The 72,089-nt window shown below is 45.3% G+C and overlaps 2 protein-coding genes and 1 long non-coding RNA gene across 3 annotated transcripts in view; 2 read left to right on the top strand and 1 right to left on the bottom strand.

The window, feature by feature from the left end:
- LOC311118264 (1-phosphatidylinositol 4,5-bisphosphate phosphodiesterase delta-1-like) overlaps nucleotides 1-21,145 on the top strand; it is a 102,829-nt gene extending 81,684 nt beyond the window's left edge. The window contains exons 9-15 of the mRNA XM_084193097.1: nucleotides 13,999-14,166; nucleotides 15,943-16,099; nucleotides 16,690-16,806; nucleotides 16,952-17,130; nucleotides 17,644-17,779; nucleotides 19,786-19,935; nucleotides 20,012-21,145. Coding sequence (XP_084049223.1) covers nucleotides 13,999-14,166; nucleotides 15,943-16,099; nucleotides 16,690-16,806; nucleotides 16,952-17,130; nucleotides 17,644-17,779; nucleotides 19,786-19,935; nucleotides 20,012-20,103 — 999 coding nt within the window. The 3' untranslated portion in view covers nucleotides 20,104-21,145. The remainder of the gene's footprint in view (nucleotides 1-13,998; nucleotides 14,167-15,942; nucleotides 16,100-16,689; nucleotides 16,807-16,951; nucleotides 17,131-17,643; nucleotides 17,780-19,785; nucleotides 19,936-20,011) is intronic.
- Nucleotides 21,146-30,801: 9,656 nt separating this feature from the next.
- gars1 (glycyl-tRNA synthetase 1) lies at nucleotides 30,802-58,815 on the bottom strand. The gene is made up of 16 exons (XM_084193098.1): nucleotides 58,532-58,815; nucleotides 53,733-53,834; nucleotides 52,591-52,693; nucleotides 50,492-50,633; nucleotides 45,011-45,099; nucleotides 38,916-38,992; nucleotides 38,612-38,757; nucleotides 38,290-38,439; nucleotides 36,542-36,704; nucleotides 36,301-36,465; nucleotides 33,238-33,491; nucleotides 33,036-33,121; nucleotides 32,754-32,863; nucleotides 32,545-32,638; nucleotides 31,493-31,683; nucleotides 30,802-31,386 (listed from the first exon to the last, which is right to left on the bottom strand). Exons 1-16 carry the CDS (start codon nucleotides 58,778-58,780, stop codon nucleotides 31,261-31,263), a joined length of 2,247 nt encoding a protein of 748 aa, XP_084049224.1. The 5' UTR covers nucleotides 58,781-58,815; the 3' UTR covers nucleotides 30,802-31,260.
- LOC311118263 lies at nucleotides 39,471-40,252 on the top strand. Its single transcript, XR_014611777.1, has 3 exons — nucleotides 39,471-39,750; nucleotides 39,799-39,963; nucleotides 40,012-40,252. It is a non-coding gene; the product is annotated as an uncharacterized lncRNA (long non-coding RNA).
- Nucleotides 58,816-72,089: the final 13,274 nt, after the last annotated feature.

Here is a 72,089-nt window from a genome sequence, read left to right as displayed (position 1 = left end):
AAAGTTCTTCCAAACGTCAAATTTCAAAGTTCTTCCAAACGTAAATTTCAAAGTTCTTCCAAATGTCAAATTTCGAAGTTCTTCCAAACGTCAAATTTCATTGTTTGGTTACTTCTCTGTATTGTTCCAATATAAAGTTTACGCATTAACTCCAAATTCTTAAGTTTACGCATTAACTCCAAATTCTTAAGGTAAGGCATTATCTCAGAATGGTTAAGGTAAGGCATTAATTCTGAATGGTTAAGGTAAGGATTAAGGTTTAGGATAGGCATAAAAAAATTATGGTGACTACCTCATGAAGCTGGTTGAGAGAATACCAAGAGTGTGCAAAGCTGTCATCAAGGCAAAAGGTGGCTACTTTGAAGAATCTCAAATATAAAATATATTTTGATTTTGTTGAACACTTTTTTGGTTACAACATGATTCCATATGTGTTATTTTATAGTTTTGATGTCTTCACTATTATTCTACAATGTAGAAAATAGTAAAAAATAAAGAAAAACCCTTGAATGAGTAGGTGTGTCCAAACCTTTGACTAGTTCTGTATATATATGTATGTGATGGGATGTATAGACATTATGGACAGTATGTGGATAGAATATGTAGTATATCTGTAGAATACGTAGGATAGAATAGCATATATACAGCAGTAGTTAAATAGGATGAACCATGACTAGAATACAGTATATACATATGGAGTGGACAGCAGTAGTTATATAGGATGAACCATGACTAGAATACAGTATATACATATGAAGAAGACAGCAGTAGTTATATAGGATGAACCATGACTAGAATACAGTATATACATATGGAGCGGACAGCAGTAGTTATATAGGATGAACCATGACTAGAATACAGTATATACATATGAAGAGGACAGCAGTAGTTATATAGGATGAACCATGACTAGAATACAGTATATACATATGAAGTGGACAGCAGTAGTTATATAGGATGAACCATGACTAGAATACAGTATATACATATGAAGAGGACAGCAGTAGTTATATAGGATGAACCATGACTAGAATACAGTATATACATATGAAGAGGACAGCAGTAGTTATATAGGATGAACCATGACTAGAATACAGTATATACATATGAAATGGGTAAAACAGTCTGTAAACATTATTAAAGTGACTAGGTTTCCATTATGAAAGTGACCAGTGATTCCATGTCTATGTACATAGTGCAGCTTCCTCTAAGGTGCAGAGTTGAGTATCCGGGTGGTAGCCGGCTAGTGCCAGTGACTAAATTCAGGGCAGCTTTGATGCACCTGTACTGACCTCGCCTTTGGATGATTGCGGGGTGAACAGGCCATGGCTCGGGTGGCTGAGGTTCTTGATGATCTTCTTGGGTCTTTCTGTGACACCGGGTGGGTGCTGTAAATGTCCTGGAGGGCAGGCAGTGTGCCCCCAGTGATGCGTTGGTTAGACCGCACCACCCTCTGGAGAGCCCTGCAGTTGCGAACGGTGCCATGGATAGACGCTTCTCCCTCTCTGTCACGGATGCCATGGTTGCCCTTATTTGAAGATGTAATCCGGAGACAGGTGTTTTATACAACAGCCTTCTGTGTGTTCTCTTTTCGACTCCGTCTGCATATTTGCAATCAAACGCCAGAATTTTCTCCAACTCCTTAGCTATCATACTTTAATTCCACCGGGCATTCCACTGATTTCAAAACTAGGTCCTCCAGAAAGTGGAGAGCATCACTTATGCAGTTCTACTATGTGATATCTTTAAAAAAAAGCAGCGTTAGAAAGGATTACCTACACATACTGACCAGCTCATGTTATAGACAGAAGCGTTCTACATGGCAGACCAATCTGAACTCATCCTCGGTATGTCCAGCCCATCCATTATCTCAGCCAATCATGGCTAGCGGGATGGTTCCTGTCTTTTTCCGTGGCTAAACCAACTAGGCTCATAATTTAACAACTGTATTCGTATTCACAGATGGCATACAAGTTTGTTATTAAGGCACATGAAAGTTCACATGTTCCAGAAGGCATTTCTGCCAAAAAGCATTTTGATTTTAAAAAAAGGTTTATGTTCAAATATGCTCTCCTGTGAAGTAGTGACGCACGACATAAGCCTTGTTTCCTGAAACGAGTCACATTTGTATTTGTATTTATTATGGATCCCCATAAGCTCCTGCCAAGGCAGCAGCTACTCTTCCTGGGGTTTATTATGGATCCCCGTTAGTTCCTGCCAAGGCAGCAGCTACTCTTCCTGGGGTTTATTATGGATCCCCATTAGTTCCTGCCAAGGCAGCAGCTACTCTTCCTGGGGTTTATTATGGATCCCCATTAGTTCCTGCCAAGGCAGCAGCTACTCTTCCTGGGGTTTATTATGGATCCTCATTAGTTCCTGCCAAGGCAGCAGCTACTCTTCCTGGGGTTTATTATGGATCCCCATTAGTTCCTGCCAAGGCAGCAGCTACTCTTCCTGGGGTTTATTATGGATCCCCATTAGTTCCTACCAAGGCAGCAGCTACTCTTCCTGGGGTTTATTATGGATCCCCATTAGTTCCTGCCAAGGCAGCAGCTACTCTTCCTGGGGTTTATTATGGATCCCCATTAGTTCCTGCCAAGGCAGCAGCTACTCTTCCTGGGGTTTATTATGGATCCCCATTAGTTCCTGCCAAGGCAGCAGCTACTCTTCCTGGGGTTTATTATGGATCCCCATTAGTTCCTGCCAAGGCAGCAGCTACTCTTCCTGGGGTTTATTATGGATCCCCATTAGTTCCTGCCAAGGCAGCAGCTACTCTTCCTGGGGTTTATTATGGATTCCCATTAGTTCCTGCCAAGGCAGCAGCTACTCTTCCTGGGGTTTATTATGGATCCCCATTAGCTCCTGCCAAGGCAGCAGCTACTCTTCCTGGGGTTTATTATGGATCCCCATTAGCTCTTGCCAAGGCAGCAGCTACTCTTCCTGGGGTTTATTATGGATCCCCATTAGTTCCTGCCAAGGCAGCAGCTACTCTTTCTGGGGTTTATTATGGATCCCCATTAGTTCCTGCCAAGGCAGCAGCTACTCTTCCTGGGGTTTATTATGGATCCCCATTAGTTCCTGCCAAGGCAGCAGCTACTCTTCCTGGGGTTTATTATGGATCCCCATTAGCTCCTGCCAAGGCAGCAGCTACTCTTCCTGGGGTTTATTATGGATCCCCATTAGCTCTTGCCAAGGCAGCAGCTACTCTTCCTGGGGTTTATTATGGATCCCCATTAGTTCCTGCCAAGGCAGCAGCTACTCTTCCTGGGGTTTATTATGGATCCCCATTAGTTCTTGCCAAGGCAGCAGCTACTCTTCCTGGGGTTTATTATGGATCCCCATTAGTTCCTGCTGAGGCAGCAGCTACTCTTCCTGGGGTTTATTATGGATCCCCATTAGTTCCTGCCAAGGCAGCAGCTACTATTGGGGTTTATTATGGGTCCCCATTAGTTCCTGCCAAGGCAGCAGCTACTCTTCCTGGGGTTTATTATGGATCCCCATGAGTTCCTGCCAAGGCAGCAGCTATTCTTCCTGGGGTTTGTTATGGATCCCCATTAGTTCCTGCCAAGGCAGCAGCTACTCTTCCTGGGGTTTATTATGGATCCCCATTAGTTCCTGCCAAGGCAGCAGCTACTCTTCCTGGGGTTTATTATGGATCCCCATTAGTTCCTGCCAAGGCAGCAGCTACTATTGGGGTTTATTATGGATCCCCATTAGTTCCTGCAAAGGCAGCAGCTACTCTTCCTGGGGTTTATTATGGATCCCCATTAGTTCCTGCCAAGGCAGCAGCTACTCTTCCTGGGGTTTATTATGGATCCTCATTAGTTCCTGCCAAGGCAGCAGCTACTCTTCCTGGGGTTTATTATGGATCCCCATTAGTTCCTGCCAAGGCAGCAGCTACTCTTCCTGGGGTTTATTATGGATCCCCATTAGTTCCTGCCCAGGCAGCAGCTACTCTTCCTGGGGTTTATTATGGATCCCCATTAGTTCCTGCCAAGGCAGCAGCTACTCTTCCTGGGGTTTATTATGGATCCCCATTAGTTCCTGCCAAGGCAGCAGCTACTCTTCCTGGGGTTTATTATGGATCCCCATTAGTTCCTGCCAAGGCAGCAGCTACTCTTCCTGGGGTTTATTATGGATCCCCATTAGCTCCTGCCAAGGCAGAAGCTACTCTTCCTGGGGTTTATTATGGATCCCCATTAGTTCCTGCCAAGGCAGCAGCTACTCTTCCTGGGGTTTATTATGGATCCCCATTAGTTCCTGCCAAGGCAGCAGCTACTCTTCCTGGGGTTTATTATGGATCCCCATTAGCTCCTGCCAAGGCAGAAGCTACTCTTCCTGGGGTTTATTATGGATCCCCATTAGTTCCTGCCAAGGCAGCAGCTACTCTGATTTAAAATATTACATGACATTACTTTTCACAACACATTCAGTGTCTTCCCTTAGGCCACTACTCTACTACCACATATCTACAATATAAAATCCATGTGTACGTGTGTGTAGAGGGCGTGTCTTATCATGTGTGTGTGTGTCTCTTCACAGTCCCCGCTGTTCCATAAGGTGTATTTTTATCTGTTTTTTTACATCTGATTCTACTGCTTGCATCAGTTAACTGATGTGGAATAGAGTTCCATGTAGTCATGGCTCTATGTAGTACTGTGCGGCTCCCATAGTCTGTTCTGGACTTGAGTATTGTGAAGAGACCTCTGGTGGCATGTCTTGTGGGGTATGCATGGGTTTCTGAGCTGTGTGCTAGTAGTTTAAACAGACACCTCGATGCATTCAGCATGTCAACACTTCTTACAAAGACAAGTAGTGATGAAGTCAATCTCTCCTCCACTTTGAGCCATGTGAGATGTATTAATGTTAGCTCTCTGTCTATATTTAAGGGTCAGGCAAGCTGCCCTGTTCTGAGCCAATTGTAATTTTCAGAGGTCTCTCTTTGTGGCACCTGACCACACGACTGAAGAGTAGTCCAGGTGTGACAAAACTAGGGCCTGTAGGACCTGCCTTGTTGATAGTGTTGTTAAGAAGGTAGTGCAGCACTTTATTATGGACAGACTTCTCCCCATCTTAGCTACTGTTGTATCAATATGTTTTGACCATGACAGTTTACAATCCAGGGTTACTCCAAGCAGTTTAGTCACTTCAACTTGCTCAATTTCCACATTAAGATTTAGTTGAGGTTAGGGTTTAGTGAATGATTTGTCCCAAATACAATGCTTTTAGTTTTTGAAATATTTAGCACTAACTTATTCCTTGCCACCCATTCTGAAACTAACTGCAGCTTTTTGTTAAGTGTTGATGTCATTTCAGTCGCTGTATTAGCTGACATATGTATAGTGTTGAGTCATCCGCATACATAGACACACTGGCTTTACTCAAAGCCAGTGGCATGTCATTAGCAAAGATTGAAAAAAGTAATGGGCCTAGACAGCTGCCCTGGGGAATTCCTGATTCTACCTGGATTTTGTTGGAGAGGCTTTCATTAAAGAACACCCGCTGTGTTCTGTTAGACAGGTAACTCTTTATCCACATTATAGCAGGGGGTGTAAAGCCATAACACATACGTTTTTTCCAGCAGCAGACTATGATCGATAATGTCAAAAGCCGCACTGAAGTCTAACAAAACAGCTCCCACAATCTTTTAATCATGAATTTCTCTCCGCCAATCATCAGTCATTTGTGTAAGTGCTGTGCTTGTTGAATGTCCTTCCCTATAAGCATGCTGAAAGTCTGTTGTCAATTTGTTTACTGTAAAATAGCATTGTATCTGGTCAAACACAATTTTTCCCCAAAGTTTACTAAGTGTTGGTAACAGGCTGATTGGTCGGATATTTTAACCAGTAAAGGGGGCTTTAATATTCTTAGGTAGCGGAATAACTTTTGCTTCCCTCCAGGCCTGAGGGCACACACTTTCTAGTAGGCTTAGATTGAAGATATGGTAAATGGGAGTGGAAATATCGTCCGCTATTATCCTCAGTAATTCTCCATCCAAGTTGTCAGACCCCGGTTGTCACGATCGTTTAAAGACTGGTCGAACCAAGGCGCAGCGTGATATGCATTCATATTTATTAACGACTAAACACATGACAAAACAACAAACGAAACGTGAAGTCCAAGGTAGCACACAAACAACATACCTTACACGGAACAAGATCCTACAACTAACTGGTGCCAACAGGCTGCCTAAGTATGGTCCCAATCAGAGACAACGAGCTACAGCTGCCTCTGATTGGGAACCACACAGGCCAACATAGATCTACCCATTCTAGATCTTAAACATAGAACATCGACATAGCAAACACAACCCAGAAAATACACACCCTGACTCAACAAATACAAGTCCTCAGAGTCAGGGCGTGACACCGGTGGCTTGTCATTGTTGATAGACAACAACAAAAAATTCACCTCTTCCACACTCACAATTCAAAATTACAACGCTTATCTTTCATAACTTGGTCAGTTAAACTTGGATGTGTAGTGTCAGCTTTTGTTGCTGGCATGTCATGTCTAAATTTGCTAATCTTGCCAATGAAAAAATCATTAAAGTAATTGGCAATATCAGTGGGTTTTGTGATGAATGAGCCATCTGATTCAATAAATGTATTTTTGCCCAAAATGTAATTGAAGGTGCTCCAAAGCTTTTTACTATCATTCTTTATGTCATTTATCTTTGTTTCATAGTTTAGTTTCTTCTTCTTTTTATTCAGTTTAGTCACATGATTTTTCAGTTTGCAGTATGTTTGCCAATCGGTTGTGCAGCCAGACCTATTTGCCATCTCTTTTGCCTCATCCCTCTCAACCATACCATTTTTCAATTCCTCATCAATCCACGGGGATTTAACAGTTTTACAGTCATTGTCTTAATGGGTTTATGCTTTTTAGTAACTGGAATAAGCAATTTCATAAATGTGTAAAGCGCAGCATCTGGTTGCTCCTCATTAACAACCACATATTAACAAATATTCTTCACATCAACAACATAGGAATCACTACAAACGTATTGTATGACCTCTTATACACTATATTAGGCCCAGCCTTTGGAACTTTGGTTTTCCTAGATATGGCTACTATATTGTGATCACTACAGGCAATGGATTAGGATACATTAAAGCACATTTCTGCAGCATTAGTAAAGATGTGATCAATACATGTTGATGATTTCATTCCTGTGCTGTTTATAACTACCCTGGTAGGTTGATTGATAACCTGAACCAGATTGCAGGCACTGGTTACAGTTTGAGGCTCTTTCTTGAGTGGGTAGCTTGATGAAAGCCAGTCAATATTTAAATCACCCAGAAAATATACCTCTCTGTTAATGCGTTAGCCACCTAGCAAGCTTTGCCAAAATGTTGTGAAAATATGCAAATTCCGTGAGATGGTAAGGACTGAGGGTGGAAGCTGGTAGGATGGTAAAACTGATCATAGATGCATTCTCTCTACTGAAGCTGGTAGGATGGTAAAACTGATCATAGATGCATTCTCTCTACTGAAGCTGGTAGGATGGTAAAACTGATCATAGATGCATTCTCTCTACTGAAGCTGGTAGGATGGTAAAACTGATCATAGATGCATTCTCTCTACTGAAGCTGGTAGGATGGTAAAACTGATCATAGATGCATTCTCTCTACTGAAGCTGGTAGGATGGTAAAACTGATCATAGATGCATTCTCTCTACTGAAGCTGGTAGGATGGTAAAACTGATCATAGATGCATTCTCTCTACTGAAGCTGGTAGGATGGTAAAACTGATCATAGATGCATTCTCTCTACTGAAGCTGGTAGGATGGTAAAACTGATCATAGATGCATTCTCTCTACTGAAGCTGGTAGGATGGTAAAACTGATCATAGATGCATTCTCTCTACTGAAGCTGGTAGGATGGTAAAACTGATCATAGATGCATTCTCTCTACTGAAGCTGGTAGGATGGTAAAACTGATCATAGATGCATTCTCTCTACTGAAGCTGGTAGGATGGTAAAACTGATCATAGATGCATTCTCTCTACTGAAGCTGGTAGGATGGTAAAACTGATCATAGATGCATTCTCTCTACTGAAGCTGGTAGGATGGTAAAACTGATCATAGATGCATTCTCTCTACTGAAGCTGGTAGGATGGTAAAACTGATCATAGATGCATTCTCTCTACTGAAGCTGGTAGGATGGTAAAACTGATCATAGATGCATTCTCTCTACTGAAGCTGGTAGGATGGTAAAACTGATCATAGATGCATTCTCTCTACTGAAGCTGGTAGGATGGTAAAACTGATCATAGATGCATTCTCTCTACTGAAGCTGGTAGGATGGTAAAACTGATCATAGATGCATTCTCTCTACTGAAGCTGGTAGGATGGTAAAACTGATCATAGATGCATTCTCTCTACTGAAGCTGGTAGGATGGTAAAACTGATCATAGATGCATTCTCTCTACTGAAGCTGGTAGGATGGTAAAACTGATCATAGATGCATTCTCTCTACTGAAGCTGGTAGGATGGTAAAACTGATCATAGATGCATTCTCTCTACTGAAGCTGGTAGGATGGTAAAACTGATCATAGATGCATTCTCTCTACTGAAGCTGGTAGGATGGTAAAACTGATCATAGATGCATTCTCTCTACTGAAGCTGGTAGGATGGTAAAACTGATCATAGATGCATTCTCTCTACTGAAGCTGGTAGGATGGTAAAACTGATCATAGATGCATTCTCTCTACTGAAGCTGGTAGGATGGTAAAACTGATCATAGATGCATTCTCTCTACTGAAGCTGGTAGGATGGTAAAACTGATCATAGATGCATTCTCTCTACTGAAGCTGGTAGGATGGTAAAACTGATCATAGATGCATTCTCTCTACTGAAGCTGGTAGGATGGTAAAACTGATCATAGATGCATTCTCTCTACTGAAGCTGGTAGGATGGTAAAACTGATCATAGATGCATTCTCTCTACTGAAGCTGGTAGGATGGTAAAACTGATCATAGATGCATTCTCTCTACTGAAGCTGGTAGGATGGTAAAACTGATCATAGATGCATTCTCTCTACTGAAGCTGGTAGGATGGTAAAACTGATCATAGATGCATTCTCTCTACTGAAGCTGGTAGGATGGTAAAACTGATCATAGATGCATTCTCTCTACTGAAGCTGGTAGGATGGTAAAACTGATCATAGATGCATTCTCTCTACTGAAGCTGGTAGGATGGTAAAACTGATCATAGATGCATTCTCTCTACTGAAGCTGGTAGGATGGTAAAACTGATCATAGATGCATTCTCTCTACTGAAGCTGGTAGGATGGTAAAACTGATCATAGATGCATTCTCTCCACTGAAGCTGGTAGGATGGTAAAACTGATCATAGATGCATTCTCTCCACTGAAGCTGGTAGGATGGTAAAACTGATCATAGATGCATTCTCTCCACTGAAGCTGGTAGGATGGTAAAACTGATCATAGATGCATTCTCTCCACTGAAGCTGGTAGGATGGTAAAACTGATCATAGATGCATTCTCTCCACTGAAGCTGGTAGGATGGTAAAACTGATCATAGATGCATTCTCTCCACTGAAGCTGGTAGGATGGTAAAACTGATCATAGATGCATTCTCTCCACTGAAGCTGGTAGGATGGTAAAACTGATCATAGATGCATTCTCTCTACTGAAGCTGGTAGGATGGTAAAACTGATCATAGATGCATTCTCTCTACTGAAGCTGGTAGGATGGTAAAACTGATCATAGATGCATTCTCTCTACTGAAGCTGGTAGGATGGTAAAACTGATCATAGATGCATTCTCTCTACTGAAGCTGGTAGGATGGTAAAACTGATCATAGATGCATTCTCTCTACTGAAGCTGGTAGGATGGTAAAACTGATCATAGATGCATTCTCTCTACTGAAGCTGGTAGGATGGTAAAACTGATCATAGATGCATTCTCTCTACTGAAGCTGGTAGGATGGTAAAACTGATCATAGATGCATTCTCTCTACTGAAGCTGGTAGGATGGTAAAACTGATCATAGATGCATTCTCTCTACTGAAGCTGGTAGGATGGTAAAACTGATCATAGATGCATTCTCTCTACTGAAGCTGGTAGGATGGTAAAACTGATCATAGATGCATTCTCTCTACTGAAGCTGGTAGGATGGTAAAACTGATCATAGATGCATTCTCTCTACTGAAGCTGGTAGGATGGTAAAACTGATCATAGATGCATTCTCTCTACTGAAGCTGGTAGGATGGTAAAACTGATCATAGATGCATTCTCTCTACTGAAGCTGGTAGGATGGTAAAACTGATCATAGATGCATTCTCTCTACTGAAGCTGGTAGGATGGTAAAACTGATCATAGATGCATTCTCTCTACTGAAGTCCCCAGGTGGTTTCGCTGACCTCTCTTCAGTCAGCCAGTGACAGCGTCATAAAATGTAAAATGTAAATGTAAATGATGAACTTTTAGGGCTCTCCATAAATGTTTACACGTAAGCTAACTTTGCCAACAATAACAGTGGTGGAAATGTGTTTTGCAAAAGTTAGGTTACTTTGCTCTAATCCTATCAGTGAATGTCTGATTGATGATTTCCCCATCTGGTGGAATAGGTCCTATTTCAAATATTTAGATAGAAAGACATGTTGCTGCTACAGTATTGTCTGTCTAATTTGATCAATAAATTCCAGGCATGAAAGTTAACAATGGTTTAAAAAAGAGCCACTATATTGCTGCCAGCATGTTATAACCACAACCATCTATCTAGTACTGATGGGGTAAGGATGAATTCCTCAGCAACGAGTGGACCTATTGAACAATGGGCAGTAAAGAATGGAGGAGGGAAGAACACAGAAGGAAAGATCACAGAAGGAAAGAACACAGAAGGAAAGATCACAGAAGGAAAGATCACAGAAGGGAAAATCACAGAAGGAAAGGTCACAGAAGGGAAAATCACAGAAGGAAAGATCACAGAAGGGAAGATCACAGAAGGAAAGATCACAGAAGGAAAGATCACAGAAGGGAAGGACACAGAAGGGAAGATCACAGAAGGGAAGATCACAGAAGGAAAGATCACAGAAGGGAAGGACACAGAAGGGAAGATCACAGAAGGGAAGATCACAGAAGGAAAGATCACAGAAGGGAAGGACACAGAAGGGAAGATCACAGAAGGAAAGATCACAGAAGGGAAGATCACAGAAGGAAAGATCACAGAAGGGAAGATCACAGAAGGAAAGTACACTAGTGACATCCCCAGTAATTAGCCTATTCCTTCCACACAGAGGTTGACATCAACATGTTTAGCTGCTTGTCCAAATCACCCAAACTGAAACTCAATGTAACAATCTAGTTATCAGTTCAGTATTGGATAATATACTGTGGACATTGGCTAACGTAATTGTCTCTCTTTTGTCTTTTTCATGTGTTCATCTGATTGGATTGGGATTGTGGATTAGCTAAACCGCTCAGACCACACAGGGCTTGATTTTTTACTTGTCCGAAAGTTTAAGTCACTTGTCCAAAAATAAAAAATAGTCTGTAATACCATTGGTCAAAAAAATTACAAAAGATTGTGTTGTATGATGTAAGTAACCACTGCTAGTCTCTGATCATATGTACAATGGCCTGCTGTTGTACCCTTCAGCAAGGCATTTAACCTCCCACAAAGTCAAATAAGTGTTAGGCTACTGTGTGCTCAACCTCCATCTGGATAGTTACTGGGCGTGCAGGCTTTTCTTCCAGCCCTGCTGAAACATCAGTCCGCTGGATAGTTACTGGGCGTGCAGGCTTTTCTTCCAGCCCTGCTGAAACATCAGTCATCTGGATAGTTACTGGGCGTGCAGGCTTTTCTTCCAGCCCTGCTGAAACATCAGTCAGCCGATGAAGGTCATGTTGGGCAGCTGATTTGTGGTGTGTTAGAGCAGGAACAACAGCCTGCCCACCCACTAGCTCTCCTGGAGGATGGAAGATGTTGCAAATTATGGAGATCTTGTTTTAGAAAGAGGCACTATGTTGCCTAACTTGCCAGCATATTAAAACCATAACCATCTACTACCCAGTAAAGATGAATACACACACGTAACTATGTCAGCTAGACTCAATAACATTTGAACCATACTTTACAGATTAGCTAGACTCATTTCCCTTACATTGTGTGCCAAATTTCATCACTCTGAGTCAAACAGATCATAAGATATAAGCATGTGCACAGTATATGGCCACCGTGTGGTCGATCTGAATACGCTTGAATATGTTGAGTCTTGACTGTTTGAAACGTGTACCATGTCTGATTTTTTAAAATATTTTATTTTATTTTATATGCATTAATGTGCCAGACCACGGCTACATTAACGTTTATTGGTCAGTATCGGCCATATTGTTTGATATACTAGTCTGGAAAATATTGCGGTGAGAGACCTTGGTCCATAGATGCCATATGTCAAGGTTAATCCAGATCGGCCCAGTGGTTCCGGAGGAGATGTCATTTAAGTGTTTTTCACAAAATTCAAAATGGCGGAAAATCCATCATCAAATCTAATCTAATCTAATCTTATTTTTCAAATACACGTGTTTAGCAGACGTTATTGCGGGTGTAGAGAAATGCTTGTGCTTCTAGCTCCGACAGTGCAGTAATATCTAACAAGTAATATCTAACAATTTCACAACATATACCCAATACACACAAATCTAAGTAAGGAATGGAATTTAAGAATATATACATATATGGACAAGCAATGACAGAGCGGCATGGACTAAGATACAGTAGAATATTATAGAATAGAATGCAGTATATACATATGAGATGAGTAGTGCAAGATATGGAAACATTATTAAAGTGACTAGTGTTCCATTTCTTAAAGTGGCCAGTGATTTCAATAGGCAGCAGCAGCCTCTAATGTGCTAGTGATGGCTATTTAACAGTCTGATGGCCTTGAGATAGAAGCTGTTTTTCATTCTCTCGGTCCCAGCTTTGATGCACCTGTACTGACCTTGCCTTCAGGATGATAGTGGGGTGAACAGGCAGTGGCTCGGGTGGTTGATGTCCTTGATGATTTTTTTGGCCTTCCTGTGACATCGGGTGCTGTAGGTGTCTTGGAGGGCGGGTAGTTTGCCCCCGGTAATGAGTTCGGCAGACCGCACCACCCTCTGGAGAGCCCTGCGGTTGTGGGCGGTGCAGTTGCCGTACCAGGGGGTCATGCAGCCCGACAGGATGCTCTCAATTGTGCATCTGTAAAAGTTTGTGAGGGTTTTAGATGCCAAGTCAAATTTCTTCAGCCTCCTGAGGTTGAAGAGGCTCTGTTGCGACTTCTTCACCACACTGTCTGTGTGGGTGGACCATTTCAGTTTGTCAGTGATGTGTACGCCAAGGAACTTGAATCTTTCCACCTTCTCCCCTGCGGTCCCGTCGATGTGGATAGGGGGGTGCACCCTCTTCTGTTTCCTGAAGTCCACGATCATCTCCTTTGTTTTGTTGACGTTGAAGGAGAGGTCATTTTCCTGGCACCACACTCCCAGAGCCCTCACCTCCTCCCTGTAGGCGGTCTCGTCATTATTGGTAATCAAGCCTACTACTGTTGTGTCGTCTGCAAACTTGATGATTGAGTTGGAGGCGTGCTTGGCCATGCAGTCATGGGTGAACAGGGAGTACAGGAGGGGGCTGCGCACACACCCTTGTAGGGCCCCTGTGTTGAGGATCAGCGAAGTGGAGGTGTTGTTTCCTACCTTCACCACCTGGGGGCGCCCGTCAGGTGGACCTTATGGGTTCATTAGGCTAATGTGTTCCTTGTGAGAAGAGGGACCTATGCACTGAATTTCAGGACTCTAGGTCATATGGGGTGAGGAGTGGGACCGAAGAACTGGTATAATAATAATAACACCAATGAACTGGAACAAATACAACAGGGCCAGCTTCACTGCACCAGCTTCACTGCTGAACCCTTAACAAGGTGTCCTGGTATTTTGTATTTTTTTTGCGTTGATAATTACATTACAATGTGTATCTGTCTGTCTCTGTGTAGGAGCTGAAGGGTCGGTTCATCATCAAGGGGAAACGACTGAACAAGCTGGATGCCGTCTTCAGCAGCATCAGTCCTGGAGAAGAGGACGACTGTGTCTCAGAGGAGGACGAGGCTGCAGAGACCAACAACTCCAAGACAGACTCCAACGGACAGAAGGCCAAAGCCAAGGTAATGGTATAAACACAACTAACCTGTACCCCCACATTGACCCAGTACCGGTACCCCCTGTATATAGCCTGTATATTGACTCGGTACCGGTACCCCCTGTATATAGCCTGTATATTGACTCTGTACCGGTACCCCCTGTATATAGCCTGTATATTGACTCTGTACCGGTACCCCCTGTATATAGCCTGTATATTGACTCTGTACCGGTACCCCCTGTATATAGCCTGTATATTGACTATTGATTGCTGTGGTGCCAAGGTAGTTAAAGACCTGGTGTCCCTAATGGCACCCTAGTCCCTAGTAGGGCACTACCAAGGCCCACAGGACTGTGGTCACCCTAGTCCCTAGTAGGGCACTACCAAGGCCCACAGGACTGTGGTCACCCTAGTCCCTAGTAGGGCACTACCAAGGCCCACAGGACTGTGGTCACCCTAGTCCCTAGAAGGGCACTACCAAGGCCCACAGGACTGTGGTCACCCTAGTCCCTAGTAGGGCACTACCAAGGCCCACAGGACTGTGGTCACCCTAGACCCTAGTAGGGCACTACCAAGGCCCACAGGACTGTGGTCACCCTAGTCCCTAGTAGGGCACTACCAAGGCCCACAGGACTGTGGTCACCCTAGTCCCTAGTAGGGCACTACCAAGGCCCACAGGACTGTGGTCACCCTAGTCCCTAGTAGGGCACTACCAAGGCCCACAGGACTGTGGTCACCCTAGTCCCTAGTAGGGCACTACCAAGGCCCACAGGACTGTGGTCACCCTAGTCCCTAGTAGGGCACTACCAAGGCCCACAGGACTCTGGTCACCCTAGTCCCTAGTAGGGCACTACCAAGGCCCACAGGACTGTGGTCACCCTAGTCCCTAGTAGGGCACTACCAAGGCCCACAGGACTGTGGTCACCCTAGTCCCTAGTAGGGCACTACCAAGGCCCACAGGACTGTGGTCACCCTAGTCCCTAATAGGGCACTACCAAGGCCCACAGGACTGTGGTCACCCTAGTCCCTAGTAGGGCACTACCAAGGCCCACAGGACTGTGGTCACCCTAGTCCCTAGTAGCGCACTACCAAGGCCCACAGGACTGTGGTCACCCTAGTCCCTAGTAGGGCACTACCAAGGCCCACAGGACTGTGGTCACCCTAGTCCCTAGTAGGGCACTACCAAGGCCCACAGGACTGTGGTCACCCTAGTCCCTAATAGGGCACTACCAAGGCCCACAGGACTGTGGTCACCCTAGTCCCTAGTAGCGCACTACCAAGGCCCACAGGACTGTGGTCACCCTAGTCCCTAGTAGGGCACTACCAAGGCCCACAGGACTGTGGTTACCCTAGTCCCTAGTAGGGCACTACCAAGGCCCACAGGACTGTGGTCACCCTAGTCCCTAGTGGGGCACTACCAAGGCCCACAGGACTGTGGTCACCCTAGTCCCTAGTAGGGCACTACCAAGGCCCACAGGACTGTGGTCACCCTAGTCCCTAGTGGGGCACTACCAAGGCCCAATAGACATAGTCATGCTACTGTGGTGCCAAACACATAAACCCCCAACAGGGCCAAGGCACACTGGATTAGCTGGATTAGCTGCAAAACTGTCCTCAGCAGAACTAGTTCCATTTCAAATGCCAAGCCATATGCTGTCCTCAGCAGAACTAGTTCCATTTCAAATGTCAAGCCATATGCCAAGGAAAACACATATGGGAATACTTTGACAGAAATTCATTCATAACATCTCTATTTCTGTAGATGTTAATATTATAAAGATGATGTCTTATTGCTTTTCAGAAGTCAAAGATCAAGCTAGCCAAGCAACTGTCTGACTTGGTGATCTACTGTAAGAGTGTCCACTTCTCCGATTTTGAACACGCCAAACACAACCAGGCCTTCTATGAGATGTCCTCCTTCAAAGAGAGCAAGGCCGTTAACCTGGCTGAGACAGCAGGTAAATCCCTCTCTTCTGTCAAGGCCGTTAACCTGGCTGAGACAGCAGGTAAATCCCTCTCTTCTGTCAAGGCTGTTCACCTGGCTGAGACAGCAGGTAAATCCCTCTCTTCTGTCAAGCCTGGATAAAAGGACCTTTCAGCCTTGATTCAGAGTACTATAGACATTTCATTCTAGAACATAGATTTCATTATGCATGTTCTAGAACACAACTTTCATTATGCATGTTCTAGAACACAACTTTCATTATGCATGTTCTAGAACACAACTTCCATTATGCATGTTCTAGAACACAACTTTCATTATGCATGTTCTAGAACACAACTTTCATTATGCATGTTCTAGAACACAACTTTCATTATGCATGTTCTAGAACACACTTCCATTATGCATGTTCTAGAACACAACTTTCATTATGCATGTTCTAGAACACAACTTTCATTATGCATGTTCTAGAACACACTTCCATTATGCATGTTCTAGAACACACTTCCATTATGCATGTTCTAGAACACACTTTCATTATGCATGTTCTAGAACAGTTCTTACAAGGATTGCATCATTGTCCTGTCTGGTTTACCTCTCTCCCAGCAAATGCCTTTATCCACCACAACATGACCAAGCTGAGCCGTATCTACCCAGCCGGCTCCAGAACAGCCTCCTCCAACTACAACCCTGTTCCCCTGTGGAACGCAGGCTGTCAGATTGGTACTCTCTCTTCAATTATACTTTTATTTAAGAATCCTCTGATAACATTGACATGAACAATCTCTGTACCAGCTCATACCACAGTCTTCCCCTTTCTCTATAAATGCATGAAGATGCTTTATTGATTATAATTTCTTCTCTCCAGTGGCGCTAAACTTCCAGACTCCGTCTAAGGAGATGGACCTGAACCAGGGCAGGTTCCGATCCAACGGGCTGAGTGGATACGTCCTGAAGCCTGACTTCCAGAGATACGCTGGGTCAGAGTTCAACCCTGTGACCCCCACCAAGGGACCCTGGATCAAACACAAGACCTTCCACGTCATGGTGAGAGGAACACCGCTATAGTGTGTTATATATTATAGTGTATACTGTATGTATTATATTGAATTATATATTATATGATAGTGTATTATATTAGTGGAATATCACTAAAGTGTATTATAATAGCTACTAGTAGAACACAGTGAAGGCTACTACAGAGAATGGTACATTGATTAATACAATAGCAATATATTGAGGAAGGAGAATGGCCTTCTGATAACGGCAAGGAGTTTCTGTGCACTGCCTCTATATTGTGTATCTTATAGTTATAGTTACTACTAAGAGGAATGGAGCTAGGAACTGACTGGCATCGCTTCAAATGACAACATTTCATTTAATTGAGATGAGATATGGTTCAAGAGAGATTCATTATGTTGTGTACTAAACTGCACTACAGGACATAAAATCAATGCAGCTTTGAAATATCCTTAGTCACAAGGCTTTCTGCTATAGACCTCAAGTGTGTGTGTGTGTGTGTGTGTGTGTGTATGTATGCCTCTGTGTGTGTATCTCCAGGTGATCTCAGCCCAGCAGCTTCCCAAGTTAAACAAGGACAAGCCTAAATCCATCGTGGACCCGCTGGTTAAAGTGGAGATCTATGGTGTTGCAGCCGACACCTCCAGCCAGGAGACATACTCCATCGAGAACAACGGTGAGACACACACACACACACAACCACACACAACCACACACACCAAACAGACCCAGATACACACACTCACACACACACACACACACACACACACACACACACACACACACACCTCCAGCAAGGAGACATACTCCATCGAGAACAACGGTGAGACACACAAACACACACACACAAACACACACACACACACCAAACAGACCCACACACACACACACACAACCACACACACACACACAACCACACACACACGCAGTGTCAGAATCTGATCCAGGCCTTCTGTTCCTCTCTGCAGGTTTTAACCCCATGTGGAACAATGTTCCTCTCTGCAGGTTTTAACCCCATGTGGAACAATGTTCCTCTCTGCAGGTTTTAACCCCATGTGGAACAATGTTCCTCTCTGCAGGTTTTAACCCCATGTGGAACAATGTTCCTCTCTGCAGGTTTTAACCCAATGTGGAACAATGTTCCTCTCTGCAGGTTTTAACCCCATGTGGAACAATGTTCCTCTCTGCAGGTTTTAACCCCATGTGGAACAATGTTTCTCTCTGCAGGTTTTAACCCCATGTGGAACAATGTTCCTCTCTGCAGGTTTTAACCCCATGTGGAACAATGTTCCTCTCTGCAGGTTTTAACCCCATGTGGAACAATGTTCCTCTCTGCAGGTTTTAACCCCATGTGGAACAATGTTCCTCTCTGCAGGTTTTAACCCCATGTGGAACAATGTTCCTCTCTGCAGGTTTTAACCCCATGTGGAACAATGTTCCTCTCTGCAGGTTTTAACCCCATGTGGAACAATGTTCCTCTCTGCTGCAGGTTTTAACCCCATGTGGAACAATGTTCCTCTCTGCAGGTTTTAACCCCATGTGGAACAATGTTCCTCTCTGCTGCAGGTTTTAACCCCATGTGGAACAATGTTCCTCTGCTGCAGGTTTTAACCCCATGTGGAACAATGTTCCTCTCTGCAGGTTTTAACCCCATGTGGAACGATGTTCCTCTGCTGCAGGTTTTAACCCCATGTGGAACAATGTTCCTCTCTGCAGGTTTTAAACCCATGTGGAACAATGTTCCTCTCTGCAGGTTTTAACCCCATGTGGAACGATGTTCCTCTCTGCTGCAGGTTTTAACCCCATGTGGAACGATGTTCCTCTCTGCAGGTTTTAACCCCATGTGGAACAATGTTCCTCTCTGCAGGTTTTAACCCCATGTGGAACAATGTTCCTCTCTGCAGGTTTTAACCCCATGTGGAACAATGTTCCTCTCTGCAGGTTTTAACCCCATGTGGAACGATGTTCCTCTCTGCAGGTTTTAACCCCATGTGGAACGATGTTCCTCTCTGCAGGTTTTAACCCCATGTGGAACAATGTTCCTCTCTGCAGGTTTTAACCCCATGTGGAACGATGTTCCTCTCTGCAGGTTTTAACCCCATGTGGAACGATGTTCCTCTCTGCAGGTTTTAACCCCATGTGGAATGATGTTCCTCTCTGCAGGTTTTAACCCCATGTGGAACGATGTTCCTCTGCTGCAGGTTTTAACCCCATGTGGAACGATGTTCCTCTCTGCAGGTTTTAACCCCATGTGGAACAATGTTCCTCTCTGCAGGTTTTAACCCCATGTGGAACGATGTTCCTCTCTGCAGGTTTTAACCCCATGTGGAACGATGTTCCTCTCTGCAGGTTTTAACCCCATGTGGAACGATGTTCCTCTCTGCAGGTTTTAACCCCATGTGGAACAATGTTCCTCTCTGCAGGTTTTAACCCCATGTGGAACGATATTCCTCTCTGCAGGTTTTAACCCCATGTGGAACGATGTTCCTCTCTGCAGGTTTTAACCCCATGTGGAACGATGTTCCTCTCTGCAGGTTTTAACCCCATGTGGAACGATGTTCCTCTCTGCAGGTTTTAACCCCATGTGGAACGATGTTCCTCTCTGCAGGTTTTAACCCCATGTGGAACGATGTTCCTCTCTGCAGGTTTTAACCCCATGTGGAACAATGTTCCTCTCTGCAGGTTTTAACCCCATGTGGAACGAGACGTTCCAGTTTGACATCCAGGCACCAGAGCTGGCCCTGGTGCGCTTCCTGGTCGAAGACTATGACTCCACCTCACAGAACGACCTGATTGGACAGTACTGCCTGCCACTCACCAGTCTACAGAACGGTAACACTCCTCGCTCTCTTGCCTTCTTTCCTCTCCTCATTGCTGACTTGTTCAAACCTCACGTCCTGTTTCCCAGGTTACCGCCAAGTCCCTCTGCTCAACAAGCGTGGTGATGTCATCCCCTCTGCTGGCCTGTTTGTTCACCTCATGCTGCTGGACGCCAAATAGACCCTGCCCACTTCACACGGACCCCTCCCACATCATACTAACCCCTCCCATACCACACTAGCCACTCCCACATGACACTAACCTCTCCCATACCGCACTGGTCACTCCCATATCAGACTGACCCCTCAAACACCACACTGACCCCTCCCACATCATACTGACCCCTCCCACACCACACTGACCCCTCCCACATCATACTGACCCCTCCCACATCACACCGACCCCTCCCACATCATACTGACCCCTCCCACACCACACTGACCCCTCCCACATCATACTAACACCTCCCACACCATACTAAAAAGTCCAATCCATACTGACCCCTCCCCCATTATTGAGTTGTAACTGACAAAGTTTTTAATATGTTGATTTTTAACGTTTTACAATCTCTTTTATCTTTACACTTCTTTTAAGAGAAGCTGACTAAGGGCTCTATTCAATTCGGATCTCTGAAGTTCGAAGTATGACTGTTGTTATGACTGTTGTTACCGACTGTTGTTACCGACTGTTGTTATGACTGCTGTTATGACTGTTGTTACCGACTGTTGTTATGACTGCTGTTATGACTGTTGTTGTTACTGTCTGTTATGACTGTTGTTATGACTGTTGTTACTGACTGTTGTGACTGTTGTTACTGACTGTTGTTACCGACTGTTGTTATGACTGCTGTTATGACTGTTGTTACCGACTGTTGTTACCGACTGTTGTTACTGACTGTTGTTACCAATTGTTGTAATGACTGTTATGACTGTTGTTACTGACTGTTGTTACCCATTGTTGTAATGACTGTTGTTACTGACTGTTATGACTGTTGTTACTGACTGTTGTTACTGACTGTTCATATGAAATACACATCAAGCCATCTATTATCTACTTTGGTTCCTCTAACACTCCTCTCTTAATATCAGCTGTGTAACAATATAACAGGAAAAATGTCCGAGTATAAAGACATCAAGGAGCTGTGGTCATAATATCTTACTGTTGTTTTTCAGTAAACTGCATTTGCACATGTTCTTGAATAAAATAAGAATTTAGAAAAGTTTTTGATGGTGAATAGTTTTTATTTTGAGAGATTTTGTGACAGCTTTATGATAATTATCCATGTGGTTTGAAAGGGTTTGTTCATTATGGTCGTATACTGAGTTGCAGTAAATACAACAAAACACAATACAGCAACTTATCATAATGATTAAAACATTTAAAATATATCTTGATTTAATTAATTTTGAATGTCAAAAAAAAACACACCCCTGCTTTTTATTCTGTTCAGCATACGGGTAGAACATATCAGTGAAGGGCATAGTTTTGTTCAATAAATAATGTTAAAGAGACTGAAAATGAAAGTGGTATTGCTGTTGGTAACGTACATGCCAGTATCTGGCAGGTTCCCTGGCAGTGACTTCATCAGCTGAAGTATAATAATTATTATAATAATAATAATAATATTAATATTAATTTGTATAATATTATTTATTTGTAGAGCTCATCATGTATGTACAGTTCCTCAAGCTAGAACTGTATTTGAAAAGTATGGCAACTCAAACACAACTTGAACACAATCAATGAAAATATAGCCATTCAACTCATTCCAAATGATTGACTGCCCACTCAGAACAGCCCCGCCTTCTTCTTCAGGTCATTCTGCCGCCACTTGGGCAGCCGCTGGAAACCAGACCGAGAACAACCCAGCAGGTTCTCCAGATACACATCAGAGAGAGAGTCCTGACAACGGAGAGAGAGAGAGAGACAGAGAGAGAGAGAGAGAGAGAGAGAGAGAGAGAGAGAGAGAGAGAGAGAGAGAGAGAGAGAGAGAGAGAGGAGGAGAGAGAGAGAGAGAGAGACAGAGAGGGAGGGAGGGAAAGAGAGAGAGGAGGAGAGAGAGAGAGAGACAGAGAGGGAGGGAAAGAGAGAGAGGAGGAGAGAGAGAGAGACAGAGAGGGAGGGAAAGAGAGAGAGGAGGAGAGAGAGAGAGAGAGAGAGAGAGACAGAGAGACAGAGAGAGAGAGAGACAGAGAGAGAGAGAGGAGGAGAGAGAGAGAGAGAGAGACAGAGAGGGAGGGAAAGAGAGAGAGGAGGAGAGAGAGAGAGAGACAGAGAGGGAGGGAAAGAGAGGGAGGGAAAGAGAGAGAGGAGGAGAGAGAGAGACAGAGAGGGAGGGAAAGAGAGAGGAGGAGAGAGAGAGAGAGAGAGAGAGAGAGAGAGAGAGAGAGGAGGAGAGAGAGAGAGAGAGACAGAGAGGGAGGGAAAGAGAGAGAGGAGGAGAGAGAGAGAGAGAGACAGAGAGGGAGGGAAAGAGAGAGAGGAGGAGAGAGAGAGAGAGAGAGAGAGAGAGAGAGAGAGAGAGAGAGAGAGAGAGAGAGAGAGAGAGAGAGAGAGAGACAGAGTGGGAGGGAAAGAGAGAGGAGGAGAGAGAGAGAGACAGAGAGGGAGGGAAAGAGAGAGAGGAGAGAGACAGAGGAGAGCAAGACAGAAATGGAGAGGAGGGAGAGCGAGCGAGAGAACGAGAGTGAGAAGTGTTATACTGCCCCCTGCTGTCTATTTAAAACCATTACCAATGTGTCTCACCTCTACTGGGTTTGTGATAGTTAATGTGTCTCACCTCTGCTGGGTTAGTGATAGTTCAATCAATGACATTTTATTTATAAAGCCCTTTTTACATCAGCAGATGTCACAAAGTGCTATACAGAAACCCAGCCTAAAACCCCAAACAGCAAGCAATGCAGATGTAGAAGCACGGTGGCTAGGAAAAACTCCCTAGAAAGGCAGGAACCTAGGAAGAAACCTAGAGAGGAACCATATACTATTGCTGCATAGATACTGGAGGCTAAGACAGGGGGGAGTCGGGAGACACTGTGGCCCCGTCCGACGATACCCCCAGACAGGGCCAACCAGGCAGGATATAACCCCACCCACTTTGCCAAAGCACAGCCCCCACACCACCAGAGGGATATCAACAGACCACCAACCTACTACCCTGAGACAAGGCTGAGTATAGCCCACCAACCTACTACCCTGAGACAAGGCTGAGTATAGCCCACCAACCTACTACCCTGAGACAAGGCTGAGTATAGCCCACCAACCTACTACCCTGAGACAAGGCTGAGTATAGCCCACCAAGATCTCCTCCAGTGGAGGAGTGTCTCACCTCTCTCCTGTTAGGGTCTAGTCCCATGGAACATTAGAGGGAGCCATAACCCCATTAAAAGGAAAAAGGTACTGATATTGCTCTGTTACAAGGAACTCATTTGGATGATAAGGAGCGTCTGAAATTGCAACAAGGAGGGTTTGGTCAAGAGTTTCTCATCATTTACATCCAGAAGTAGAGGTGTGGCAATTCCTGTGAAAAATAACCTACCACTTAAGGTGTTGAATTGTGTGAAAGATACATTTGGTAGTTTTGTTATAATTAAAGGTACTTCATAAGGGCAGAACATTTACATAATGAATATTTACATCCCCCCTGATTTCCTCACTAAGGTATTTCTAGACTTCTCCGAATTAAACTCAGACACTGCAGTGGTTGGAGATTCTAATTGTTTGTTGAACCCCCTTATTGACAAGTTTCCCAGCAGCATAGCTTCACCCTCTCCTCAAGCTAGGTCGCTTATAGCTATTTGTGATGATCTGGGGTATGCTGATATTTGGAGAACCTTTCATCCCTCCAACAGAGAGTTCACCTTTTTCTCTGCACCTCATGGATGTCAGACTAATAGATTACTTTTTTATGCCCAGGACGTCTTTGTTGAATCTTCTAATATAGGAAGCATGCTGAGGTGATCCTGGACATAAACCTCAAAGGGCCACCCAATCCATCAAGACACTGGAGATTGAATACAACCATTCTTAAAGACCATAGATTTACATCATATTTTATTACAGAGTTTAAAGCATTTTTCTCTATTAACTCCCAATCAACAGATAACCCCTCGCTCCTTTGGGAAACCTGTAAAGCATACTCCAGGGGTCTGATTGTCATACTCAGCCACTAAGAGGCAGAAAAAACTTGAAAAGCAAAAACCTTAGAGGGTGACTTAGAAACTAAAGAGAAGGACTACATTAATATTCCCACTCCTGCCCTATTAAAGGAAATATTCCCCCTCCTGCCCTGTTAAAGGAAATATTCCCACTCCTGCCCTATTAAAGGAAATATTCCCACTCCTGCCCTATTAAAGGAAATATTCCCACTCCTGCCCTATTAACGGAAATATTCCCACTCCTGCCCTATTAAAGGAAATATTCCCACTCCTGCCCTATTAAAGGAAATATTCCCACTCATGCCCTATTAAAGGAAATATTCCCACTCCTGCCCTATTAAAGGAAATATTCCCACTCCTGCCCTATTAATGGAAATATTCCCACTCCTGCCCTATTAAAGGAAATATTCCCACTCCTGCCCTATTAAAGGAAATATTCCCACTCCTGCCCTATTAAAGGAAATATTCCCACTCCTGCCCTATTAAAGGAAATATTCCCACTCATGCCCTATTAAAGGAAATATTCACACTCCTGCCCTATTAAAGGAAATATTCCCACTCCTGCCCTATTAAAGGAAATATTCCCACTCCTGCCTGCCCTATTAAAGGAAATATTCCCACTCCTGCCCTATTAATGGAAATATTCCCACTCCTGCCCTATTAAAGGAAATATTCCCACTCCTGCCCTATTAAAGGAAATATTCCCACTCCTGCCCTATTAAAGGAAATATTCCCACTCCTGCCCTATTAAAGGAAATATTCCCACTCATGCCCTATTAAAGGAAATATTCACACTCCTGCCCTATTAAAGGAAATATTCCCACTCCTGCCCTATTAAAGGAAATATTCCCACTCCTGCCCTATTAAAGGAAATATTCCCACTCCTGCCCTATTAAAGGAAATATTCCCACTCCTGCCCTATTAACGGAAATATTCCCACTCATGCCCTCTTAAAGGAAATATTCCCACTCCTGCCCTATTAAAGGAAATATTCCCACTCCTGCCCTATTAAAGGAAATATCAGTCCTTAGATCAACGTTGGACTCTCTCCTAACATTGGACGCTGGAAAGAAAATTAGATTTGTCAGGCAAAAGCTTTATGAATATGGCGATAAACCAGGAAAATATTTGGCGTACTTAGCTAAAATGAGAGCTGACTCCCAGTTTGAAGAAATCAACTGTGGGAGCAATTATTAGGAAATGGAAGACATACAAGACCACTGATAATCTCCCTCGATCTGGGGCTCCACGCAAGATCTCACCCCGTGGGGTCAAAATGATCACAAGAACGGTGAGCAAAAATCCCAGAACCACACGGGGGGACCTAGTGAATGACCTGCAGAGAGCTGGGACCAAAGTAACAAAGCCTACCATCAGTAACACACTACGCCGCCAGGGACTCAAAATCCTGCAGTGCCAGACGTGTCCCCCTGCTTACGCCAGGCCCGTCTGAAGTTTGCTAGAGTGCATTTGGATGATCCAGAAGAGGATTGGGAGAATGTCATATGGTCAGATGAAACCAAAATAGAACTTTTTGGTAAAAACTCAACTCGTCGTGTTTGGAGGACAAAGAATGCTGAGTTGCATCCAAAGAACACCATACCTACTGTGAAGCATGGGGGTGGAAACATCATGCTTTGGGGCTGTTTTTCTGCAAAGAGACCAGGACGACTGATCCGTGTAAAGGAAAGAATGAATGGGGCCATGTATCGTGAGATTTTGAGTGAAAACCTCCTTCCATCAGCAAGGGCATTGAAGATGAAACGTGGCTGGGTCTTTCAGCATGACAATGATCCCAAACACACCGCCCGGGCAACGAAGGAGTGGCTTCGTAAGAAGCATTTCAAGGTCCTGGAGTGGCCTAGCCAGTCTCCAGATCTCAACCCCATAGAAAATCTTTGGGGGGAGTTGAAAGTCCGTGTTGCCCAGCGACAGCCCCAAAACATCACTGCTCTAGAGGAGATCTGCATGGAGGAATGGGCCAAAATACCAGCAACAGTGTGTGAAAACCTTGTGAAGACTTACAGAAAACGTTTGACCTGTGTCATTGCCAACAAAGGGTATATAACAAAGTATTGAGAAACTTTTGTTATTGACCAAATACTTATTTTCCACCATAATTTGCAAATAAATTCATTAAAAATCCTACAATGTGATTTTCTGGAATTTCTTTTCTGATTTTGTCTGTCATAGTTGACGTGTACCTATGATGAAAATTACAGGCCTCTCTCATCTTTTTAAGTGGGAGAACATGCACAATGGGTGGCTGACTAAATACTTTTTTTCCTCACTGTATATATATATACACACACACACACACATACACACAGTGGGGAGAACAAGTATTTGATACACTGCCGATTTTGCAGGTTTTCCTACTTACAAAGCATGTAGAGGTCTGTCATTTTTATCATAGGTACACTTCAACTGTGAGAGACGGAATCTAAAATGAAAATCCAGAAAATCACATTGTATGATTCTTAAGTAATTAATTTGCATTTTATTGCATGACATAAGTATTTGATCACCTACCAACCAGTACGAATTCCGGCTCTCACAGACCTGTTAGTTTTTCTTTAAGAAGCCCTCCTGTTCTCCACTCATTACCTTTATTAACTGCACCTGTTTGAACTTGTTACCTGTATAAAAGACACCTGTCCACACACTCAATCAAACAGACTCCAACCTCTCCACAATGGCCAAGACCAGAGAGCTGTGTAAGGACATCAGGGATAAAATTGTAGACCTGCACAAGGCTGGGATGGGCTACACGACAATAGGCAAGCAGCTTGGTGAGAAGGCAACAACTGTTGGCGCAATTATTAGAAAACGGAAGAAGTTCAAGATGACGGTCAATCACCCTCAGTCTGGGGCTCCATGCAAGATCTCACCTCGTGGGGCATCAATGATCATGAGGAAGGTGAGGGATCAGCCCAAAACTACATGGCAGGACCTGGTCAATGACCTGAAGAGAGCTGGGACCACAGTCTCAAAGAAACCCATTAGTAACACACTACGCCGTCATGGATTAAAATCCTGCAGCGCACGCAAGGTCCCCCTGCTCAAGCCAGCGCATGTCCAGGCCCGTCTGAAGTTTGCCAATGACCATCTGGATGATCCAGAGGAGGAATGGGAGAAGTTCATGAGGTCTGATGAGACAAAAATATAGCTTTTTGGTCTCAACTCCACTTGCCTTGTTTGCAGGAAGAAGAAGGATGAGTACAACCCCAAGAACACCATCCCAACCGTGAAGCATGGAGGTGGAAACATCATTCTTTGGGGATGCTTTTCTGCAAATGGGACAGGACGACTGCACCGTATTGAGGGGAGGATGGATGGGGTCATGTATCGCGAGATCTTGGCCAACAACCTCCTTCCCTCAGTAAGAGCATTGAAGATGGGTCGTGGCTGGGTCTTCCAGCATGACAACGACCCGAAACACACAGCCAGGGCAACTAAGGAGTGGCTCCGTAAGAAGCATTTCAAGGTCCTGGAGTGGCCTAGCCAGTCTCCAGACCTGAAACCAATAGAATATATTTGGAGGGAGCTGAAAGTCCGTATTTCCCAGCGACAGCCCCAAAACCTGAAGGATCTGGAGAAGGTCTGTATGGAGGAGTGGGCCAAAATCCCTGCTGCAGTGTGTGCAAACCTGGTCAAGACCTACAGGAAACATATGATCTCTGTAATTGCAAACAAAGGTTTCTGTACCAAATATTAAGTTCTGCTTTTCTGATGTATCAAATACTTATGAAGCATGGTGGTGGCAGCATCATGCTGTGGGGAGGTTTTTCAGCGGGACTGGGAGACTAGTCAGTATCGAGGGAAAGATGAACGGAGAGAAGTACAGAGAGATCCTTGATGAAAACCTGCTCCAGAAGGTTCACCTTCCAACAGGACAATGACCCAAAGCACACAGCCAAGACAATGCAGGAGTGGCTTCGGGACAAGTCTCTGAATGTCCTTGAGTGGATAGCTGTGCAGCGATGCTCCCCATCCAACCTGACAGAGCTTGAGAGGATCTGCAGAGAAGAATGGGAGAAACTCCCCAAATACAGGTGTGTCAAGCTTGTAGCGTCATACCCAAGAAGACTTGAGGGTGTAATCGCTGCCAAAGTACTGATTAAAGGGTCTGAATACATATGTATATGTGATATTTCAGTTTTATTTTTAATAAATTAACAAAAAAATTATAAAAACCTGTTTTCGCTTTGTCATAATGGGGTATTGTGTGTAGATTGATGAGGAAAAAATATAATTTCATCCATTTTAGAATAAGGATGTAACGTAACAAAATGTGGAAAAAGTCATGGGGTCTGAATACTTTCCGAATGCACTGTATGTTAGTTCACTGTTGAAATTGTCAAGGACAACCCAGTCACTTGTAAAGTATTTGACCAGAGTATTTTCAAGTGAGAATGAGCTCAGAGGTTGTTGCGTTGAGACTGACAGCATTAGTGTGGCGTTCCCCTGCTCAGACGTTGAGACTGACAGCATTAGTGTGGCGTTCCCCTGCTCAGACGTTGAGACTGACAGCATTAGTGTGGCGTTCCCCTGCTCAGACGTTGAGACTGACAGCATTAGTGTGGCGTTCCCCTGCTCAGACGTTGAGACTGACAGCATTAGTGTGGCGTTCCCCTGCTCAGACGTTGAGACTGACAGCATTAGTGTGGCGTTCCCCTGCTCAGACGTTGAGACTGACAGCATTAGTGTGGCGTTCCCCTGCTCAGACGTTGAGACCGACAGCATTAGTGTGGCGTTCCCCTGCTCAGGCACCAGATTGCTATAATATGTGGTTAGCTGATACGTTGAATAGCTGATACGTTGAATAGCTGATACGTTGAATAGCTGATACGTTGAATAGCTGATACGTTGAATAGCTGATACGTTGGTTAGCTGATACGTTGAATAGCTGATACGTTGGTTAGCTGATACGTTGAATAGCTGATACGTTGAATAGCTGATACGTTGGTTAGCTGATACGTTGAATAGCTGATGCGTTGAATAGCTGATACGTTGAATAGCTGATACGTTGGTTAGCTGATACGTTGGTTAGCTGATACGTTGAATAGCTGATACGTTGAATAGCTGATACGTTGAATAGCTGATACGTTGGTTAGCTGATACGTTGAATAGCTGATACGTTGAATAGCTGATACGTTGGTTAGCTGATGCGTTGAATAGCTGATACGTTGAATAGCTGATGCGTTGAATAGCTGATACGTTGAATAGCTGATGCGTTGAATAGCTGATGCGCTGATACGTTGAATAGCTGATACGTTGAATAGCTGATGCGTTGAATAGCTGATACGGTGAATAGCTGATACGTTGGTTAGCTGATGCGTTGAATAGCTGATGCGTTGGTTAGCTGATACGTTGGTTAGCTGATGCGTTGAATAGCTGATGCGTTGGTTAGCTGATACGGTGAATAGCTGATGCGTTGGTTAGCTGATATGTTGAATAGCTGATACGTTGAATAGCTGATGCGTTGAATAGCTGATGCGCTGATACGTTGAATAGCTGATACGTTGAATAGCTGATACGTTGAATAGCTGATGCGTTGAATAGCTGATACGGTGAATAGCTGATACGTTGGTTAGCTGATGCGTTGAATAGCTGATGCGTTGGTTAGCTGATACGGTGAATAGCTGATACGTTGGTTAGCTGATGCGTTGAATAGCTGATGCGTTGGTTAGCTGATACGGTGAATAGCTGATGCGTTGGTTAGCTGATATGTTGAATAGCTGATACGTTGAATAGCTGATGCGTTGAATAGCTGATGCGTTGAATAGCTGATACGTTGAATATCTATCCCGGCCTTGTAAGATCAGGCGTGTGTCAGCAACGTCTCAGCAGGGGAACATGACCAATGTGTTGTCTCAGTAATGTTTCCTTCTCTCAAAGCTTCAGTGCAGCCCCTATTATACTAATGGAACACAGACCACTAGAATAGTGGTGTAGTTTCCCTTTCCAGGGAAAATAGAAAATACCCAAATTACAGGGGAACATGGGTCTGTTTTGTCTCAAGCGCAAATTCATTTGTTGTAAAGAAAACTGTCAATCTCTGCTCTCTGGTGGACAGTTGTAATACAACATGTATGAGTTCCAAATGACCCTATTCCCCATTTAGTGGCTAGTGGTTCCCAAACCTCTCCTCTGGGCCCCCAGCCGTTACATCACCCAGCACAGCTGATTCAACTAATCATCAAGCCCTTGACTAGGTCAATCAGGTGAGATAGTTCAGGGCTTCACCAAGGAGAGGTTTGGGAACCACTGGTCTAGGGCCCGCTAGGGGCCATAATGGGAACCACTGGTCTAGGGCCCGCTAGGGGCCATAATGGGAACCACTGGTCTAGGGCCCGCTAGGGGCCATAATGGGAACCACTGGTCTAGGGCCCGCTAGGGGCCATAATGGGAACCACTGGTCTAGGGCCCGCTAGGGGCCATAATGGGAACCACTGGTCTAGGGCCCGCTAGGGGCCATAATGGGAACCACTGGTCTAGGGCCCGCTAGGGGCCATAATGGGAACCACTGGTCTAGGGCCCGCTAGGGGCCATAATGGGAACCACTGGTCTAGGGCCCGCTAGGGGCCATAATGGGAACCACTGGTCTAGGGCCCGCTAGGGGCCATAATGGGAACCACTGGTCTAGGGCCCGCTAGGGGCCATAATGGGAGTCAGGTCCATGTCAGCTTATTTCCCAGTCATTGAAACAGACACAGGTTGGTTCCAGTAAGAGCAGGTTCCGTTTATTGAACCAGAGATGTTTTCCATGTTGATTTAATCAGTCCTGAAACTGGAATCGTGAAGCCTCTCTTCTCTTCCCACACAAGATTGACAACCTGAACACATTTCTCTTTTTATACCAGGCTGAGAAGATCTCTTCCTCTCCCCCCCCTCTCTCTCTTTCTCTCCCCCTCTTCCTCCACTCAGAGCAGATTCCAGTACGCAGGTGAATATTTACCAGAACAGGGACAAATCATTACACTGTCACCCTGTTTATAATCATTAGGTACAATAACTATATAACATTTATTTTGAAGTTTAATTTCAGTGGTTGCAGTTGTGTGTTAGGACACCGTGAGGACTGACTGAATTACAGTTGCAGTAAAATTGTCCCTATGGATGCAGAAATGTAAAAATGTCTGTGGGCGTTTCATAGCAGTGACTGACAGACATACGGAGTTCATTCCTCGGTCGTGTCCTTCTTGCTGGTCTCCTGTCCCTCAAAGATGGGGTACTTGCTCTCCACCTCGGACCAAGTCATGACACCGTTGGCCAGATCACGGATGATTCCTGGCAACTCACTGACCTGGAGAGGCAACAGAGAACCCAGTTAACCCAGTTCATTAACCTTTCAGTTAATCACTTCTAGTACAGAGCAGTACGTTGACATGTATGAAGTAAAGATGTCGTACCTCGGCCCTGATCTGCCTCATGGAGTCGCGATCCCTCAGCGTGGCGGTGTGGGGCGTCTTGTTCACCGTGTCAAAGTCAATGGTGATGCCGAACGCCACTCCGATCTCGTCTGTCCTGGCGTAGCGCCTCCCGATGGATCCTGACGAGTCGTCCACCTTATGGGACACGCCCTGTTTGGTCATCGCTTCAGCTGCAAGGAGGAGACAGGGTGAGGAGAGAGGGTGAGGAGACGGGAGGAGAGAGGGTGAGGAGACGGGAGGAGAGAGGGTGAGGAGACGGGAGGAGAGAGGGTGAGGAGACGGGAGGAGAGAGGGTGAGGAGACGGGAGGAGAGAAGGTGAGGAGACGGGAGGAGAGAGGGTGAGGAGACGGGAGGAGAGAGGGTGAGGAGAGAGGGTGAGGAGACGGGAGGAGAGAGGGTGAGGAGACGGGAGGAGAGAGGGTGAGGAGAGAGGGTGAGGAGAGGGGAGGAGAGAGGGTGAGGAGACGGGAGGAGAGAGGGTGAGGAGACGGGAGGAGAGAGGGTGAGGAGACGGGAGGAGAGAGGGTGAGGAGAGAGGGTGAGGAGAGGGGAGGAGAGAGGGTGAGGAGACGGGAGGAGAGAGGGTGAGGAGACGGGAGGAGAGAGGGTGAGGAGACGGGAGGAGAGAGGGTGAGGAGACGGGAGGAGAGAGGGTGAGGAGACGGGAGGAGAGAGGGTGAGGAGAGAGGGTGAGGAGACGGGAGGAGAGAGGGTGAGGAGAGGGTGAGGAGACGGGAGGAGAGAGGGTGAGGAGACGGGAGGAGAGAGGGTGAGGAGACGGGAGGAGAGAGGGTGAGGAGACGGGAGGAGAGAGGGTGAGGAGAGAGGGTGAGGAGACGGGAGGAGAGAGAGTGAGGAGACGGGAGGAGAGAGAGTGAGGAGAGAGGGGGAGGAGAGAGGGGAGGAGAGAGGGTGAGGACATGTTAGTTAAATACCTTATGTAACATCTGACACTGAACTGTTCAACCTTTGTTCTGAAATCATCATGGTCTTGTTCTAAACAGAAATAGAGCGTGGAAGGAGTACTTACAGAGTTCCTTAACAAAAGGCGTGAATTCCTGGTTTTGGCTCAAAGGAAGGACGGAGCATTTATATGGAGCTACAGTGGTAGGGAAGCTGAAGAACTGGAGACAAGAGAGACGGACATTTCAAAACCATTATTCCACTGTTAAAACCATTTATGTAATAACTAAGTTCTAACGGCCCAGTCAGTAGTAGTAACATTTGATGTCTCCCTACCGTTCTCTGTTCGTCTCCCTCTCGGACTTGGAATGTGTGCTCGAAGATTGAGTACATGATTCTACCGATGCCAAAAGAGGGTTCGATGACGTTAGGGACCACCTCCTCCACTGTGGGGAAGCAGTTAAACATGTTATGGTTGGCTGCGATCTTAATGCATGGCTTCTACAATTAGAACTGTCCATCCAGTAGAAAGAGGATGTTATTCAACAACAAGAGAACCTAGAACAACCTCCTCTAGAACATGTCTAGGTTCTAGAAGGTTCTAGAGTGTTGTCTCACCATGCAGGGTCTTCTGGAACCTCTTCACACTGACCATGTCCTTGGTGAGTTTAAAAGTCTTTCCCTCCGTCTCTATGGTGAACTCCCTGGGGGAAGGTTAGGTTTAGCATTGTCAATGAGACTGGAATATTGCATAACATTACGGAGGCTAAAGAATTAAATCTATCGATTGTGTCACATATGACCTCTGTTCACTACTCACCCGCTGCTGTTGAGTAGCATCTCCTGTTCAGTGATGAAACACTCGTCACATACAGCTAGATACTCCATCGCTAGCTTGGCGTCCTTCTTATAGGCTTTACCGATGGCGCCCTTATTGGCCTCAAACTGGACCATATCTACTACTTTGGGTTCTTTTAGAGGCTTCTCTGCCACTAGAGCGACCTTGGTAGCCCGGGCGTGGCACAGCAGGTCGAAACAGGAGCGGTCAGCACAGCCCACTATCTCAATCCAGCCCTGCAGGAAATACAGAGACGCAGGGTTATTATGGGGTTAGGGTTAACTCAGGGTTATTATGGGGTTAGGGTTAACTCAGGGTTATTATGGGGTTAGGGTTAACTCAGGGTTATTATGGGGTTAGGGTTAACTCAGGGTTATTATGGGGTTAGGGTTAACTCAGGGTTATTATGGGGTTAAGGTTAACTCAGGGTTATTATGGGGTTAGGGTTAACTCAGGGTTATTATGGGGTTAGGGTTAACTCAGGGTTATTATGGGGTTAGGGTTAACTCAGGGTTATTATGGGGTTAAGGTTAACTCAGGGTTATTATGGGGTTAGGGTTAACTCAGGGTTATTATGGGGTTAAGGTTAACTCAGGGTTATTATGGGGTTAGGGTTAACTCAGGGTTATTATGGGGTTAGGGTTAACTCAGGGTTATTATGGGGTTAGGGTTAACTCAGGGTTATTATGGGGTTAGGGTTAACTCAGGGTTATTATGGGGTTAGGGTTAACTCAGGGTTATTATGGGGTTAGGGTTAACTCAGGGTTATTATGGGGTTAGGGTTAACTCAGGGTTATTATGGGGTTAGGGTTAACTCAGGGTTATTATGGGGTTAAGGTTAACTCAGGGTTATTATGGGGTTAAGGTTAACTCAGGGTTATTATGGGGTTAGGGTTAACTCAGGGTTATTATGGGGTTAGGGTTAACTCAGGATTATTATGGGGTTAGGGTTAACTCAGGATTATTATGGGGTTAAGGTTAACTCAGGGTTATTATGGGGTTAAGGTTAACTCAGGGTTATTATGGGGTTAAGGTTAACTCAGGGTTATTATGGGGTTAAGGTTAACTCAGGGTTATTATGGGGTTAAGGTTAACTCAGGGTTATTATGGGGTTAAGGTTAACTCAGGGTTATTATGGGGTTAGGGTTAACGCAGGGTTATTATGGGGTTAGGGTTAACGCAGGGTTATTATGGGGTTAGGGTTAACTCAGGGTTATTATGGGGTTAGGGTTAACTCAGGGTTATTATGGGGTTAGGGTTAACTCAGGGTTATTATGGGGTTAGGGTTAACTCAGGGTTATTATGGGGTTAGGGTTAACTCAGGGTTATTATGGGGTTAGGGTTAACTCAGGGTTATTATGGGGTTAGGGTTAACTCAGGGTTATTATGGGGTTAAGGTTAACTCAGGGTTATTATGGGGTTAGGGTTAACTCAGGGTTATTATGGGGTTAAGGTTAACTCAGGGTTATTATGGGGTTAAGGTTAACTCAGGGTTATTATGGGGTTAGGGTTAACTCAGGGTTATTATGGGGTTAGGGTTAACTCAGGGTTATTATGGGGTTAGGGTTAACTCAGGGTTATTATGGGGTTAGGGTTAACTCAGGGTTATTATGGGGTTAGGGTTAACTCAGGGTTATTATGGGGTTAGGGTTAACTCAGGGTTATTATGGGGTTAGGGTTAACTCAGGGTTATTATGGGGTTAGGGTTAACTCAGGGTTATTATGGGGTTAGGGTTAACTCAGGGTTATTATGGGGTTAAGGTTAACTCAGGGTTATTATGGGGTTAAGGTTAACTCAGGGTTATTATGGGGTTAGGGTTAACTCAGGGTTATTATGGGGTTAGGGTTAACTCAGGATTATTATGGGGTTAGGGTTAACTCAGGGTTATTATGGGGTTAAGGTTAACTCAGGGTTATTATGGGGTTAAGGTTAACTCAGGGTTATTATGGGGTTAAGGTTAACTCAGGGTTATTATGGGGTTAAGGTTAACTCAGGGTTATTATGGGGTTAAGGTTAACGCAGGGTTATTATGGGGTTAAGGTTAACGCAGGGTTATTATGGGGTTAAGGTTAACGCAGGGTTATTATGGGGTTAAGGTTAACTCAGGGTTATTATGGGGTTAGGGTTAACTCAGGGTTATTATGGGGTTAAGGTTAACGCAGGGTTATTATGGGGTTAGGGTTAACTCAGGGTTATTATGGGGTTAGGGTTAACTCAGGGTTATTATGGGGTTAGGGTTAACTCAGGGTTATTATGGGGTTAGGGTTAACTCAGGGTTATTATGGGGTTAGGGTTAACTCAGGGTTATTATGGGGTTAGGGTTAACTCAGGGTTATTATGGGGTTAAGGTTAACTCAGGGTTATTATGGGGTTAAGGTTAACTCAACACAAGATAAGAACTTCAAGTTGTAGACACATCTAGCCGTCGAGGGTGGGACCTACATAGAATGTTTTGGTCTCTGCGTCCCAGCAGTCACGGGCATAGTGGGTTAAGGTTAGGGGTTAGGGTCAGGGGTCATGGAGGACCTACATAGGATGTTTTGGTCTCTGTGTCCCAGCAGTCACAGGCGTAGTGGGTTAAGGTTAGGGGTTAGGGTCAGGGGTCACGGAGGACCTACATAGGATGTTTTGGTCTCTGCGTACCAGCAGTCACAGGCGTAGTGGGTTAAGATTAGGGTCAGGGGTCATGGAGGACCTACGTAGGATGTTTTGGTCTCTGCGTCCCAGCAGTCACAGGCGTAGTGGGTTAAGGTTAGGGGTTAGGGTCAGGGGTCATGGAGGACCTACATAGGATGTTTTGGTCTCTGCGTACCAGCAGTCACAGGCGTAGTGGGTTAAGATTAGGGTCAGGGGTCATGGAGGACCTACGTAGGATGTTTTGGTCTCTGCGTCCCAGCAGTCACAGGCGTAGTGGGTTAAGGTTAGGGGTTAGGGTCAGGGGTCATGGAGGACCTACGTAGGATGTTTTGGTCTCTGCGTCCCAGCAGTCACAGGCGTAGTGGGTTAAGGTTAGGGGTTAGGGTCAGGGGTCATGGAGGACCTACGTAGGATGTTTTGGTCTCTGCGTCCCAGCAGTCACAGGCGTAGTGGGCCATCTCGTTGTCCATGTGCTGACGGAAGCGAAGCTTGTCTTTGGCCACACCCACTTTAGTAAGGTAGAGGTAGATCCTCCCGATGAAATATCCCAGGACGGAATTATTGATCACTCCCTGAGAGAGACAGAGTTATCAATATGACTCTGGTATTGGTTACTTCCTTACTGAAGCCACTGTTACAGCATCCTACCTGCTCCACAGCGTCCCCCAGCCTCATGATGTGAGCAGACTGTCCGCTGGTCTGGGCCTTGGAGGAGTACAGGACGATTTCCAGGTCAGCCACGTTGGCGAACTTGGGGTGGACCTTCTCAGTCGGGTCCACAAAGTGCTCAATCTCAGCCATGGTGAACTCTCTGGAAGCACCAGGACAACCATCACTAGCTCAACAGACCCTCTAAACACTAACATCACAGACTGACTGTCAGGTAGAAACTAACACATCACAACAGACTGTCTGACTGTCAGGTAGAAACTAACACATCACAACAGACTGTCTGACTGTCAGGTAGAAACTAACACATCACAACAGACTGTCTGTCAGGTAGAAACTAGCACATCACAACAGACTGTCTGACTGTCAGGTAGAAACTAACACATCACAACAGACTGTCTGACTGTCAGGTAGAAACTAACACATCACAACAGACTGTCTGACTGTCAGGTAGAAACTAACACATCACAACAGACTGTCTGTCAGGTAGAAACTAACACATCACAACAGACTGACTGTCTTTCAGGTAGAAACTAACACATCACAACAGACTGACTGTCTGTCAGGTAGAAACTAGCACATCACAACAGACTGACTGTCTTTCAGGTAGAAACTAACACATCACAACAGACTGTCTGTCAGGTAGAAACTAGCACATCACAACAGACTGACTGACTGTCAGGTAGAAACTAACACATCACAACAGACTGACTGACTGTCAGGTAGAAACTAACACATCACAACAGACTGACTGTCTTTCAGGTAGAAACTAGCACATCACAACAGACTGACTGACTGTCAGGTAGAAACTAACACATCACAACAGACTGACTGTCTTTCAGGTAGAAACTAACACATCACAACAGACTGTCTGTCAGGTAGAAACTAACACATCACAACAGACTGTCTGTCAGGTAGAAACTAACACATCACAACAGACTGACTGACTGTCAGGTAGAAACTAACACATCACAACAGACTGACTGTCTTTCAGGTAGAAACTAGCACATCACAACAGACTGACTGACTGTCAGGTAGAAACTAACACATCACAACAGACTGTCTGTCAGGTAGAAACTAACACATCACAACAGACTGACTGTCTTTCAGGTAGAAACTAACACATCACAACAGACTGACTGACTGTCAGGTAGAAACTAACACATCACAACAGACTGTCTGACTGTCAGGTAGAAACTAACACATCACAACAGACTGTCTGACTGTCAGGTAGAAACTAACACATCACAACAGACTGTCTGACTGTCAGGTAGAAACTAACACATCACAACAGACTGTCTGACTGTCAGGTAGAAACTAACACATCACAACAGACTGACTGTCAGGTAGAAACTAACACATCACAACAGACTGACTGTCTTTCAGGTAGAAACTAACACATCACAACAGACTGTCTGTCAGGTAGAAACTAACACATCACAACAGACTGACTGTCTTTCAGGTAGAAACTAACACATCACAACAGACTGTCTGTCAGGTAGAAACTAACACATCACAACAGACTGACTGTCTTTCAGGTAGAAACTAACACATCACAACAGACTGACTGTCTTTCAGGTAGAAACTAGCACATCACAACAGACTGACTGTCTTTCAGGTAGAAACTAGCACATCACAACAGACTGTCTGTCAGGTAGAAACTAGCACATCACAACAGACTGACTGACTGTCAGGTAGAAACTAGCTAGCTCCAGACTAGAACTCACCTGACACGGATGAGTCCTGAGCGAGGTGAGATCTCGTTCCTGAAGGAGTTGCCGATCTGAGCAGCAGCGAAGGGAAGCTTTCCCTGGTTGAATTCCAACAGACGCTTGAAGTTGAGGAAGATTCCCTGAGCAGTTTCAGGCCTCAAGTAGCTGCAGAATAAAGTCAGACACTCAGTAAAACACTGGTACTGGGTCCATGGCAAATTAGTTAATTGGAACTCCGTTCAAAGGCAAAACGACCAACGTCAGCATTGGAAACCCTACAGTACACCCACACAGTCCAACCAACATCTGGGTCCAGAGTGAGTCATTGCTCCATTACCCTGTCATGTTTCCCCCTGGTCCGATGGACGTCTGGAACATCAGGTTGAAGAGATGTGGCGCTGAAACATCATTTCCTGTGGTGGGGGACTTCACGCTGTATTTCACAAAGAGGTCAGTCAACTCCTGTTGGGTGTAGTTGTCCATCTGGAGAGACCAATGAAAACACGGTCAACTTGTTGACATTAAACAATAACTTAGGACTTCCATTTATGCGTCAGGGATTGATGAAGGTATAGTTTGTGTATCTATTCTAGTATATCTGCTGTACGTCTCTAAACCCCCATCTGTCCGTCAGTACCAACCTGAGTCACCACTTCCTCCATCTCGGCCTTCTTCTCTGGAGCACATTTCTTATCAGACACCAGCTTCTGGAGGTGAGCTGAGTTGAACAGAGAAACACAGGGTCAAAGGTCAAAGGGTCAAAGGGTTAGGGTTGAACAGAGAAACACAGGGTCAAAGGGTTAGGGTTAGGGTTAGGGTTGAACAGAGAAACACAGGGTCAAAGGGTCAAAGGGTTAGGGTTGAACAGAGAAACACAGGGTCAAAGGGTTAGGGTTAGGGTTGAACAGAGAAACACAGGGTCAAAGGGTTAGGGTTAGGGTTGAACAGAGAAACACAGGGTCAAAGGGTTAGGGTTAGGGTTGAACAGAGAAACACAGGGTCAAAGGGTTAGGGTTGAACAGAGAAACACAGGGTCAAAGTCATATATACTGGGCCAGTTTATTGGTTCAGACCAAGACAAGTTTTAATAGTTGTACGTACAGCATACACATGGTAGACACCGTCCAACTAAATGCTTCCTGGCAGGTTCCTTCTCCACATACACATGGTAGACACCGTCTAACTAAATGCTTCCTGGCAGGTTCCTTCTCCACATACACATGGTAGACACCGTCCAACTAAATGCTTCCTGGCAGGTTCCTTCTCCACATACACATGGTAGACACCGTCCAACTAAATGCTTCCTGGCAGGTTCCTTCTCCACATACACATGGTAGACACCGTCCAACTAAATGCTTCCTGGCAGGTTCCTTCTCCACATACACATGGTAGACACCGTCCAACTAAATGCTTCCTGGCAGGTTCCTTCTCCACATACACATGGTAGACACCGTCCAACTAAATGCTTCCTGGCAGGTTCCTTCTCCACATACACATGGTAGACACCGTCCTGCTTCCTGGCAGGTTCCTTCTCCACATACACATGGTAGACACCGTCCAACTAAATGCTTCCTGGCAGGTTCCTTCTCCACATACACATGGTAGACACCGTCCAACTAAATGCTTCCTGGCAGGTTCCTTCTCCACATACACATGGTAGACACCGTCCAACTAAATGCTTCCTGGCAGGTTCCTTCTCCACATACACATGGTAGATACCGTCCTGCTTCCTGGCAGGTTCCTTCTCCACATACACATGGTAGACACCGTCCAACTAAATGCTTCCTGGCAGGTTCCTTCTCCACATACACATGGTAGACACCGTCCAACTAAATGCTTCCTGGCAGGTTCCTTCTCCACATACACATGGTAGACACCGTCCAACTAAATGCTTCCTGGCAGGTTCCTTCTCCACATACACATGGTAGACACCGTCCAACTAAATGCTTCCTGGCAGGTTCCTTCTCCACATACACATGGTAGACACCGTCCTGCTTCCTGGCAGGTTCCTTCTCCACATACACATGGTAGACACCGTCCAACTAAATGCTTCCTGGCAGGTTCCTTCTCCACATACACATGGTAGACACCGTCCAACTAAATGCTTCCTGGCAGGTTCCTTCTCCACATACACATGGTATACACCGTCCAACTAAATGCTTCCTGGCAGGTTCCTTCTCCACATACACATGGTAGACACCGTCCAACTAAATGCTTCCTGGCAGGTTCCTTCTCCACATACACATGGTAGACACCGTCCAACTAAATGCTTCCTGGCAGGTTCCTTCTCCACATACACATGGTAGACACCTTCCAACTAAATGCTTCCTGGCAGGTTCCTTCTCCACATACACATGGTAGACACCGTCCTGCTTCCTGGCAGGTTCCTTCTCCACATACACATGGTAGACACCGTCCAACTAAATGCTTCCTGGCAGGTTCCTTCTCCACATACACATGGTATACACCGTCCAACTAAATGCTTCCTGGCAGGTTCCTTCTCCACATACACATGGTAGACACCGTCCAACTAAATGCTTCCTGGCAGGTTCCTTCTCCACATACATATGGTAGACACCGTCCAACTAAATGCTTCCTGGCAGGTTCCTTCTCCACAATTCAACAACAATAAGAAATAATACAATAACAATATAAAGTAAATGGATCAGTAGAACAGAATAAACATTAGCATCAGTATAATACAGGAAGGAACAACTTATACTCCAATATTTACAGGTGTTTTGGGGAAGGGGGATGGGGACAGGGTATAATCTGAGGGGAAGGGGGGATGGGGACAGGGTATAAACTGAGGGGAAGGGGGGATGGGGACAGGGTATAATCTGAGGGGAAGGGGGGATGGGGACAGGGTATAATCTGAGGGGAAGGGGGGGATGGGGACAGGGTATAAACTGAGGGGAAGGGGGGATGGGGACAGGGTATAATCTGAGGGGAAGGGGGGGATGGGGACAGGGTATAAACTGAGGGGAAGGGGGGGATGGGGACAGGGTATAAACTGAGGGGAAGGGGGGATGGGGACAGGGTATAAACTGAGGGGAAGGAGGGATGGGACAGGGTATAAACTGAGGGGAAGGGGGGGATGGGGACAGGGTATAAACTGAGGGGAAGGGGGATGGGGACAGGGTATAAACTGAGGGGAAGGGGGGGATGGGGACAGTGTATAAACTGAGGGGAAGGGGGGATGGGGACAGTGTATAAACTGAGGGGAAGGGGGGGTGGGGACAGGGTATAAACTGAGGGGAAGGGGGGATGGGGACAGGGTATAAACTGAGGGGAAGGGGGGAAGGGGACAGGGTATAAACTGAGCAGTATAATAAGAGTCTGGTAGCAGCAGCTGGGATGTACTGGAGGTACGGTATGGAGCACGGTCCCAGTGATGTACTGGAGGTACGGTATGGAGCACGGTCCTCAGTGATGTACTGGAGGTATGGTATGGAGCACGGTCCCAGTGATGTACTGGAGGTACGGTATGGAGCACGGTCCCAGTGATGTACTGGAGTTATGGAGCTGCGGTCGTGGATGGAGCAATACCCGTACCAGGCTGCGACGCTCTCGACGGTGCAGCTATTTGGAGAGGACCCGCGGTGGCACGCCGAGGGGCATGTTCCCTCCTCTGCTTCCTGAAGTCAACAATCAACTCCTTTGTTTTGTTGACGTTGAGGGAGAGGTTGTTGTCCTGGCACCACAATGCCAGTTCACTGACCTCCTCCCTATAGGCTGCCAGTTCACTCACCTCCTCCCTATAGGCTGACTGTTGGCTATCAGACCTACAGCCGTGGTGTCGTCAGCAACCTTGATGATGGAGTTGGTGTCGTGCAAAGCCATGCAGTCATGGGTGAACAGCAAGTACAGCAGGACCCCTGGGGGCCCCTGAGTTAAGAGTCAGCGTGGAGGAGGTGTTGTTGCCAATCCTCACAGCCTGTGGTCTGCCAGTCAGGAAGTCCAGGATCCAGTTGCAGAGGGTGGTGTCCAGACCCAGGGCTCTGAGCTTGGTGTCGAGCTTGGAGGGAACAATAGTGTTCAGCATTCAACTGTAGTCAATGAACAGCATTGTCACATAGGTGTTCCTCTTGTCCAGATGTGTTATGGCCATGTGACAGTGATGGAAATGGCATTTTCATGGATCTGTTGGAGTGGTAGGCAGATTGGAGTGGGTCCAGTGGGCCTGGTATGCTGGCCTTCATGTGGGCCATGACCAGCCTCTCAAAGCACGTCATGATGACTGGGGTGAGTGTGACGGGGCGATAGTCATTTGGGCACTGGGACGATGGTGGTCTCCTTAAAGCAGGTGGGGACTACAGCCTGGGACAGGTTGAAGATGTCAGAGAAGACGCCGCCAGCTTGTCAGCACACACTGAGGACGCGGCCAGGGACGTCCACACGCTGAGGACGCGGCCAGGGACGTCCACACGCTGAGGACGCGGCCAGGGACGTCCACACGCTGAGGACGCGGCCAGGGACGTCCACACACTGAGGACGCGGCCAGGGACGTCCACACGCTGAGGACGCGGCCAGGGATGTCCACACGCTGAGGACGCGGCCAGGGATGTCCACACGCTGAGGACGCGGCCAGGGATGTCCACACGCTGAGGACGCGGCCAGGGATGTCCACACGCTGAGGACGCGGCCAGGGACGTCCACACGCTGAGGACGCGGCCAGGGATGTCCACACGCTGAGGACGCGGCCAGGGACGCCATCAGGCCAGGGATGTCCACACGCTGAGGACGCGGCCAGGGATGTCCACACGCTGAGGACGCGGCCAGGGATGTCCACACGCTGAGGACGCGGCCAGGGATGTCCACACGCTGAGGACACGGCCAGGGATGTCCACACGCTGAGGACGCGGCCAGGGACGTCCACACGCTGAGGACGCGGCCAGGGACGTCCACACGCTGAGGACGCGGCCAGGGACGTCCACACGCTGAGGACGCGGCCAGGGACGTCCACACGCTGAGGACGCGGCCAGGGATGTCCACACGCTGAGGACGCGGCCAGGGATGTCCACACCCTGAGGACGCGGCCAGGGATGTCCACACGCTGAGGACGCAGCCAGGGATGTCCACATGCTGAGGACGCGGCCAGGGATGTCCACACGCTGAGGACGCGGCCAGGGATGTCCACACGCTGAGGACGCGGCCAGGGATGTCCACACGCTGAGGACGCGGCCAGGGACGCCATCAGGCCAGGGATGTCCACACGCTGAGGACGCGGCCAGGGATGTCCACACGCTGAGGACGCGGCCAGGGATGTCCACACGCTGAGGACGCGGCCAGGGATGCCATCAGGGCCGGTGGCTTTGTGAGTATTCACTCGAGAGTTTTCCTCACGTCAACCTCTGGTCGTCTGGAGCAGCGAGAGCCTTCCTAGATGGCTCGGTATTGTCTGCCTCGAAGCGAGCATAGAATGAGTTAAGCTCGTCTGCGAGGGAGGCTTTGGTGGGCACAGCACAGGGACAGAGTACTGACAGGCCCCAGCTAACTGATACACAGGGACAACACAGTACTGACAGGCCCCAGCTAACTGATACACAGGGACAACACAGTACTGACAGGCCCCAGCTAACTGATACACAGGGACAACACAGTACTGACAGGCCCCAGCTAACTGATACACAGGGACAACACAGTACTGACAGGCCCCAGCTAACTGATACACAGGGACAACACAGTACTGACAGGCCCCAGCTAACTGATACACAGGGACAACACAGTACTGACAGGCCCCAGCTAACTGATACACAGGGACAACACAGTACTGACAGGCCCCAGCTAACTGATACACAGGGACAACACAGTACTGACAGGCCCCAGCTAACTGATACACAGGGACAACACAGTACTGACAGGCCCCAGCTAACTGATACACAGGGACAACACAGTACTGACAGGCCCCAGCTAACTGATACACAGGGACAACACAGTGCTGACAGGCCCCAGCTAACTGATACACAGGGACAACACAGTGCTGACAGGCCCCAGCTAACTGATACACAGGGACAACACAGTACTGACAGGCCCCAGCTAACTGATACACAGGGACAACACAGTACTGACAGGCCCCAGCTAACTGATACACAGGGACAACACAGTACTGACAGGCCCCAGCTAACTGATACACAGGGACAACACAGTACTGACAGGCCCCAGCTAACTGATACACAGGGACAACACAGTACTGACAGGCCCCAGCTAACTGATACACAGGGACAACACAGTACTGACAGGCCCCAGCTAACTGATACACAGGGACAACACAGTACTGACAGGCCCCAGCTAACTGATACACAGGGACAACACAGTACTGACAGGCCCCAGCTAACTGATACACAGGGACAACACAGTACTGACAGGCCCCAGCTAACTGATACACAGGGACAACACAGTACTGACAGGCCCCAGCTAACTGATACACAGGGACAACACAGTACTGACAGGCCCCAGCTAACTGATACACAGGGACAACACAGTACTGACAGGCCCCAGCTAACTGATACACAGGGACAACACAGTACTGACAGGCCCCAGCTAACTGATACACAGGGACAACACAGTACTGACAGGCCCCAGCTAACTGATACACAGGGACAACACAGTGCACTGAACAAAGGTTTGACTACTGTAATGTCAATTCTATTATATTGATGTAGAGGTTGGAAAATACCAGTTGTGTGAATAGGGCATTTCTCTTTTTCACACCATGTCAAGAGTATAGACTAACCTTTGAGGAGGTGGTCTGCCCTGAAACACTCTCCGTTCTTCACGTCTTTCACCATGTAGTCCGCAAACTTGTCCACGTGCCCAGACGTCCTGTAGACATAATAGCACATTATACCCAAATATTAAGATTGGGAAAGAACAGAGCCGTCAGCTGTCCTTAGTCATAATAGTCATAGATCTCTATGGGCCCTGGTCAAAACAAGTGCACTATATCGGGAAAAGGGTGCCATTTGGGATACATCCTATAATGATTGGCCGTGTTCCAAATCTGGCTTGCCTACTACTTATTTAAACTGCATACCCAACGATAAAGCCTTGTGTTCCTATTATCTACTGTGGCGATAAAGCCTTGTGTTCCTATTATCTACTGTGGCTATAAAGCCTTGTGTTCCTATTATCTACTGTGGCTATAAAGCCTTGTGTTCCTATTATCTACTGTGGCTATAAAGCCTTGTGTTCCTATTATCTACTGTGGCTATAAAGCCTTGTGTTCCTATTATCTACTGTGGCTATAAAGCCTTGTGTTCCTATTATCTACTGTGGCTATAAAGCCTTGTGTTCCTATTATCTACTGTGGCGATAAAGCCTTGTGTTCCTATTATCTACTGTGGCTATAAAGCCTTGTGTTCCTATTTGTATTATCTGGGGCTGTTGGCGGTTGGTGCACCCGATTAAGCTGCCCTGTGCGCTGGTTAGGCCAATTGTTGACATTTTTAACCATTTAATGTGTCTGAAGGTACAAACTCTGCCTTCCCGGCGGGCCCAGAGAGCAAATCAAGTGCACTATAGGCCTACCGCTGGCCAATCGGATGGCTCAGATGACCGCGTCATTTGTTTCGGCACTGAGGTCTGCTGAGCGCAAACTTGAACGTTGTGAAAATTCTGTGCAACTTCCAGTGCGTGTTTACTGTGAACATTGAGGCTGTACCCGCTTTAAGTTACAGTTTTAACAGTGGCCAAGTAGGCTACTGTGGCTATTTGATCATAATGTAGGCCTACCAGAGTGGCCTACCATCAAAAACAATGGAGAAAATGCATCCCATAACATTTAACATGGAAATAGCTGTTATGTCGTTCAGTCTACAGTAGCAGCCAATGGGTGGTGTTCAATGTAGGGCTACATTCCATGAGACTTTTCACATTAATTAACATGTTTGGTGACTGAAAATGTTGTGTTGTTTGATGCAAGAAACCACTTCACAAAATAAAATGCATTATTATTCCCGTACCATTACTACAGAGAATCAGACACATTATGCTACCCTCTGCCTATTGGCTACTTAGCTTATTCAAGCCTGTCTCAAAATACAACACTGCCCCTTTAAGACAAAAAAAAAGCTCTTTAACTGACTCGCTTTTCAATGATGTCTAGAAATGTACATGTTTTGTGCTCTTGTAGGAAGCAATCACTCCCCTATTGCTGACCACAAATGATCTGTAACTGGGCTAATAACTCACTAACTAGCAAAAGATATGAACAAATGATCTATAACTGGGCTAATAACTCACTAACTAGCAAAGGATATGAACAAATGATCTATAACTGGGCTAATAACTCACTAACTAGCAAAGGATATGAACAAATGATCTATAACTGGGCTAATAACTCACTAACTAGCAAAGGATATGAACAAATGATCTATAACTGGGCTAATAACTCACTAACTAGCAAAGGATATGAACAAATGATCTGTAACTGGGCTAATAACTCACTAACTAGCAAAGGATATGAACAAATGATCTATAACTGGGCTAATAACTCACTAACTAGCAAAGGATATGAACAAATGATCTATAACTGGGCTAATAACTCACTAACTAGCTAAGGATATGAACAAATGATCTATAACTGGGCTAATAACTCACTAACTAGCAAAGGATATGAACAAAATGTGTACACGTGGCTACATGCAGCTCTCACTTTGATCTCAAAACAAGCACATCTACTCACGACCGCTCATGCTGTAAACACAGTCCAGTTCAAAGTAAACGGCCTAGATCCATATTTGGCAATGGTCTATTTGCATATAGGCCTACTGCAGCTCTGATTGGTTATGCCACACCGGTCTGTGTAGAGTACGGGCTGAGCAGTGCCTGTCAATGCAATAGAATCCTACTCCGATGCGTTCTGCCTACAATAAAATCTCTTGCATAGTTCGTTTTGTTTCGGTATGTTGCATTGTAAGTGGCTAATATTGCGTTGATTAGATCACAATTGCCACAGTAAAGGGACATGTTGATCGTGTTAACAGGGGAATTACAACAGTAGTCACCAACCTCCGAGTCAAGATATACCGCTCAGATTTTCTTTTAACATTATTATTTTTAATTTTTTACGTAAGCCTATGCAACATTAACCAATTAAAAACAGTACTGCATATTGGCTTTGCTTGAATTGCCATAAAAAAAAAAGGATATTTCAACATTTGGGGCTATATGATCACAGCGGTAATATATCTGTTGTTATATTATTGGTGAAGCACAGCTGAGTGACAATACATTTAAATCATTAGCTTGTTATTTCACTGGGCTGATGGTGCCTGGGCTGATGGTGCCTGGGCTGATGGTGCCTGGGCTGATGGTGCCTGGATCTGACGGTCCGTCTCAGCAGAGGGAGAGCAGCAGACGGAGGGTCCGCCTCTCAACATCCCTCCGCTCTCCCTTTCCTCCACTGCCTCTCAACATCCCTCCTCTCTCCCTTTCCTCCACTGCCTCTCAACATCCCTCCGCTCTCCCTTTCCTCCACTGACACCGCCTCTCAACATCCCTCCGCTCTCCCTTTCCTCCACTGCCTCTCAACATCCCTCCTCTCTCCCTTTCCTCCACTGACACCGCCTCTCAACATCCCTCCTCTCTCCCTTTCCTCCACTGACACCGACCAAAAAGGGACACCGTCTTCCAGCTGACGGCGAAACTCGAGTCGCTCCACATTATTTCTGCCTCATGCACAAATTCCTGTTGTTACTCCTATGAAAGTGAAATATTCCTCGATATTAAGTAAGACCCAAGCCGCTAATAACAACAGCGGAAGCCTATAGATCCACTTTCCTACTCATTCATTACTGCTGCAGTGCTTGTTGTAGTGCTGAGTGGAAATAGGAAGTGCATTTTATGGTTTATAAAAGTGTTGAATACAAAGTGTTGACAGCGCATGAACTGTCATAAAAACAACAGCTCTTTGCTTTTAAACATTTTGAAATCTCACAGTATCAACTGTAGCTTTCTTTTACGCCTGCTACGTTACTGCGGACACGGTCATCCGATTGGCCAGCGGTAGGCCCATAGTGCACTTGATTTGCTCTCTGGGCCCGCCAGGAAGGCAGAGTTTGTACCTTCAGACACATTAAATGGTTAAAAATGGCAACAGCTGGCCTAACCAGCGCGCAGGGCAGCTGAATCGGGTGCAACTACCGCCAACAGCCCGAGACAAAAAAAATAATCAAAAAAAGGAACACAAGGCTTTATCATTGAGTTTTTTACAGAAATGTTTTGCGATAGACTAGGAATGCGTTGGAGATGGACCAGTCGACCGCCCGGTTGGCGACCACTAGGGCTGTGGCGGTTATCAAATTGTCAGCTGGTGACTGTCATGCAAATAACTGCCGGTCTCACGGTAATTGACCGTTAATTAACATCTCCTGGCTTCCACGCACAGCCTACAAGCCACTGATGCAGACCTTTGGAACATCTGCATTTTATAAAGTCTAATAAATCCTACACCATCACAATAAATCCATGAAACATATGAAGAACATGTAGCATACCGAGTTGTCTTTATGTTAGGCCCTGATCTGATCTGCCATATGGCCAATGGCGACCCATCATTCAGGGCAGGTGGGGCCACCTGTTTTGAGCCCCACCTGTTAAACCCGAAATTATTATTCTAAAAAAAAAAAATGTGTGCCTGTTATTTTGGCATTAATACCTGTCACATCGTTTGCAAACAATATTTAAAAAATATATAATTGAGTTAATAAAGCCGCATACAAACATGGTCTCTTTTTGGCTTTCTTGAGTAAAGCAGCTCCAAAATGCAGGTGTTTCAGCCTAGCTCAGTGCTTTCTGTGGTGGTGGGGCAGCCAGCTCAGGGCTTTCTGTGGTGGTGGGGCAGCCAGCTCAGGGCTTTCTGTGGTGGTGGGGCAGCCAGCTCAGTGCTTTCTGTGGTGGTGGGGCAGCCAGCTCAGGGCTTTCTGTGGTGGTGGGGCAGCCAGCTCAGGGCTTTCTGTGGTGGTGGGGCAGCCAGCTCAGGGCTTTCTGTGGTGGTGGGGCAGCCAGCTCAGGGCTTTCTGTGGTGGTGGGGCAGCCAGCTCAGGGCTTTCTGTGGTGGTGGGGCAGCCAGCTCAGTGCTTTCTGTGGTGGTGGGGCAGCCAGCTCAGGGCTTTCTGTGGTGGTGGGGCAGCCAGCTCAGGGCTTTCTGTGGTGGTGGGGCAGCCAGCTCAGGGCTTTCTGTGGTGGTGGGGCAGCCAGCTCAGGGCTTTCTGTGGTGGTGGGGCAGCCAGCGGAAAACACACAGCGTAGGTGTTGGTAATGTTCTCTAGTTGCGCCATGATTGGCTCAGTGTTGTGTCACTCATGGGGACACTATGCCACCGCAAAACCTACGGGTAGAGCTCGAAAATTCAAGCCCTTTGGGTGCTGCCATAGAGTTACATTAGAAGTGCCCATCCAAGAAGGTTCAAGGTCATTGGCCACAGATAAAATGACATCAAATCACATTATATCTACAGTAGCTTTGATTGGACTGATCATGTCAACATCATACTTTAAAAATCTTAGCTAGCAAGCCAGCAGTCATCATCATGAATCAAGTCGACAATCTACTGGCAAATCCCTTTCAATCCTTTTCATATGAAGAGAAATTACAGATAAAATGTATCGGTGCTCATCGGCCATAAACATTACACAATCTGGAAATCACAAATTCAACAAAGAGTGGTTTGGAAGGAATCAATGGCTAACTGCAAGCAATCACTAGCCTGGGTGTGTGGTCCAAGTCTGGGTTTAAGGGTCTCGTTTCCAAGCTTAAAAAGAAAAACATTCAACATTGGCGAAGCTGCCAATCCAGCATGACTTCTGCCGCTCAAAACAACTGGGCACTGGGGGAAAAAAACTAGCTCCGACTGGGAAAATACGTTTTGAGCGGTCATCCAACTCGGAATTGCAAGTCGGGAACTCTGGCCTCTTTCTAGAGCTCCGACCTGAAGATCACTGACTTCATCATGATTCGACTTTGTTTTTTTCTCCCAGTTGTCTGGAAAGCACCATAAATCCAGAGAATGCCAGACTTTGATGACAAAATGTGCCTACGAAGGACCGCCGCACCACCATCCTGTTATATCAGAACTCCAAGTCTACACGTCCATAACGCAATCAGTGCAATAACACAAGTCTGTACAGTCCCTCCCTTTGTATTGGCACTCTGATAACTACTACGTTAGTAAAGTTAGGCTAATTGTAGTGTGGAGTGTAGTGTCAGGACCCACTTGAGAACGGCCTCCGGGGTGAGCATGGTGCAGTCGATCTCCAGGATCTGCTCCTCCTGGATGAAGTGCTGCCTCCAGGCCTGCAGGATGTTGTTCTTCAGGGCACAGCCCACAGGGCCGAAGTCATACAGACCACTAACACCTGTAGAGGGAATATTAAAGTCATATAGACTACTAACACCTGTAGAGGGAATATTAAAGTCATATAGACTACTAACACCTGTAGAGGGAATATTAAAGTCATATAGACTACTAACACCTGTAGAGGGAATATTAAAGTCATATAGACTACTAACACCTGTAGAGGGAATATTAAAGTCATATAGACTACTAACACCTGTAGAGGGAATATTAAAGTCATATAGACTACCAACACCTGTAGAGGGAATATTAAAGTCATATAGACTACTAACACCTGTAGAGGGAATATTAAAGTCATATAGACTACTAACACCTGTAGAGGGAATATTAAAGTCATATAGACTACTAACACCTGTAGAGGGAATATTAAAGTCATACAGACTACTAACACCTGTAGAGGGAATATTAAAGTCATACAGACTACTAACACCTGTAGAGGGAATATTAAAGTCATACAGACTACTAACACCTGTAGAGGGAATATTAAAGTCATATAGACTACTAACACCTGTAGAGGGAATATTAAAGTCATATAGACTACTAACACCTGTAGAGGGAATATTAAAGTCATACAGACTACTAACACCTGTAGAGGGAATATTAAAGTCATATAGACTACTAACACCTGTAGAGGGAATATTAAAGTCATATAGACTACTAACACCTGTAGAGGGAATATTAAAGTCATACAGACTACTAACACCTGTAGAGGGAATATTAAAGTCATACAGACTACTAACACCTGTAGAGGGAATATTAAAGTCATACAGACTACTAACACCTGTAGAGGGAATATTAAAGTCATACAGACCACTAACACCTGTAGAGGGAATATTAAAGTCATACAGACTACTAACACCTGTAGAGGGAATATTAAAGTCATACAGACTACTAACACCTGTAGAGGGAATATTAAAGTCATACAGACTACTAACACCTGTAGAGGGAATATTAAAGTCATACAGACTACTAACACCTGTAGAGGGAATATTAAAGTCATACAGACTACTAACACCTGTAGAGGGAATATTAAAGTCATATAGACTACTAACACCTGTAGAGGGAATATTAAAGTCATATAGACTACTAACACCTGTAGAGGGAATATTAAAGTCATATAGACTACTAACACCTGTAGAGGGAATATTAAAGTCATATAGACTACTAACACCTGTAGAGGGAATATTAAAGTCATATAGACTACTAACACCTGTAGAGGGAATATTAAAGTCATATAGACTACTAACACCTGTAGAGGGAATATTAAAGTCATATAGACTACTAACACCTGTAGAGGGAATATTAAAGTCATATAGACTACTAACACCTGTAGAGGGAATATTAAAGTCATACAGACTACTAACACCTGTAGAGGGAATATTAAAGTCATACAGACTACTAACACCTGTAGAGGGAATATTAAAGTCATACAGACTATTAACACCTGTAGAGGGAATATTAAAGTCATACAGACTACTAACACCTGTAGAGGGAATATTAAAGTCATAGAGACTATTAACACCTGTAGAGGGAATATTAAAGTCATATAGACTACTAACACATGTAGAGGGAATATTAAAGTCATACAGACTACTAACACCTGTAGAGGGAATATTAAAGTCATATAGACTACTAACACCTGTAGAGGGAATATTAAAGTCATATAGACTACTAACACCTGTAGAGGGAATATTAAAGTCATATAGACTACTAACACCTGTAGAGGGAATATTAAAGTCATATAGACTACTAACACCTGTAGAGGGAATATTAAAGTCATATAGACTACTAACACCTGTAGAGGGAATATTAAAGTCATATAGACTACTAACACCTGTAGAAGGAATATTAAAGTCATATAGACCACTCACATCTACACAAATAAATGTGATTGATTTAAACCAATGTTGTTGTTTTTGTATGCCTCCACCCATAACTAGGTGTTACATAGATCTCACCTCCATAGATGGCGAAGGCCTGGTCGTAGAAGAACCTCCTCTTCAACGTATCCTCCATCTTGGTTCTGTCAACGATGTCATCTTTGGGCTGCAGAGACAGTTCCTGAAATGCAAACAGTATTGTGGTGATTAAGAGTTTAAGAAGACAACACTACACCTGAAAGAGCTAAGGTAGTGCATACCTACCAAAGCTGATTTCAGCTTCAAGAAATGTGTCTGATTTATATAGTTATTGGAAAGATTTAACCATTGATTCAATCAGAAAAGTACTTGGTGTGATTCTGGTACTGTAGTGATGCTGTTCAGGCTATAGTACTATAGTAGATACTTGGAGATGCTGTTCAGGTTATATTAGCTGTTCAGGCTATAGTACTATAGCAGATACTTGGAGATGCTGTTCAGGTTATATTAGCTGTTCAGGCTATAATACTATACTAGTTACTTGGAGATGCTGTTCAGGCTATATTAGCTGTTCAGGCTATAGTACTATAGCAGATACTTGGAGATGCTGTTCAGGTTATATTAGCTGTTCAGGCTATAGTACTATAGCAGATACTTGGAGATGCTGTTCAGGTTATATTAGCTGTTCAGGCTATAATACTATACTAGTTACTTGGAGATGCTGTTCAGGCTATATTAGCTGTTCAGGCTATAGTACTATAGTAGATACTTGGAGATGCTGTTCAGGCTATATTAGCTGTTCAGGCTATAGTACTATACTAGTTACTTGGAGATGCTGTTCAGGCTATATTAGCTGTTCAGGCTATAGTACTATAGTATATACTTGGAGATGCTGTTCAGGCTATATTAGCTGTTCAGGCTATAGTACTATAGCAGATACTTGGAGATGCTGTTCAGGTTATATTAGCTGTTCAGGCTATAGTACTATAGTAGATACTTGGAGATGCTGTTCAGGCTATATTAGCTGTTCAGGCTATTGTACTATAGTATATACTTGGAGATGCTGTTCAGGTTATATTAGCTGTTCAGGCTATAGTACTATAGTAGATACTTGGAGATGCTGTTCAGGCTATATTAGCTGTTCAGGCTATAATACTATACTAGTTACTTGGAGATGCTGTTCAGGCTATAGTACTATAGCAGATACTTGTAGGAGGAGATGCTGTAGCAGCTAGCAACACCTTAGTTTCCAGAGTTCTCTTCCTGGCTTTCAGTTCAGCCACAGCTTTAAGGACATCAACATCAGGAGCGCCATCCTGCTTCATCTGGCGTACCAGCTCACCCTGTAACATGACAATTACATCAATTCAACAGGTGGAGACCTTCAACAGGTGGAGACCTTACAGTGAAACGCTGACAAGCCCTTAACCAACGATGCAGTTAACAAAAATAAGTGAAGTAAAAAAATAGATAAGTAAAAAATAATTAAAGAGCAGCAATAAAATAAAATAACAGTAGGGAGGCTATATACAGGGGGTACCGGTACAGAGTCAATGGGAAATAACAGTAGGGAGGCTATATACAGGGGGTACCGGTACAGAGTCAATGTGCGGGGGCAACTGTTAGTCGAGGTAATATGTACATGTGGGTAGAATTAAAGTGACTATGCATAGATAATAAACAGATAGTAGCAGCAGTGTAAAACAGGGGGTGGGGTGGGTGGAGTCTGACAATTTTTAGGGCCTTCCTCTGACACCGCCTGGTATAGAGGTCCTGGATGGCAGGAAGCTTGGCCCCAGTGATGTACTGGGCCGTACGCACTACCCTCTGTAGTGCCTTGCGGTCGGAGGCCGAGCAGTTGCCATACCAGGCGGTGATGCAACCAGTCAGGATGCTCTCGATGGTGCAGCTGTAGAACTTTGAGGATCTGAGGACCCATGCCAAATCTTTTCAGTCTCCTGAAGGGGAATAGGCTTTGTCGTGCCCTCATGACTGTCTTGGTGTGTTTGGACCATGATAGTTCGTTGGTGATGTGGACACCAAGGAATTTGAAGCTCTCAACCTGTTCCACTACAGCCCTGTCGATGAGAATGGGGGCATGCTCAGTCCTCTTTTTTTCCCTGTGTAGTCCACAATCATCTCCTAGAGCTGAGATAGAATACTACTCCTTCCCACACTTGCATTGAGAGTTTCTAGTGACGTTAGGAGACCTTCATGGTCTCTAGAGTTCCTGCAAATGCTAAAGATCCATACATAGACCGCAAAGAGAAGGACTTACTGACTCCAAACTGCCCACCCAGTGTTTCCACCACTAATGCAGGCCACCACTAATGCAGGCCACCACTAGTGCAGGCCACCACTAATGCAGGCCACCACTAAATCATTGGCGCCACTCCAATAAAAAAAAAAAGCTGCACACACACAGTGTACAAAACATTAGGAACACGTTCCTAATATTGAATTGCCCCCCCCCGCTGGACTCTACAAGGCGTTCCACAGTTGTGTCAAGTTGGCTGGACGTCCTTTGGGTGGTAGACCATTCTTGATACACACGGTAAATGGTTGAGCGTGAAAAACCCAGCAGCGTTGCAGTTCTTGACACAAACCGGTGCACCTGGCACCTACTACCATACCCCGTTCAAAGGCACTTAAATATTTTGTCTTGCCCATTCACCCTCAACGGCACACAATCCATGTCTCAATTGTGTCTCACAGCGTTTGAGCCAATCAGTTGTGTTGTGACAAGGTAGGAGGGGTATACAGAAGATAGCCCTATTTGGTAAAAGACCAAGTCCATATTATGGCAAGAACAGCTCAAATAAGCAAAGAGAAACGACAGTCCATCATTACTAAGACGTGAAGGTCAGTCAATACTGAACATTTCAAAAACGTTGAAAGTTTCTTCAAGTGCAGTCGCAAAAACCATCAAGCGCTATGATGAAACTGGCTCTCACGAGGGCCGCCACAGGAATGGAAGACCCAGAGTTCTCCGCTGCAGAGGATAAATTCATTAGAGTTAACTGCACCTCAGATAGCAGCCCAAATAAATGCTTCACAGAGTTCAAGTAACAGACACATCAACTGTTCAGAGGAGACTGTGTGAATCAGGCCTTCATGGTCGAATTGCTGCAAAGAAACCACTACTAAAGGACACCAATAAGAAGAAGAGACTTGCTTGGGCCAAGAAACACGAGCAATGGTCATTAGACCGGTGGAAATCTGTCCTTGGGTCTGATGAGTGCAAATTTGAGAATTTTGGTTCCAACCGCCGTGTCTTTGTGAGACGCAAAGTAGGTGAACGGATGATCTCTGCATGTGTGGTTCCCACCGTGAAGCATGGAGATAGTGGTGTGATGGTGTTTTGCTGGTGACACTGATTTATTTAGAATTCAAGGCACACAACCAGCATGGTTACCACAGCATTCTGCAGCGATAAGCCATCCCATCTGGTTTGCGCTTAGTGGGACTATCATTTGTTTTTCAACAGGACAATGACCCAAAACACACCTCCAGGCTGTGTAAGGGCTACTTGACCAAGAAGGAGAGTGATGGAGTGCTGCATCTGATGACCTGGCCTCCACAATCACCCGACCTCAACCCAATTGAGATGGTTTGGGATGAGTTGGACCGCAGAGTGAAGGAAAAGCAGCCAACAAGTGCTCAGCATGTGGGAACTCCTTCAAGACTGTTGGAAAAGCATTCCAGGTGAAGCTGGTTGAGAGAATGCCAAGAATGTGCAAAGCTGTCAAAAGGTAAAAGGGTGGCTACTTCAAGAACATAAATAACACACATACAGTGCATTCGGAAAGTATTCAGACCCCTTGACTTTTTCCACATTTTGTTACGTTACAACCTTATTCTAAAATGGCTTGAATTAAAAAAGAATCCTCATCAATCTACACACAATACCCTATAATGACAAAGCGAAAAAAATTTAAAATACATTTTAGCAAATGTATAAAAAATGATAAACAGTATTCAGACTGTTTGCTATGAGATTCGACATTGAGCTCAGGTGCATCCTGTTTCTATTGATCATCCTTGAGATGTTTCTACAACTTGATTGGAGTCCACCTGTGGTAAATTCAATTGATTGGACATTACTTGGAAAGGCACACACCTGTCTATATAAAGGTCCCACAGTTGACAGTGCATGTCAGAGTAAAAACCAAGCCATGAGGTCAAAGGAATTGTCCGATTCCTTCCAAGGAATAACTCATGCAAGAAGTAAAATTTGATTTAAAAAAACAGATAAAAATACACCTTATGGAACAGCGGGGACTGTGAAGCAACACAAACATAGACACATGCATACAAACACACGATAACATCCACACTATACACACATGCACACACTGATTTTGTGTTATAGATATGTGGTAGTAGAGTAGGGGTCTGAGGTCACACACTTAATATGTTGTGAAATCTGTTGTGAATGTATTGTAATGTTTTTAGAAATGTATAACTGCCTTAATTTTGCTGGACCCCAGGAAGAGCAGCTGCTGCCTTGGCAGGAACTAATGGGGATCCATAATAAACCCCAGGAAGAGTAGCTGCTGCCTTGGCAGGAACTAATGGGGATCCATAATAAACCCCAGGAAGAGTAGCTGCTGCCTTGGCAGGAACTAATGGGGATCCATAATAAACCCCAGGAAGAGTAGCTGCTGCCTTGGCAGGAACTAATGGGGATCCATAATAAACCCCAGGAAGAGTAGCTGCTGCCTTGGCAGGAACTAATGGGGATCCATAATAAACCCCAGGAAGAGTAGCTGCTGCCTTGGCAGGAACTAATGGGGATCCATAATAAACCCCAGGAAGAGTAGCTGCTGCCTTGGCAGGAACTAATGGGGATCCATAATAAACCCCAGGAAGAGTAGCTGCTACCTTGGCAGGAACTAATGGGGATCCATAATAAACCCCAGGAAGAGTAGCTGCTGCCTTGGCAGGAACTAATGGGGATCCATAATAAACCCCAGGAAGAGTAGCTGCTGCCTTGGCAGGAACTAATGGGGATCCATAATAAACCCCAGGAAGAGTAGCTGCTGCCTTGGCAGGAACTAATGGGGATCCATAATAAACCCCAGGAAGAGTAGCTGCTGCCTTGGCAGGAACTAATGGGGATCCATAATAAACCCCAGGAAGAGTAGCTGCTGCCTTGGCATAAATATAAATACAAACTCATAATCACCAATAAAAACAATACAGTCAGAGATAATTTTTTATTCCAAAAATGTCATGGGATCCCTATTGATTTTGTTATAATGTTTGAGTCACTCAGATAGGATAAGAACACAGCATCAGCCAAGGCAAAATGTCTAATTGCAGGAAATAGCACATTTTCTCTCAGCCACATGGCAAAATGTGCAGAATTGCAGGCAATTACCTTTAAAACAGCAAAATGGTTTGTTTGTGGCCAAGATGAGGGCCTTTAAAATCTTTGGTCGGAGACCTCCCAATTTGCTAACCACTACCACGACCCCCTCAACGCTAACTTTGACACAGCTGCTAAAAAAAAATACTAGGGGAAACACTGCCACCCAAATGTCACTGTGAATCAGCTCTGGGCTGAAACGTGGCATGGTGGTTATACATCGCAGAGCGCAGGCATGGATGTTAATGCAATTATTTATGAAATCATATTCAAGCTAGCTGGTATAACTGGTAACAGAATATAGCTGCAATAAATAAGTTATTTACAGCTTCCACAGATCTCCAACTAACAGGCAAAAAAAACAAGTTAGCATGCTAGCTAAGTTAGCTATGGGGCTACCGGTTAGCTAGCTACATGGCTATGCTACATTCAAAGATCTCTGTTAACGTTACATGTAATTGTTAGCTAGCTACAGCAGCTGTGTTTGAGCTGTCATTTCTGGGAGATAACTAATGAATGCATGGATGATGTGGGGATCTTTGGAATGGATACAATAAGGTTTTAGCTTAATTCCCGTGGCTTTAAATGGGATATGAAAAATGTATGCACTCACTAACTGTAAGTCGCTCTGGATAAGAGCGTCTGCTAAATGACTAAAATGATATGTACCTGTTCTTTCACTGCCAGCCTCAGTGGGGCGAGAATCTCTTCAATATTACCACTCATTTTGTGTCCTTCGGAAAGCTCCAGCCAAAGACTTTTCTTCTTCTTACACAAGCAGACCGACAGAGAGAACGGCCTGTTTTGGGGCGGACAGCGCAGCAGCGACGGTAGAAACCGGTAGACCCTCGACACCGAGCGAAGAGTGCGAATCTCAGTGCTGGTCCTCAGCAGTGCTGATGTTGCGCTACGAAGCATGGACAATGTGGATGGAACAGAATGATGAAATCTCAGAAAACAAGTAAATTAATGCTTCAGTTATCAAGTGGCACTTTCAACATTTTATTCCGTAGAAAATGTTATTCCCTAGAAAATTGATAAATACACTTTGGTGCAGATTCGACAAAATATTCCATCTTTCACCAGCAGGTGGCGCTGTTACTCTGAGGAAGACGCACCACGAAGTCTGTGAGCGTAATGGTTGATTGAATATTTCATAAGCTCAGAGCCCGGTTGCATAAAACATCTTAAGTGTTTCCCTTAAGGAATAATTGTCCCTTACTTAAGGGAAATGTTTAAGGAAGTTGCATAGAGCCCCTCAAATATTTCCTTAGGTAAGGGGCTTTACGGTAGTTTAAAAGCATGAGTGGCAGAAAGAGTATCTGGTTACCATGGAGACGGCCTGATTCACTGACTAAGGGTGCGTTCGTAAATTCATTCTGGCTATTTACTCACACCATACAATTGCAATCAGTCGATATAATCGAGAACTATCATCAGAAAACAAGCGATGAAGCGATATGAATCAGACAGTGGGGCGCCGCCTGACCCACTAGTTGGTCAGAAGGTTAAAATCAACGTTTCATATCGTCGTGTAGATGTACTGTATTGACAATGACACAATAATCCGAGATCACATTTCCAGCATGACCGACAACCAGACCTCCTTGCACGCCATAGGAAGCAAAATGGTAATTAATAATACTTGAGCATTGCATTTGCAGCTCCTAAATTAATAAAAACATGTAAAACGTCACCTCTGAACGAGATCCGGCAACTCGTGGCCCAGCTGGCTAGCTTTACTGACGTTGCTAGCCCGCGGGCGCGTTCCAGGTTGCAGGTCGACACGGCTGCAGTTGTGTTGCTAGCCCGCGGACGCGTCGCAGGTTGACACGGGTGCGTTCCAGGCTTCATTGCTTCTTCATTTATGGGTGTATTACAACGGATAGTTAACATAACAGATTAGAATAATTGGTTCAGATTATTTGAAGATGTATTGGCCTCTACTTGTATTTTTTTGTTTGTTGTACAAATCCCAAATCACTATTGCAGGGCTGACCAACTCTGTTCCTGTTCCTGGAGAGCTACCATCCTGTAGGTTTTCGCTCCAAACCCAGTAGTAACTAACGTGATTCAGTTTATCAACCAGTTAGTTACAGTACCAGTCAAAGGTTTGGACACACCTACTCATTCAAGGGTTTTTCTTTATTTTTATAATTTTGTACATTGTAGAATAATAGTGAAGACATCAAAACTATGAAATAACACATATGGAATCATGTAGTAACCAAAAAACTGTTAAACAAATCTAAATAAATGTTATATTTGAGATTCTTCAAAATAGCCACCCTTTGTCTTGATGACAGCTTTGCACACTCTTGGCATTCTCTCAACCAGCTTCATGAGGTAGTCACCTGGAATGCATTTCAATTTTATTTATTTATTTTTATATATTTATTTTATTTCACTTTTATTTAACCAGGTAAACCAGTTGAGAATAAGTTCTCATTTACAACTGCGACCTGGCCAAGATAAAGCAAAGCAGTGCGATAAAAACAACAACAACACAGAGTTACATATGGGGTAAAACAAAACATAAAGTCAAAAATACAACAGAAAATATATATACAGTGTGTGCAAATGTAGCAAGTTATGGAGGTAAGGCAATAAATAGGCCATAGTGCAAAATAATTACAATTAGTATTAACACTGGAATGAATAGATGTGCAAGATATGATGTGCAAATTAACAGGAGTGCCTTCGTAAAAGTTAATTTGTGGAATTTCTTTCCTTCTTAATGCGTTTGAGCCAATCAGTTGTGTTGTGACAAGGAAGGGGGGGTATACAGAAGATAGCCCTATTTGGTAAAAGACCAAGTCCATATTATGGCAAGAACAGCTCAAAAAAGCAAAGAGAAACGACAGTCCATAATTACTTTAAGACATGAAGGTCAGTCAATACGGAAAATGTCAAGAACTTTGAAAGTTTCTTCAAGTGCAGTCGCAAAAACCATAAAGCGCTATGATGAAACTGGCTCTCATGAGGACCACCACAGAAATGGAAGACCCAGAGTTACCTCTGCTGCAGAGGATAAGTTCATTAGAAATACCAGCCTCAGAAATTGCAGCCCAAAGAAATGCTTCACAGAGCTCAGCTGGTAGAGCACGGCGCTTGTAACGCCAAGGTAGTGGGTTCGATCCCCGGGACCACCCATACACAAAAATGTATGCACGCATGACTGTAAGTCGCTTTGGATAAAAGCGTCTGCTAAATGGCATATTATTATTATTATTATTATTATTATTATAAGTCACAGACACATCTCAACATCAACTGTTCAGAGGAGACTGTGTGAATCAGGCCTTCATGGTCGAATTGCTGCAAAGAAACCACTACTAAAGGACACCAATAAGAAGAAGAGACCGGCTTGGGCAAAGAAACACGAGCAATGGACATTAGACCGGTGGAGATTTTTGGTTCCAACCGCCGTGTCTTTGTGAGCCCCGGTGTTTGTGAACGGATGATCTCCGCATGTGTGGTTCCCACCGTAAAGCATGGAGGAGGAGGTGTTATGGTGTGGTGGTGCTTTGCTGGTGACACTGTCTGTGATTTATTTAGAATTCAAGGCATGCTTAACCAGCATGGCTACCACAGCATTCTGCAGCGATACGCCATCCCATCTGGTTTGGGCTTAGTGGGACTATCATTTGATTTTCAACAGGACAATGACCCAACACACCTCCAGGCTGTGTAAGGGCTATTTGACCAAGAAGGAGAGTGATGGAGTGCTGCATCAGATGACCTGGCGTCCACAATCCCCCGACCTCAACCCAATTGAGATGGTTTGGGATGAGTCAGACGGCAGAGTGAAGGAAAAGCAGCCAACAAGTGCTCAGCATATGTGGGAACTCCTTCAAGACTGTTGGAATAGTATTCATGGTGAAGCTGGTTGAGAGAATGCCAAGAGTGTGCAAAGCTTTCATCAAGGCAAAGGGTGGCTATTTGAAGAATCTCAAATAAAAAATATATTTTGATTTGTGTAACACTTTTTTGGTTACTACATGATTCCATATGTGTTATTTCATAGTTTTGATGTCTTCACTATTATTCTACAATGTAAAAAAATAGTAAAAATAAAGAAAATCCTTGAATGAGTAGGTGTTCTAGAACCTTTGACTGGTGCTGTAGGTGCGCTAGCACTAGAATCCTGGATTTCTCCAGACATCCAAGACAAGATTTGGAAGTATGGCCACGCGAGGCGTGTTGAACATATCAGCTAACCACATACTGGTGGTGTTCCTGCCTGAGATCTGGCAGCCGTCTGCAATGTAGTCAGGCAGGAATGCCACCCATATGATATAGCGGTATAGCAATCTAATGCCCAACTGCTCAGTCGATGACATGGCATGCAAATGACGTGCAACTATTGGTTGATGCAATCTGGTCAGGTCCTGGAACATGATCCTCTGAATCAGGTATGTTAGGTTGGGGTTGCCCTGAATACCCACAGGAGGGTAGATCTCCAGGAAGAGGGTTAGGTAGCTCTGTTGTAACCTGGTCGTATTTATTGGTGCGGACCGTAGCAGAATTCCCCTTTTCAATGAAAAACTAAAAACAAGCGTTTCTTATAGGACAAGTTCAGGTAGTCCCTTGCAGTTTCAGTCCGTTGTTGACCGATGGCCGACACAGATTCTACTTTATGAATTCAGAAAGACTGCCACTGCTCACGGGAAAGATGAAATGGAATGATGTGACGGACTGGTCGTGGTCTCCCATTTCGTCTGTGTGTCTTTAGATTGTTCTGTTCCACTGGTCGCAGCAAGACTCTTTTATTGCCACCCAGTCAGAGTTGGTGGTCATTGCTTTTGGTACAGCATAATAGGTCAAAACTCTCACACGGTTTTAGTTTGAATTTATTAGTAGACAAGTAGAACATTTTAAGGCACAGAGTGAATAGCATTGACTCTTGAACTGCAAGAGATACAGACAGGCCTCCATGGCAACTGTAGCGGCCTGGGTGGCCTTTGTCTGGCAATCCCGTACTTGACCTGTTTCCGCCTCCCATGACTTGGACGAGGGGTTGGGTTTTTCAGAGGCTTGCAATGGTATTGCCACATAACATTACTACTGTTTGGCAAAGCAATGATAGAATATATATAAGAAAGACAACTGAGGTTGGAAATATTTTCCCTTATAAATAATGAAAAAACATTGAATGCAAATAAGAATCCCCAGAATCCCCAGAATCCCCAGAATCCCCAGAATCCCCAGAATCCTAGCTTACTGAGACTTTATGGTTGTTCTTTAATTGTTGTCATTGACATACCTGTGGACAGAGAGGACACTTTGTTCCGTCCGAGGTCAGTGGCGCCAACTTCCTGACAGTCTCTCGTTCAAACTGCCAGTGTTTGAACTCTTCAAATGACTCATTTGTGAGCTTCCGGTTGAGCTCAACTGTCTGGAGATAGAACCAAATATAACTACTCCTCATAGTAAAAAACACTTACATGTATGGTTTGATTTCTAATTTAAAATACAAGAACTACCTTCTGGAAAGCCAAGGTACTCCCCCTCAAAGACACCCCACACTCCAGCTGCAGGGCTGCAAACTGGCGCGGTATGTCCACTGAAATTGCTGTTTGCGGCAGATGGGGGGTGGGGGGGGAGGTGGCAGGCAGAGTCTGTGGCGGATCAGGGTGACAGGTTCCAGCTCACAGCTGAAAAACTGCAGCCAGACGTCATGAGCTCTTCCTGAAATGAGGACATTCCGTTTCTCAGATTGCATTGCTAAACATTACATCTGATGTTGGTGAGATGCATGTCTCTTATGAACTTTCAAAATGACAACATATTTTCATCATAACAACAGAGTGAACAGGGTTACGGTAAACTAGATCAAATGAAATCAAAGTAAAAGTTGTGATTTGCGCAGGAATCCAGCGTAGTGTGCACAATACAATGAAATAAGTAGATAACTACAGTATATTAAGTACAGTACAGTAGTTGCCATAGCAGCAAAGAGTCAGTTCAGTTTTCATCAACAGTCTTATGTCTTGGAGGGAGAAACTGTCTCTGAGCATGGTGCTGCTACACTTGACGCTCTGATACAGTTTGCAAGATGGTAAAAGAGCCAGATGTCTTAGTTTCAACAACTGTCAGAAGACTGTTGTACTGGCTGTGACAGTCATGCTCATCTTGTCTCCTCCACTCCCATCGTAGGGATGAACTGCCCTGACTAAGACAGACAGACACAAAGTTGTTGTAGTCCCGTGTAGCTCAGTTGGTAGAGCATGGCGCTTGCAATGCCAGGGTTGTGGGTTCGATTCCCACGGGGGACCAGTATGAAAATGTATGAACTCACTAACTGTAAGTCACTCTGGATAAGAGCGTTGTCTAAAATGTAAATGTTGTAGAACAGGCTGCAGATTTGAAACTACACTATCAGGGGGATATTTCATTGCACAACTCCAAATCAACTGTGCTTGGCATGACAGATTTAGCCACATTTACCTTACCGCTGCAGGGAACTGTAGCTTTTTATAGAACCTGAACTGAATGTACATGATCAACATTTTCGACTGGGAAGCAATTTTTTAAAGCCAGAAGTTGACAGATTTGTTGACATAACATAAAATACATGACCTTCCATAACTCCAACTGGTGGACAATGTTGGGAGTGCTGTGTGTCCTCACAGCACAGGGGGCACAGAAATATTGATCTGAGCCACAATCCCCCAAAGCGCCATAGCTCAGCCTCCTCCAAAACTCTACACACACTGCAGATGGCGTTGGGTGGAGGACATTCCAGCTCCACTGCAGATGGCGTTGGGTGGAGGACATTCCAGCTCCACTGCAGATGGCGTTGGGTGGAGGACATTCCAGCTCCACTGCAGATGGCGTTGGGTGGAGGACATTCCAGCTCCACTGCAGATGGCGTTGGGTGGAGGACATTCCAGCTCCACTGCAGATGGCGTTGGGTGGAGGACATTCCAGCTCCACTGCAGGCATGTGGAGTAGCTCCCTCAACCCCTTCCAGGCCTCAACATCAGCAGCCTTCCGTTGAAGCTGGTGGAGGAGGTGCATCACTGCAGCTGGGCACAACTTCTGCTGCAGAGGGAACCGGCTCAGTTCTCCCAGTACTCCCTACAGAGTAGTGACAATTGTTACTGAGTGGACTATCCTGGTTAAATTAAGTACAATAGAACTGAACAGAGCAACTTTCTCATCGATCCAAGTCGATGGCAGGGGTGTATGTGCTACCATGCCTCTAGTCGGGTCTCTGTAAACCAGCCTGCCTCTAGTCAGGTCTCTGTAAACCAGCCTGCCTCTAGTCAGGTCTCTGTAAACCAGCCTGCCTCTAGTCAGGTCTCTGTAAACCAGCCTGCCTCTAGTCGGGTCTCTGTAAACCAGCCTGCCTCTAGTCGGGTCTCTGTAAACCAGCCTGCCTCTAGTCGGGTCTCTGTAAACCAGCCTGCCTCTAGTCGGGTCTCTGTAAACCAGCCTGCCTCTAGTCGGGTCTCTGTAAACCAGCCTGCCTCTAGTCGGGTCTCTGTAAACCAGCCTGCCTCTAGTCGGGTCTCTGTAAACCAGCCTGCCTCTAGTCGGGTCTCTGTAAACCAGCCTGCCTCTAGTCGGGTCTCTGTAAACCAGCCTGCCTCTAGTCGGGTCTCTGTAAACCAGCCTGCCTCTAGTCGGGTCTCTGTAAACCAGCCTGCCTCTAGTCGGGTCTCTGTAAACCAGCCTGCCTCTAGTCGGGTCTCTGTAAACCAGCCTGCCTCTAGTCGGGTCTCTGTAAACCAGCCTGCCTCTAGTCGGGTCTCTGTAAACCAGCCTGCCTCTAGTCAGGTCTCTGTAAACCAGCCTGCCTCTAGTCAGGTCTCTGTAAACCAGCCTGCCTCTAGTCGGGTCTCTGTAAACCAGCCTGCCTCTAGTCGGGTCTCTGTAAACCAGCCTGCCTCTAGTCGGGTCTCTGTAAACCAGCCTGCCTCTAGTCGGGTCTCTGTAAACCAGCCTGCCTCTAGTCGGGTCTCTGTAAACCAGCCTGCCTCTAGTCGGGTCTCTGTAAACCAGCCTGCCTCTAGTCGGGTCTCTGTAAACCAGCCTGCCTCTAGTCGGGTCTCTGTAAACCAGCGTGCCTCTAGTCAGGGCTCTGTAAACCAGCCTGCCTCTAGTCAGGTCTCTGTAAACCAGCCTGCCTCTAGTCAGGTCTCTGTAAACCAGCCTGCCTCTAGTCAGGTCTCTGTAAACCAGCATGCCTCTAGTCAGGTCTCTGTAAACCAGCCTGCCTCTAGTCAGGTCTCTGTAAACCAGCCTGCCTCTAGTCAGGTCTCTGTAAACCAGCCTGCCTCTAGTCAGGTCTCTGTAAACCAGCCTGCCTCTAGTCAGGTCTCTGTAAACCAGCCTGCCTCTAGTCAGGTCTCTGTAAACCAGCCTGCCTCTAGTCAGGTCTCTGTAAACCAGCCTGCCTCTAGTCAGGTCTCTGTAAACCAGCCTGCCTCTAGTCAGGTCTCTGTAAACCAGCATGCCTCTAGTCAGGTCTCTGTAAACCAGCCTGCCTCTAGTCTAATGTGCGGAGGAGTGGGGTGACATGAGAGAACTTGGGAAGGTTGAACACCAGACGGGCTGCAGCGTTCTGGATAAGTTGTAGGGGTTTAATGGCACAGGCAGGGAGCCCAGCCAACAGCGAGTTGCAGTAATCCAGACGGGAGATGACAAGTGCCTGGATTAGGACCTGTGCCGCTTTCTGTGTAAGGTAGGGTCATACTCTGCGAATATTGTACAGCATGAACCTGTAGGATCGGGTCACCGCTTTGATTGTAGCGGACAACTACAGGGTGTTGTCCAGGGTCATGCCATGGTTCTTTGCACTCCGGGAGGAGGACACAATGGAGTTGTCAACCGTGATGGCGAGATCATGGAGCGGGCAGTCCTTCCCCGGGCGGATGAGCAGCTCCGTCTTGCCGAGATTCAGCTTGAGGTGGTGATCAGACATCCACACTGATATGTCTGTCAGACATGCAGAGATGCGATTCGCCACCTGGTTATCAGAAGGGGGAAAGGAGAAAATTAATTGTGTGTCGTCTGCGTAGCAATGATAGGAGAGACCATGTGAGGATATGACAGAGCCAAGTGACTTGGTGTATAGAGAGAATAGGAGAGGGCCTAGAACTGAGCCCTGGGGGACACCAGTGGTGAGAGCACGTGGTGCGGAAACAGATTCTCGCCACGCCACCTGGTAGGAGCGACCTGTCAGGTAGGACGCAATCCAAGAGTGAGCAGCGCCGGAGATGCCCAACTTGGAGAGGGTGGAGAAGAGGATCTGATGGTTCACAGTATCAAAGGCAGCAGATAGGTCTAGAAGGATAAGAGCAGAGGAGAGAGAGTTAGCTTTAGCAGTGCGGAGAGCCTCCGTGACACAGAGAAGAGCAGTCTCAGTTGAATGACCAGTCTTGAAACCTGACTGGTTTGGATCAAGAAGGTCATTCTGAGAGAGATAGCAAGAGAGTTGGCTAAAGACGGCACGCTCAAGAGTTTTGGAGAGAAAAGGAAGAAGGGATACTGGTCTGTAGTTGTTGACATCGGAGGGATTGAGTGTAGGTTTTTTGAGGAGGGGTTCAACTCTCGCTCTCTTGAAGACGGAAGGGACATGGCCAGCGGTCAAGGATGAGTTGATGAGCGAGGTGAGGTAAGGGAGAAGGTCACCGGAGATGGTCTGGAGAAGAGAGGAGCGAATAGGGTCAAGCGGGCAGGTTGTTGGGCGGCCGGCCATCACAAGTCGCAATATTTCATCTGGAGAGAGAGGGGAGAAAGAAGTCAAAGCATAGGGTAGGGCAGTGTGAGCAGGACCAGCGGTGTCATTTGACTTAATAAATGAGGATCGGACGTCGTCAACCTTCTTTTCAAAATGGTTGACGAAGTCATCCACAGAGACGGAATACTGATGACCAACCGAGTGAATGAGCTAAAAAGTTAGCTAGTACTAGTAGATTAGCTGGGAAGTTAGCTAGTACTAGTAGATTAGCTGGTCAGCTGGGAAGTTAGCTAGTACTAGTAGATTAGCTGGTCATCTGGGAAGTTAGCTAGTACTAGTAGATTAGCTGGTCAGCTGGGAAGTTAGCTAGTGATAGTATATTAGCTGGTCAACTGGGAAGTTAGCTAGTACTAGTAGATTAGCTGGTCAACTGGGAAGTTAGCTAGTACTAGTAGATTAGCTGGGAAGTTAGCTAGTACTAGTAGATTAGCTGGTCAGCTGGGAAGTTAGCTAGTACTAGTAGATTAGCTGGTCAGCTGGGAAGTTAGCTAGTACTAGTAGATTAGCTGGGAAGTTAGCTAGTACTAGTAGATTAGCTGGTCAGCTGGGAAGTTAGCTAGTACTAGTAGATTAGCTGGGAAGTTAGCTAGTACTAGTAGATTAGCTGGGAAGTTAGCTAGTACTAGTAGATTAGCTGGTCAGCTGGGAAGTTAGCTAGTACTAGTAGATTAGCTGGTCATCTGGGAAGTTAGCTAGTACTAGTAGATTAGCTGGTCATCTGGGAAGTTAGCTAGTACTAGTAGATTAGCTGGTCATCTGGGAAGTTAGCTAGTACTAGTAGATTAGCTGGGAAGTTAGCTAGTACTAGTAGATTAGCTGGTCATCTGGGAAGTTAGCTAGTACTAGTAGATTAGCTGGTCAGCTGGGAAGTTAGCTAGTACTAGTAGATTAGCTGGTCAGCTGGGAAGTTAGCTAGTACTAGTAGATTAGCTGGTCATCTGGGAAGTTAGCTAGTACTAGTAGATTAGCTGGTCAGCTGGGAAGTTAGCTAGTACTAGTAGATTAGCTGGGAAGTTAGCTAGTACTAGTAGATTAGCTGGTCAGCTGGGAAGTTAGCTAGTACTAGTAGATTAGCTGGTCATCTGGGAAGTTAGCTAGTACTAGTAGATTAGCTGGTCATCTGGGAAGTTAGCTAGTACTAGTAGATTAGCTGGTCATCTGGGAAGTTAGCTAGTACTAGTAGATTAGCTGGGAAGTTAGCTAGTACTAGTAGATTAGCTGGTCATCTGGGAAGTTAGCTAGTACTAGTAGATTAGCTGGTCAGCTGGGAAGTTAGCTAGTACTAGTAGATTAGCTGGTCAGCTGGGAAGTTAGCTAGTACTAGTAGATTAGCTGGTCATCTGGGAAGTTAGCTAGTACTAGTAGATTAGCTGGGAAGTTAGCTAGTACTAGTAGATTAGCTGGTCAACTGGGAAGTTAGCTAGTACTAGTAGATTAGCTGGGAAGTTAGCTAGTACTAGTAGATTAGCTGATCATCTGGGAAGTTAGCTAGTACTAGTAGATTAGCTGATCAGCTGGGAAGTTAGCTAGTACTAGTAGATTAGCTGGTCATCTGGGAAGTTAGCTAGTACTAGTAGATTAGCTGGTCAGCTGGGAAGTTAGCTAGTACTAGTACATTAGCTGGTCAGCTGGGAAGTTAGCTAGTACTAGTAGATTAGCTGGTCATCTGGGAAGTTAGCTAGTACTAGTAGATTAGCTGGTCATCTGGGAATTTAGCTAGTGATAGTAGATTAGCTGGTCAGCTGGGAAGTTAGCTAGTACTAGTAGATTAGCTGATCAGCTGGGAAGTTAGCTAGTGATAGTAGATTAGCTGGTCAGCTGGGAAGTTAGCTAGTACTAGTAGATTAGCTGGTCAACTGGGAAGTTAGCTAGTACTAGTAGATTAGCTGGGAAGTTAGCTAGTACTAGTAGATTAGCTGGTCAGCTGGGAAGTTAGCTAGTACTAGTAGATTAGCTGGGAAGTTAGCTAGTGATAGTAGATTAGCTGGTCAGCTGGGAAGTTAGCTAGTACTAGTAGATTAGCTGGTCAGCTGGGAAGTTAGCTAGTACTAGTAGATTAGCTGGTCAGCTGGGAAGTTAGCTAGTACTAGTAGATTAGCTGGTCAGCTGGGAAGTTAGCTAGTACTAGTAGATTAGCTGGGAAGTTAGCTAGTGATAGTAGATTAGCTGGTCAGCTGGGAAGTTAGCTAGTACTAGTAGATTAGCTGGTCAGCTGGGAAGTTAGCTAGTACTAGTAGATTAGCTGGTCAGCTGGGAAGTTAGCTAGTGATAGTAGATTAGCTGGTCAGCTGGGAAGTTAGCTAGTACTAGTAGATTAGCTGGTCAGCTGGGAAGTTAGCTAGTACTAGTAGATTAGCTGGTCAGCTGGGAAGTTAGCTAGTACTAGTAGATTAGCTGGTCAGCTGGGAATTTAGCTAGTACTAGTAGATTAGCTGGTCAGCTGGGAAGTTAGCTAGTACTAGTAGATTAGCTGGTCAACTCGGAAGTTAGCTAGTACTAGTAGATTAGCTGGTCAACTGGGAAGTTAGCTAGTACTAGTAGATTAGCTGGGAAGTTAGCTAGTACTAGTAGATTAGCTGGTCAGCTGGGAAGTTAGCTAGTACTAGTAGATTAGCTGGTCAACTGGGAAGTTAGCTAGTACTAGTAGATTAGCTGGGAAGTTAGCTAGTACTAGTAGATTAGCTGGTCAGCTGGGAAGTTAGCTAGTACTAGTAGATTAGCTGGTCAACTGGGAAGTTAGCTAGTACTAGTAGATTAGCTGGGAAGTTAGCTAGTACTAGTAGATTAGCTGGTCAGCTGGGAAGTTAGCTAGTACTAGTAGATTAGCTGGTCAGCTGGGAAGTTAGCTAGTACTAGTAGATTAGCTGGTCAACTGGGAAGTTAGCTAGTACTAGTAGATTAGCTGGGAAGTTAGCTAGTACTAGTAGATTAGCTGGGAAGTTAGCTAGTACTAGTAGATTAGCTGGTCAGCTGGGAAGTTAGCTAGTACTAGTAGATTAGCTGGTCAGCTGGGAAGTTAGCTAGTACTAGTAGATTAGCTGGTCAACTGGGAAGTTAGCTAGTACTAGTAGATTAGCTGGGAAGTTAGCTAGTACTAGTAGATTAGCTGGTCAGCTGGGAAGTTAGCTAGTACTAGTAGATTAGCTGGTCAGCTGGGAAGTTAGCTAGTACTAGTAGATTAGCTGGTCAACTGGGAAGTTAGCTAGTACTAGTAGATTAGCTGGGAAGTTAGCTAGTACTAGTAGATTAGCTGGGAAGTTAGCTAGTACTAGTAGATTAGCTGGGAAGTTAGCTAGTACTAGTAGATTAGCTGGGAAGTTAGCTAGTACTAGTAGATTAGCTGGTCAGCTGGGAAGTTAGCTAGTACTAGTAGATTAGCTGGTCAGCTGGGAAGTTAGCTAGTACTAGTAGATTAGCTGGTCAACTGGGAAGTTAGCTAGTACTAGTAGATTAGCTGGGAAGTTAGCTAGTACTAGTAGATTAGCTGGTCATCTGGGAAGTTAGCTAGTACTAGTAGATTAGCTGGTCAGCTGGGAAGTTAGCTAGTACTAGTAGATTAGCTGGTCAACTGGGAAGTTAGCTAGTACTAGTAGATTAGCTGGGAAGTTAGCTAGTACTAGTAGATTAGCTGGTCAGCTGGGAAGTTAGCTAGTACTAGTAAATTAGCTGGTCATCTGGGAAGTTAGCTAGTACTAGTAGATTAGCTGGTCATCTGGGAAGTTAGCTAGTACTAGTAGATTAGCTGGTCATCTGGGAAGTTAGCTAGTACTAGTAGATTAGCTGGTCATCTGGGAAGTTAGCTAGTACTAGTAGATTAGCTGGTCAGCTGGGAAGTTAGCTAGTACTAGTAGATTAGCTGGGAAGTTAGCTAGTACTAGTAGATTAGCTGGTCAGCTGGGAATTTAGCTAGTACTAGTAGATTAGCTGGTCAACTGGGAAGTTAGCTAGTACTAGTAGATTAGCTGGTCAACTGGGAAGTTAGCTAGTACTAGTAGATTAGCTGGTCAGCTGGGAAGTTAGCTAGTACTAGTAGATTAGCTGGTCAGCTGGGAAGAAAAGGCGTATGGGCTAAGGAGAGCCATGGCACTTTCAGTGGTGAGACCGGTTTGTGTTTCCAGGAGGCTAACGAGAGCGCCAGCACGTATGAGGAGCGATTATTGCAGTTTTTGGAGGCCAACGAGATAGCTGACGACCGAAGAAGAGCGATGTTTCTATCAGTCGTGGGTTCAAAGACATTTACGCTGCTGAAAGATTTGGTAGTGCCGAAGAAGCCAGGAGAGGCTAGCTTTCAGGAGCTAATTTCAGCTCTGAGAGACTTTTATGCACCAAAACAGAACGTGTTGAGCGAGAGGTATGTTTTTCGGAATAGGAAACAGTCGGCGGGAGAGACATTAGCTGAGTATAAAGCATCCCTAAAGGGACTGGCGGCTACGTGTGAGTTTGGGACTGCACTAGAGGACCAGCTGAGGGACCAGC

The sequence above is a fragment of the Coregonus lavaretus genome (assembly GCF_964263955.1).
Source record: "Coregonus lavaretus genome assembly, contig: HAP1_SCAFFOLD_322, whole genome shotgun sequence".
Classification (NCBI taxonomy): Eukaryota; Metazoa; Chordata; class Actinopteri; order Salmoniformes; family Salmonidae; genus Coregonus; species Coregonus lavaretus.
Note: the sequence above shows the minus strand (reverse complement) of the source record. Positions and strands in the feature narration are given on the sequence as shown.

Coding starts and splice junctions, on each gene's coding strand:
- gars1 (XM_084193098.1), bottom strand. CDS start 58,780: ATGCTTCGTAGCGCAACATCAGCACTGCTGAGGACCAGCACTGAGATT. Junction 36,466..36,541: donor TGGGGGACGCTGTGGAGCAG/GTAGGATGCTGT, acceptor TGTCTCTCTCAG/GGAGTGATCAATAATTCCGT. Junction 33,492..36,300: donor CAGAGACCAAAACATCCTAC/GTAGGTCCTCCA, acceptor TATTTCCTGCAG/GGCTGGATTGAGATAGTGGG.